At 38.0% G+C, this 72,089-nt stretch overlaps 1 pseudogene; it reads right to left on the reverse strand.

Moving 5' to 3' along the window:
* Positions 1 to 17,006: 17,006 nt before the first annotated feature.
* Positions 17,007 to 33,151, reverse strand: LOC117701289 (uncharacterized; annotated as a pseudogene).
* Between the last annotated feature and the right edge of the window lie 38,938 nt (positions 33,152 to 72,089).

Here is a 72,089-nt window from a genome sequence, read left to right on the forward strand (position 1 = left end):
GACATCATGGATGTGACATTATATGACACCATGAGTATGACATCACAGGTATGACATCATTAGTGTAACATCACTGGTGTAATATAACAGGTATGACATCATGGGTGTGAAAATATGGGTGTGAAATTACACGTGTGACATCACAGGTATGACATCATGGGTGTGACATCATGGTCATGATATCATGAGTGTGATATCAAGTGTATGAGATCATGGGTATGTCATAAGTAATGAATCATGTGTATGACACCACAGGTGTGATATCATGGGAGTGACATCATGGGTTTGACATCACTGGTGTGACATAACAGGTATGATTTAAGGAGAGTTATATCATAGATGTGACATCATGGGTGTGAAATCACATGTGTGACATCACGAGTGTGACATCATGGGTGTGACATTAATGGTGTGATATCATGTGTATGACATCATGGATGTGAAATCATGTGTGACATTACACAAATGACATCAATGTATGACACCACTGGTGTGAAATCTTTATAAATCATGGGTGTGACATTACAGTTGAGACATCACAGGTGTAACATTATGAGTGTGAAATCATGGGTGTGACATCGTGGGTGTGACATCACATGTGTGGCATCTGGAGTTTGACCTCAAGCGAATGACAATATGGGTATGACATATGTATGTGATGGGTATGAATCATCAATATGACATCATGTGTGTGACATTATAGGTGTGACATCACTGGTGTGACATACTAGGTGTGAAATAAAAACTGTGACATCACGAGTGTGATATCATGTATGTGACATCATATGTGTCACATTTTGTGTGTGACATCACAGGTATGACATCATGGTTATGATGTCAACAGTATGACATCATGGGTATGAAATTATGGGTGAGACATTACACATATGTCATCAAAAGTATGACATCACAGTTATGAAATGTGTATAAATCAAGGGTGTGATATCATAAGTGTGATAGTTGAGATATCACAGGGGTAACATTATGAGTGTGACATCACAGGTGTGACATCGTGGGTGTGACATCACTGTGTGGCATCATGGGTGTGACTTAATGAGTGTGACATAACAAGAGTGACATCATGGATGTGACATCATGAGTGAAACATCGTGTGTGTGTGACATCATATATATGACATCATGGGTGTAAAATTATGGGAGAGACATTACACATGTGACATCACAGGTATGCTTTCAAAGCAAGACATCATGGGAATGACATCAAAAGTGTGACATCACCGGTATGAAATGTGTATAAATCAATGCTGTGATATCATAGGTTTGACACCACAGATGAGACATCACAGGTGTAACATTTTGAATGTGACATCACAGATATCACATCCTGGGTGTGACATCACGGGTGTGTCATCCAGAGTTTGAAATTAACTGAAATATTGAAATATTATTATATTTCATAATATATATATTATAAATATATATATTATGAAATAATATATATAAAATATATAATAATAATATATATTATATATATAATATATTATATAATATAATATACCATAATATTGAAATATTATGGGTATGACATGTGTAGGAGATGGGTATTACTCATGGGAATGACAACAAGGGTGTGACATTATAGGTGTGACATCATGTATGAGACATTACAGTGTGACATCAAGGATGTGATATCACTGTTGTGACATTTTGGGTGTGACATCATGATTGTGACATCAAGTGTATGGCATCGTGATTATGAGATTAATTGTAGGACATCATACGTATGACATCATAAGTGTGACATCATGGGTATAACATCATACGTGTGAAATAACGGGTGTGCTATAACAGGTGTGACCTCATTGGTATGACATCATGATTGTGATACCAATTGTAAGGTCTGTGACATCACAGATAGGATAAAATGAGTGTGACATCACTAGAGAGACAAAAGAGGTATTTCATCACAAGTGTGACATCAAGTGTATAACTTCACAGGTGTGACTTCATGGGTGTGACATCAATCGTATTACATCATTTGTATGAAATTGTGGATGTGACATCATAGGTATGACATCAAGGGAGTGACATCACATGGAGTGACATCACAAGTATGACATCACTGGTATGAAATATGTATAAATCAATCCTGTGATATTATACGTTGGAGAACACAGTTGAGAAATCACAGGTGTAACATTATGAGTGTGACATCATGGGTGTGAAATCATAAAAAAGACAGCATGAGTTTGACATTATGTATGTGAGATCATAAGTATGACATCAGGATTGTGATATTATGGGTGTGACATGATAGGTGTGACACACATGTGTGGCATCACAAGTGTGACATCACAGGCATCAATTGCAGGTGTGACATCACATTAATGCCATCATAAATATGATATCACAGGGGTGACATCAAAGGTATGACATCATGGGTATGTAATGTATATTAATCATGGTTGTGATATGATAGATTTGACATCATGTTTATGAAATTATGGGTGTGACATTACAGCTGTGACATCATAGGTTTGACATCAAGGGAGTGACATCACAGGTATGACATCATAGATATGACATCATGGTTGTGACACCAAGGATGTGAAATCACAGGCATGACATCACAGGTGTTGCATCATAGGAGTGACATCATAGATATGACATCAAGGGAGTGACATACAGGTCTGAAATCACAGCAGTGACATCACAGGTATGAAATATGTATAAATCATGGATATGATATCATAGGTTTGCCATAACATTTGAGACATCACAGGTGTGACATGAATGGGACATCATGATAAAGACATCATGAGTATGACATCATGGGTGTGACATCACTGGTGTGACATAAGGGGTAAGAAATAAAGACTATGACATCACAAGTATGACATGGTAGGTGTGACATCACATGTATGATATCACTTGTATGAAATGTGTATAAATCATGGGTGTGATATCATAGGTTTGACATCACAGTTGAGAAATCACAGGTGTAACATTATGAGTATGACATCATGAGTGTGACATCATGGGTGTGACATCACAGGTGTGACATCCTGGGCATGCCATCAATACTATGACATCATGTGTGTAAAATTATGGGTGTTACATTACACCATTACATGTGTAACATCACAGGTATGACATCACAGGAGTGATATCACAAGCATGACATCACAGGTATGACATCAGAGGTATGACACCACAGGTATGACATCACAGGTATAACATCATGGGTATGAAATGTGTATAAATCATAGGTGTGATATCAAAGGTTTGAGATCACATTCGAGACATCACAGGTGTAACATTTTCAATGTGACATCACAGATATGACATCATGGGTGTGACATCATGTGTGTGTCATCCAGAGTTTGAAATCAAGTGAATGACATTATGGGTATGACATGTGTATGAGATGGATATGAATCATGGAAATGCCAACATGGGTGTGACATTATAGGTGTGACATCATGATTGTGACATCAAGTGTATGGCATTGTGATTATGAGATGAATTGTAGGACATTACAGATATGGCATCATGAATGGGACATAACTTGTGTCACATCAGTGGTGTGACATAATGGGTATGTGAAATCAAGACTGTGACATCATGTGCATGACATCACAGGTGTCACATTGTGTGACATCATAGGAGAGATATCACAAGTGTGACATCACAGGTATGAAATGGGTATAAATCAAGTGTGTGATATCATAGGTTTGACATCATAGTTGAGACATCACAGTTGTGATATTATGAATATGACACTATTGGTGTGTCATCATGGGTGTGACATGACATGTGTGGCATCATGGGTGTGACATTACAGGTAAGACATCATGAGTGTGACATCATGTGTGTAAAATCACAATTGAGACCTCAGGAGTGTGACATAATGGGTGTGACATCACAGGTATGACATCATGTGTGTGATGTCACAGGTATGATATCACAGGTTTGACATCATGGGTATGACATCATGCATGTGACATCATGAGTGTGGAATAAGATGTGCAACATCATTGATATGACTTCATGATATGACATCATGTGTGTAAAATCACAGAAGTGACTCAGGAGTGTGACATTACAGGTGTGACATCATGGGTGTGACATCAATGCTATGACATCATGTGTATGAAATTATGGGTGTTCCATTACATGTGTAACATCACAGGCATGACATCACAGGTATGACATCACAGGTATGACATCATGGGTATGAAATGTGTATAAATCATAGGTGTGATAGCAAAGTTTGACATCACATTTGAGACATCACAGGTGTAACATTTTGAATGTGACATCACAGATATGACATCATGGGTGTGATATCAAGTATGTAAAATCACAGGTGTGACATCAGGAGTGTGACATAATGGGTGTGACATCACAGGTATGACATCATGTATGAGACATCACAGGTATGATAACACAGGTTTGACATCATGGGTATGGAATCATACATGTGACATCATGGGTGTGGAATAAGACTTCACAGGTGTGATATAATGTGTCTGACATCACAGGTGTGACCTCACCGGTGTGACATCATGGGTACGATATCACACATGTGACATCTGTACTTTGACATCAGCAAATGACATTATGGGTAGGACATAACAAGGGAATGACATCACTGTGTGACATTATTAGTGAGACATCACAGGTATGACATCACACATGAAATATCACAGGTGTAATATGATGAGTGTAAAATCTAGAATGTGACATCACTGTCGTGACATATTGGGTGTGAAAACATGATTGTGAGATCAAGTATATGACATAGTGATTACAAGATCAATTATAGGACATCACAGGTATGACATCATGTGACATCACAGCTGTGGCATCATGTGTGTGACACCACATGTGTACATCACACTTGTGACATCATGAGAAAGTCATCATGAGTATGACATCATGTGTGTAAAATCACAGAAGTGACTCAGGAGTGTGACATCACAGGTGTGACATCATGGGTGTGACATCACAGGTGTGACATCCTGAGTGTGACATCACAGTTGTGACATCATGGGTGTGACATTAATGCTATGACATCATGTGTGTAAAATTATGGGTGTTACATTACACATATAACATCACAGGTATGACATCACAGGAGTGACATCACAGGCATGATATCACAGGTAGGACGTCACAGGTATGATGTCACAGGTGTGATGTCCTGGTTATGAAACGTGTATAAATCATAGGTGTGATATCACAGGTTTGACATCACATTTGAGACATCACAGGTGTAACATTTTCAATGTGACATCACAGATATGACATCATGGGTGTGACATCATGGGTGTGACATCCAGAGTTTGAAATCCAGTGAATGGCATGATGGGTATGGCATGTGTATGACATGTGTATGGCTGAGGTTGGCGTCTATACAGCTCCTTATTACCCATCCCTGAGGGAAACATACACAGCATTATTGATGGAGGCCTCTGTCTTAGGTCTATAGGAGCTCTTCCAGTCCAGTTCTAAGAAGGGCCCTTTGTGATTTTCTAACACAGCACCAGAGGGACACAATGTAAATAGGTTTAGCATCTACTGAGAAAATACAAGAAGGTAACCAGGAAGAATTTATTAAAGAAATACAATACAGTGATACACAGTATCTCTCCTTCACCTGCCCCCAGTCGTTTTTGATGACTTGGATTCTCTGCCTCCAGACTTTTGGGATTAAATGTGTGTATTGTTGCCTGGCTAGATGAAACATTCTAATCACTAAAAATATGAAAGATAAATATCCTCAGGAGTTCCAAAGTTTTACCAAATTTTAAAAGCCATTGGTTTAAGTGGGATCTAAGGCTTCAAACCAATTTTTCTTCTTTATTTGGATTCAGCTTAGTGTCTCTGACAGAGATGGCTGTGTTCACTTAGAAAATGAAATTACAGATCAGACCGTTACTGAGAGGAGACAGGAATAGAACTCGCGGAGTGAGATTAAATGTTCGTTGAGAGATATTTCTGTCAAATTTTGGTTTCCTGATGAAGTGTCATTCCATATTTTTGGTGCTTTTTTTTGGTCTTTGCTGCTTAGATTTGTTTTGAAAATGGTCATCTACAATTATAGAATACTTTCTCAAGTTCATGTCTGAGAATTACTTTGTACAGTATTTTACAGCATTTGACTCTAGAGCACGGGGTCCAGTAATAGGGCCTGTACTTAGCATGCACAAAGCCCTGGTTAAATTCTTACTAATGCAAAATCAAGAAGCATGCAAATATATACTGTGTAACAAGTAAACACAAACTTCCAGGAGCCTTTCGACTAAGTTAACTAGTTTGGATAGTGGTAAAACACTTGACTAGCATGTGTCCCTGTTTTAGGACTCTGTTATATACACACTAACACACACACACACAAATATAAACCTTCAAATTATGGGTAAGTTGGTCTGAGGTAATGTTTTTGAAGCATGTGGCATCATGTGCCTATAATCTCAGCATTTGGGGAGGCAGAAGGAGAAGGATCACTGTAAGTTAGAAGGCCAGCCAGACCTATGTGCGTGAGACCCTGTCTCAAACTCAAACCTCCAAACAAAAGTGCAGACATGACATAGTTTATATTTCAGTGCTTGATAGAAAATTAACTGATATGAGTTGCACTTAGTTCACAAGTCAAAAAAATTCCCAAAGTCTACTGCAACCCAAGAGGAATGCTATAGAGTTTATTAAGTGTAAAAAGTATCATATGAAAGCTATGTGAGGGAAAAAGTCGAAAGGTCATAAGTAGGGAAAAGGAGAAAACTTCTATTCTATTTGGGAAAAAGAAAAATCTCTATTCTATCTCTATTCTATCTTTTATTCTAACTCTTTATTTTAACTCTGTTCTATATCAAACTATTCTATCTCTTCTTACTATCTAATTCATTATTTTAACTAACTCTCATCTCTGTCCTCAGAACTTATACATCTTTCAGAGTACATGGTCACATGTTACAAGGTTCATCACAAGTTCACACCAAAATTCAAATCATAAAATGAAATAGAAGCTTACAAAACATACTGTTTACATGAATATCCATTAGGAGTAACTATCTAACTAGACATTCATCACCTGTCTAGCTCCACAGGTTTGCTGAAATTTTGAAACTATAACTTAAGAAATTAGTGAAGTTTTATATAGATAAACCAAGGCAATATTTTCTCTTCTGTCCTGGTACCTATAATAAATCATTAATTCCCTTTTTGACCTTTGGTTAATTGTTTTACAACTTTTTGGAATGTGCTCTGAGCAGGAGAACTATCTCTCTTGGGGCAATTAACTGATAACACTCAGGAGACTGGCAGAGTTATCATTACAGTTTTTACTATGGCTTTGGGATCTAATAGCAGTCCTGTTATAAAAGAGCTTAATGATCATTGATATAATTTTTGGAATTCTTATAGGATCATCATTAAAACTTAAGAAGTCATCTGTTTGTCTATATAGCACCAGTACAAGACAGTACATCTTCATGGATCTGCAGAGATCTGCTCCAAAGGGGTGTGCTATTGCTTAGCAATTTCACATATGTTTAATCATAGTCATAATCAAATTTGTAATAATAGAAGAAGCATACTAATAGTGAGAATCTTTCCTAAAATTATGTCCACCACAACCTTGCTAATGGGGCACACTGGTCCCAGATTATATAATAATCCAAGGCAAGCATTTCAGGATGATCACCTTCTAATTATTAACTTGTCCCATTATGGCTCCTGACATCTCTTCCCTTCGAATAATATAAATGAAGCATATACATCTCCCTTTTATGAGTCCTGATAGCAATTCCTAAGCATTTGAAGATGATTGGAAGAAGAACCAGAAGTAGAATAACTAATCCTATAGTAACTCCCAAATTTATAAGAAAATTCCATAAAGAATTATCTTTAATAAAATTTATGATTGAATTTGAGAAATAATCAGCCAGTACTACTGCTAAAAAACTCTTCAGACTGGAGTGACTGATGGCACTGATCTGGGAATGTAAAGTATTCGTATCAATAGCAAGTTGTGAATAGTTCCACACACCATGTAGATGTGCCTGTTCCCAGGACGTTTCTGACCCATTGTAGGGCAGAGAGGTGAAACAAGTCCATTTAAAATTGTCATGACACGAGGTAGTTAAACGTGTTTTAATATTCTGAACCTGAGTTCATATGAAAAGGATTGCTTCTTCTAAAGCATTGACTCTAATTGTTAAGCCTCTATCAATCCTATCCTGGGTAATCAGTACTAAAGAAATATATTTTTGTCAAGGAGATAACATGATTAACAGTGTGTACCTGTTGGACAAGGGAGAAAGCAGAAGCTGCAAGTAACCCTAAAATAGCAATTAGGGTGGTAATGCCTAAGATTGCTTCAGCTATAAATTTCTTAGGTCATGAAGGAAAATTAACAATCTATACCAAGGCTAACAAGGCAAATAAAGTATTACACCAAGGCTGTGAGAAAGTAATAGGTGGCAAAACATAAGATAGCTAGTATACAATGAGAAATGGCATTATGACACATGGTGAAGTTATACAGTTGGTCAACTAGCATTTTGGTAGGAAAATTATACATATAGATTTATATTTAAAAATTTATATCCCTTATATCCTCTGGGTATAGAATTAAATGTCCAATTAGATACAATCAGGAACCCTGTCTTCAGTATCTTCTTTGCTGAGGTCTCTGGCATGGGTGGAGAGTCTGCAGATGATGATGGCTGAAGCAGGCTTGAAGGAAGTGGCAGCTATGGAAGTCTGTCCATGGAAGTGTCCTGGCACAATCAGCTGCTCTGGCATCTATAGGGTCCTGTAAATATATAAACAGAGCTTCTCCAGGAAAAACATCCAGTCTCTTTTATTATCCAGTTAGTAGGTCTTTATTTTAGTAGAAGCTAGAAATGTTTAGAAAATGGAGGGTTTTTTTATATAAAACATGACAAGGAGATGAATAATTAAGATTTCATTTTGTAACTTAGATGTCTATATTTTATAAGGTGGGATGAGCTTACTCCACAATAGCATGTCCCAGTGAACTATAGAGAGTGTCAGTGGACTATGAGAAACTAAGAGTCAAAAACCAATTTTTAAATGCTTTTTAAGTTTAAGCAAGGGCATTGTCTGATTTTAATCCCTTGGTATTATAAACTAATGAAACAAATACGGTATCATATCCTTGAAAGTTTTGCCAAGTTAGAAAATGCATAAATAACCATGAGAATTAACTGTCCATACATACAGGAATCAAGGCTAACTTTCCAAAAACAGTACATGTGTAACATTTCTCTGTTTAAAATCACAAGGACCCCCAGGACCATTAGGGATTAATTCCCAAGCTGAGCTATCAGCTCTGCAGGAATGCAGGAATTTTTCAATGCTCTACAAACACTTCCAACTAAACTACATACTCAATAAGGTCTGTTTATGAGAGATAAACTCATAGAGGGAAATAGTGTTATCTTAATTAACTTTGAAATTTTACACATCAACTGATGAGTCTTGAAAGTATATACCTTTATATCTATATGCCTTTCATTTAAATCTATCAAGTCTATAGTTGCCTCTATTGCTAACCCAGGAGTACAGACATAAGTAAAGGTTCTAGATGCTGTGTGTGCCCTATATAGCTTGGTGAAAAAAATCTTAGAAAAAGGGTCTTATCTTGTAAGACTAACAATGACCATCAGGCATAAAATGTTCTCTCTCTCTCTCTCTCTCTTTCCTTTTTCCTTCCCCCTCTCTGTTTCCCTCTCTCCCTCCCCCTCCACTTTTCTTCTCCCCATCTCTCTTTCCCTCTCTCTCTAACCCTCCCTCCCTCTCTACCCCTCCCTCTTCCCCTCTTCTTCTCTTTTTCTCTGATGTGACTGTGTGTGTGTGTGTGTGTGTGTGTGTACATATTCCCATGGTTAGAACCAACTCAAAACAGCTCTCTTTCTCAAGATTTTACTTAGCATTATTTGAAAGAGGTCATTTTTAGTATAATCACGTAAGATAATATGATTAAAAAATGGATTTGATAACTAAAAGTTTTGGAGTTCAAAAAAATCAAAACAACCTGAATAGTCACAAGAGTCGGGCAAAGCAAGATCTTTATTTGGATTAGGTAGCAAAAATTGACCAGTCAGGGACAACAGCACAGAGTCAGGTGCTGGGCCTTTGACTATTCATCATAATAAGTATAAAGATGGCAAATTTTTATTGTACTCAGGACCCTACTGATCCATAAGTGTCACAGAACAGATTCAGGAGCTGACCTGTGACTCTGAAGGGAAATTGTACATTATTTTTAAATGATGAGATCACAAAGCCAGGGGGAGTTGGTGGGCTGTAGCATTGTCCAATCATATTTTGACACATGGAGTTGAACAAGGATGTAAGCATTGGTGACTGATCCTTATCTGCATCACATGCTTTTCAGATCCTTGATTAATAGTATTAGTGGTCCTTCTAGTGGACTTTTGGTCTTCTGGTGAACATTTGGTCCAGTAACAAGGGAACAGAACGACTACCTGTAGTCAATTAAGTCATAACAGGCAATATATTTACAACTTGGCTGTCTTAGTTTAGATAGCAGGCCACTTCACTCTTCACATTCTTTACTAGTTGACAGCCAAACATGAAACACCTAAAGAAGCAGGATCGAGTTGGTGCAAGAGCTTGGAAGCATGACCTCAGTTTTGATGCTGACAGCAAGATGGAGATTGTTCCTGAGATGACTTGACTCAGGCACTTTTTCAGGGACAACCAAAAACATAGAAAGTCTTTTGGGATTGGGCTTAGGATGTAGGTCAGTTGGCAGAATGATTACCTAGTATGCACAAAGACAGGGGTTCTATTTTTGGGACCACATAAACCAAAAGAGGCATACGTGCCTATAATAATCCAAATACCTGGGAGGTAGAGGCAACAGGAAAAAGCTCAAGATTATCCTAAGAGCTATGGAGACAAGAAGAAACCCTGTCTCAAAAATGTCCTAAAGTCAACACAATGACTCTGTGGGTAAAGGTACTTATAGTTAACACTAATCAGTTCAATCCCTGAAACCCACAGAGTGGATAAAGAGAATCAACTGTCAAATTATCCTGTGACCTCCCAAAGCACACCTTGATAAGCATGTATGTGTTCATGTGCACACACATAAATACACACACATTAATACATACAAATTTTAAATTTCTTATGGACTCTATAAAAGAATCTACTAAAAGTAAAAATGGAAGACAATCATAGAGTATATAACCAATGCCCAGAAACCTGCTGTAGGCCTTTCTGTGGGAAGATTGCATTTTGTATTTGACTGTGTGGATTGCAGCAGGAGATAATAGAGAAGAAGAAAAAATATTCTACATGCTTCTCCTTATCACCAGAAATGTTAAATTAAATCTCCCTTGAAGATGGGGAGATCCAAGGGTCTGGTTCATAATCCCTCCCCCCATTTGTGATTTTTAAGAGAGGAATCTATGGATTTTTCAAAGACCTTCAACTCTTCCATGCATCCTAAGGATTTCTGGGAACAACAGTACAGGCAGAGAAATTTCTTATCAACAAATCTCTCACCTTAAGTATAAAAATTCACTGAAAAGACATGAGACAGCTGCCCATCCTTTATAAGAGTTCCCTTTTCAGGTTTCTCTATTTGTGTTTTGTTCTTCTATGTCCAATAGTGGTGCATAATTTAGCTGCATGATTTAATTATTTGCCAAAGTTCAAAAGTGCAAAATTTTATGTATGAATAATTACTGACACAGGCAAGCAGTCGTTATTTCAGAATAAACAGACAGGAGCTAATTGTGCTTCCAATTACTTAATTGAAGGTGTAGCAAATTCTGAATTTGTTTTATATTCAAAACAGATTTCATCCTTTTAAATTAAAAAATGATTTGAAATTTAAAAAGTAAATATAAGATTTTATAAGTCATGGAGAATAATACCTAATTAGAATGTCAGTGAACCATTTGGAGCAGATGAGATGGAGCACTGGATTTTTGTTACAGCTGACAGATTGTATAAGATTGACAAAAACAGTGAAAGAAGACATGGGAAATTTTATTGTGTTTCCAGAAAACACTTTAAGGCCAAATTTGAGTTTCTCCTTTCTCGTATCAAATCTTCTATTACTTCCAAGTAAGAAGGCTGTATAAATACAGAAGCCTACTTCTGATATACTGGATCTGAGTACTTCACACAGAAATATTGTGAAGATACTATTAAACAATGACACCACATTTCTAGATAATGTCACCTGAAAGATTGCAGTTCTATTTGCAGGAAAATGGAGGGTTTTAAATTTTTCTTCAATGCAGGTTACAGCTAAAAGGCCAGTCAGGTATCTGTATTTTAGGGTAAAACTAAGTAGCCATAAGTCATAGAATTATATATTAGGTAAAGAGGAGAGGAGAAGAGAGAGAGAGAGAGAGAGAGAGAGAGAGAGAGAGAGAGAGAGAGAGAGAGAGAGAGAGAGAGAGAGAGAGAGAGACAGAGAGAGAGAGACAGAGAGACAGAGAGACAGAGAGACAGAGAGACAGAGATAGGGAAAGAAAGAGACAGAGAGATCACCTATGGTATAAAGAATTTAGATAAAACTAAGTTTCAAGAATTAATCCCTTTAATATAGAGAGGAATAGTCATCAAGCAAGAGTAACAAGGAGAAGGTTCTTAGCCAGAGGAGGCAAAAGGGAAATGGTTAGCAAATGAATCAACATTCGAAATAAATGGGGGATTTGACAACATGCTGATTTTTATTTTCTTTGGTACGACCTGGTTCCATAAAGTGGTAGGCACGGAGGCTGCACATGTGTGTGTTAAAGAGTATTATGAGCAGGGAGAAAGCGAGAGAGAAATGAATGAAGACAAGGGCTCATAAATTAAGTAGAGAACTGTCTTGCTAGAGGAGAGCACATGGATGTCAAAGAATGATGTATTCTAACTTAAGGGACATGAACACCATGCTTGCATGCTTATTGGAACTGGTAAAATAGAAAGGGGGATTATGGTGCTGCAGAGGGACTTACACAGAATGGAGTGAGAACCAGAATGTACATAAAGATATCACTCACTATTAGGAAGTAAACTTCTTTTAGCATGAGGAAGGATTGAGTACAGAAGGTGGCCAAAAAAAAAAGTTCAGCTGAAGAGATTCTGAAGCAACTCCTGCCACATACTTCTGACTTCTAAATTGAACATAAGGAATGGAAGGCACAGGGAGCTTGAGGAGAACTACCTGGAAGTCTGAGCATGAGACTGGAAAGACTCAACACATGAACATCCTGAACAAGGAAGAGTAAGTGAGACTACTGAAGCTTGTGAGCTTATAAGCTATGTGATTTGTTCATCAACATTTGTGCTTCTTTATCTTTGTATGGAGACTCTGAGAGTAGACAACTGGATTCATCCAATACTGGCTACTTGTTCCTCAACTGGAGCACAGACAAGGAGGGCAAAAGACTGACTGTGGTAAGAGAACATAATGTCTGAAAAGGCCAAGAACAGAATACATGGGAAATATTAACTTTAAAGGTCACAAGGGAGGCCACTGAAGAGCTGCAATTCCTATACTCTACACGCAGGGGCAAAAGATGACCAGAAATGAGTCTGATCACTTCCTATCTTGTTTGGGACTCTTGTGTCCAGAGTATCTTTGGCTCTACTGCCCCCTCTAAACACATCTTGAACTTCAAAGTGCCTGGAGATACTTACTAATCTGGAACCATTGCTGATACCCACCCAATGGCTGATATGTGATTTGGTGTGGTGTGGTGTGGTGTGGTGTGGTGTGGTGTGGTGTGGTGTGGTGTGGTGTGGTGTAGAATGGTGTTCTGTAGTGTGCTGTGCTATGATGTGCTGTGCAGTGGTATGCTGTGGTAGTCTGTGTTGGTGTGGTAGTATGTTGGTATGGTATGGTAGGCAAGAACAGAAGAATCTGTGAGCATCAAGAAAAATGGGAACCTTCTTTATCTGTGCTTGTCTTGAGTTCCTGGTCCATGTGTAGGGATTTGACAAGACTCCAACTTTAAAATAAGCACAGAAAGCACACACTGTGTGTTCTTGGACACCACAAGCTATGGGAAGTTGTTGTGAAGATGAAACTTAATTTATATTCTGGGCTTAAAAAGCCATTAGACCTTTGGCTTGAGCCTGAGACCATGCTATGTTGTATCACAGGCTGAACCTAACCCACAGCAATCCTGGAACCCAATGTGCAGAGCCTTTCCAATGTGTTCTTGCTGATGAAGGGAGCCACTAGCTAGTAAATCTTCCCTAATGTCTTGTTGTCATGCCTAAGATGAACATGGGCTGATGAGACAATATAAAATCTACTCATTTTTACCTTTATCTCTCATTCATTTACTCTTTACCTTTTCCTTCATTCATGACAGGAGAAGAGACAAACAGGCATGTCCTAGGTCAGTGATTCTCAACCTTCTTAATATCGTAGTGTCCCCCAACCATAAAATTATTTTTGTAATTTTGCTAATGTTGTGAGTGGTTATGTAAATATCTTACATGCACATGGTCTTAAATAGCCCCTGTGAAAGTGTTGTTCTACTCCCAAAGAAGTCAAACCCAGAGGGTTGAGAACCACTCTTCTAGGTGACAGATGGGAGAAAATGGCAGAGTCAGGCAGATATCTGAGAATTATCTTGGTGACTGAGAGTCTGGAAAGGACTGTTACTGAGAGAAGAAAGTACAATGATTAGATGAGGGAACCAAGAGAGAGAAGATTCAACTGGACCAAGAAAATGGAAGGTTCTGTGAGACCTATTAGGAGGGGCTTGTCTCACAGCAGCTCAGGAGGAAGCTTCAGCCTGAGTTTAAGATGACTAAGATTTCTTTGTTCATTAGTTCTGAGATCCTGGAGAGCTTTGGAGTACAGATAAAGATCCTGCTGTCAAGCAACTGTCTTTTATCCTTTTCCCTGTGATCCCATGAATCAATAAAGATTCACAGGTGGTCCAGATCAAAAGTCAAAGCATTGTCTTCGTTCTCCTAAATCCAGAAGAATGCACTTGTTGGACAACAACTCTCAGTAGATGAGTTATATGGAATAGAATAGCAGCACTAAGCCAGATAAACCACATCACCTGTCCTGTAAATTTCACTGTGCAAGAGGACTCCACAAAGTCTTGCCTAGCAGATCCAGAGGCTCAGGTTTAAACCACCCCATGATATCATCCCTCTCCTAAATCCTAGAGCCTATTTCCTTGCTGCAGTCATACTCCATGCCTAGTCAGATGAATTTCCTCTCTCACCTACTTGCTCTACAGGCTGCAATTTAGATTATACAAACACTTGAAGTCTCTATTCTAAATACTGAAGTTTGTCTGTTCTGTCTGCTGACCTTTGCCTGTCTGCATTTGCCATGTATTGATACTGTAGTTTTGTGGGTTTGTTTTATCAACAAGGTGACTATGTGGTTAAGCAAGCTAGGGCTTCCTCCCCAGTTTCTACAATCTAGAGGGTTTTGCAGCTTTCCTGTGGTGTGGAAAGGGAGGAACAGGTCTCCTGGATTAGCATGGCATGCCAGATCCAGCTGTTGACTCCAGTGCTCACAAGCTCTGGAGAACTCTTTGCTTCTACTTCCCCTTAGCTGTTATGGTCTAGGCAGATGTAGCAAAGGAAACAGCCAAACCAGTAAACTCAGTATGTCTCAGCATTTACCCAACAACCTAACAATGTGAGGGCAACTGTGCTCAGATGTCCCAGGGCTGCTTGAGGAGGTTATCACCAAGAACAGCCACAGTCTAAACAGTGAAGTAAACCAGTTGTGTCCACTGGTGGCCTCTAGTCTCCTGGGATTCCCATGCCTCTCCCTTAGACTTGCTCACTCTGATTGCTGCATTCTGCAGTCTTATATTTGGGAGTAAAGTGTTCTGTTCTCCCATGTCCTATTCTGCAGCAGAAGACCAAGGTACTAAAGTCCCTTTCAAAATGCAGAGCTTTACCTGTGATTGTAAGAACTATAAGTGATATGTGGAAAGACAAAGGGAACTCCAAAGTCACTCTGGTACCAGGATGGTTGAGGAGCTGTCAAAAGCCACTGCCATACTCCTATCCTCAGAACCATAATCACCTCTCCAATTCCTCATCTCCAAATCCATCACACTGGAGATTAAGGATCCCAGTGAATTTAGGGAGCACAGAAACTTTCCTTTTCTAACACTCAGGCATAAACCATGAGCCCCGAGGCATGCCAGACTATTCTTGGTTTTATTTCATTGGTTTGTTTACTTTAAAAGTAAGGCTGAGACAACACACAAATAAAGACAAACCAAAAAGAAAGGCTGCACTCAGGAGGACAGTGTCTATACTCATAGCCATATGCAAGAGTAGCAGCCAGTGATATTTGTAAGTGTGGCAAAAAAATGCTAATACACTAGGAAAAGGTATTGCATGAGATATTTAGCTGTAAAATATGGGCTCTTCATCAGGACATAAGCACAGTCTACCAAGTCAGTAATATTCCTAGGATATCAAAGTCAACAACACAGACATAATACTTGTAGTAGAGCATAGTGTTTATTAAGTAATATGTATACTATTCTGAACAGATATTAGTCGCTCACAATTGGATAACTATTTAACACAGGATATCAAATAGCACCGGGCTACAGAAAAGAGATAGAAATAAAAAATAAATAAACAGGGCATCAGAATTTGGGAAAACTGCATGATAGAACAGGTTTCCCCCCTGTGTTGCAATTCTATGGTAGTTTAAATTTCATCAAGAAAAATATTTAGGGCCCTGACATACTGCTCATGCCACAACAAAAGCACATCTGGATATACATATACACAAAGTGGTGTTGAAAAAGCAGGGGCCAGGGATCACCTGTTATCACACACCAAGTTGGATGTAACAGTAAACTTCTTCAGCAATATTTACAATAAACTGACTATGCTTAAGAGTAACTACAAACTTAATTTTCAAGCAAAGCAGTATAACCCACACACCCTCTCCCATCAAGGGACTCTCCCATTTTGTATGGCCCTTTCCCATGAAGACAGTGGAGGTCTGTCTTCAGCCTCATCTTCCCCTCATGGATGAGGATTAGTGTCCTCTTCAGCCCAAAAGGAACCAGAGTGATCTTGTCCAGGGGGCAGAAAGCATGGAATGTTCTCTCTTCGGTGGTCAAAAGAAGCATGCTGAGAAAATAAAGGGGGGTTGTGAGAGTGGTTAACTTAAATGCTTGGCTAGAATTCTTTCATTAGATAATCTATGCTGAGGAAGACAGAATGTCGATTGTACCTGAGAACCATCCATCTAGTTCAGTCATATACAGATCCTAGTAGACACTGGTTTTACAAAGCAATGAGTTCTACATGTGTAACTTCCTCAACTTGATAATACTTCATGTCTGCATTTCAAGTAGAGACTATATTTCTAGTCTGTTTCCCTTATGAAGAAGAGGCTCAGAATCCTTCTAAATGCAAAATAATAAAAGCTATAGAATATCTCAACTTTTAATACTGATTCTCTCTTTGCCTGTAAAGCCAAGAGTGGACCTTTACTAAATGATAATGTTCTGTAATGGGGCCCATGACATTATTCTATAGCTGCATAAAATTTTCTGAGGATTCCAGGGCAGGTATTTTTAAATCAAGGTTTCCAGATGATTGAGAAGCACCTACGGGTGTCATTGCTGATTGCTGATATGATGCTGCCAATACTTGTTGTGACACCACTGATGCTTGACGTGATGTTGCTGATGCTTGACATGGTGGTGCAGATGCTTGATGTGACACTGCCAATGATTGGCATCGAGGTGCAGATACTTGATGGGTCACTACAGATGCTTGACATAACAGTCCAGATGCCTGACGTGAAGCTGCCAATGCTTGGCATAACTGTGCAGATGGTTGACTTGTTGATGCATATGTTTGGCTTGGTGGTGCAAATGCTTCACTCATTGGTGCAGAAACTTGACATATTGGTACATATTCTTGATGTATCAGTACAGGTACTTGAGATGATGGTGCAGATGCTGAACATGATGGTAAAGATCCTGGACATGACACTAATGATGCTTGACATGACGGTAATGTTGCTTGACATGAGGCTGCCAATGTTTGATGTGATACAGTCATTTCCTGGCATGATCTTGATGAATGATGCTGAAGTGGAGGGGCACAATCTATAGGATCCTCCCAACATCTGTAAGAGAAGAAATTTGAAGCAGTGACATAAGTCAAAATATGATGGCTCATGTGAAATTCTCCATGCTACATATAACCTGACCCACATTTATATATTATTAGCTCTTCACAGCATGTAACAGAAATCTTACATCTATATCCCTGGTTTTCATAGCGAGTGCCTTCATTCCAAAATGTTAAAGAACAGACATGAAACTGGGGAATTACTCAGCTGTGGTCAATAAAGTCTCTCTACAAACACCCTGTGCAGAAACTCTGAACTTGAGCAATGTAGCCAACTAAGTTCAAGGCTTAGATTTGAAGTCTCTCCCTTTGAGGCTGTCTTATCTAGGCTTTCTGTGTGAAAGATCCTTCATTCTATTAATAGGTACTCAGATAGGCACTACTAGGCAGGAAAAAGGGAAAAGGTGATGGCCTCCACCCTTCTTCCCAATCTATCTCTCACCTATGTGTCTCATTTCATGAATGCTGAGAATTGTCATTTCCAAAAAATTCCATGGTGGGTGACCCCAAGTCATCAATAACAGTCACCACCTGTACAAAACAACAGGGTTATTGTAAAAAAGATACAGATATACCATACATACCCATCTTACATTTCATGCTCAGTCTATCCCAGTACCTGTTCTCGTGGACAATGCACACAAGATCCTTGTCCTTGCCTGGTTTGATGCTGCCCTGATCGTTCATATTTTAAGTTTTGAAGCATTTCAATACATTGGGCAAATTCATATTTACATTGTTCTTGTTCTCTATCCTACAGGTTTTGATGCATCAAAAAATAAACATAAAAGTAATTCAATGTCTGAAAAAAACCCACCCCCTCCCAAGAAACCAACTTAACATTCAAATGAATTCAAAAACAATAAAAGTCTGGTCTCTGTACATATGAGGCTATAGGAACTACTGACTGCTTTGCTAGCACCTTATTCACAGACATGCCCCTGGGTTACAGACTTTTAAAAATCTAAAACACCCACACAAACATGTGTATATCATCTAGCCTATATTCATGTCTACCTTGCACAGATAGTTTTCACTTTCTGGGATCACTGAATTGTAATGTATTGAGTAGGCTAAGCCAAGTAAAGGAAGCAACCCAACATTTTTTGAAAATGAAATGTCCTTTCAGTTATAAAAGTAAACTGAATTTCTGTACCTCCTCTTCAATATCTGGGTAAGAAAGTTGTTCATCATGGAAGGATCTACTTATATTCAAATCATAGACCTCTGTCATCATCACTCATGGGCCACAGAGTTGGGCAAACCTTTCCCCAATAAGTGGACACTAGTATTGATATGTTCTCCTTGGCTGCATTTGTAAGTAAGCAAAGTAACAAAGATTTGCTCTTAGTCTATGCTTTTCCTTAATGTATGAAACACAGTGAACATGGAGAGGGATTGCTTACCCAAGACCTGAAGAAACCCCAGACATATAGATGTTATACTGGGCCCTGCTAAGACCTGCCTGGGCCATCACCTCCTATACATAACCAGATTGCAGACCCATTACTCATTATTATAAGAAATAAAAATCATATTTACACTGAGAATTTAAATGTGTACTAATTCAAAAAGAAAAAAACCCAAAACATTTTAGTTTAAAAACTTTTTTAAAGAAGGATAAATGTATTCACGTAAATTTTCTTCTAAATTGTTCAATGAAATTTCATGATACTCCAAAAAAAAAAAATCACTGCAAGGCAAGAAGGCCTTTTCAAAATCAAACATGCCAAGACTCAAGAATTTGCCATTGTCACATTGCTGGGGCTAAAATGAAACAACCATCTTTTAGGTTTTATTCTATGAAGATTGCCTGGGGAATTGGGGGTGGAGTATCTGCGTTATGGATCTGTAAGAGATACAAACAATTCTGCATAACTGATAGAAACTCACTCCCTTGCTTGATCATCTTGTATATTTAAGAATCCGGCCTTTTAGAAAATCATTATCTAAATACATGGTTGTATCCACAATCACAGATAGAAGAAATGAAGGCCAGCAGAAGAAATGAAACTAGCTTATGCTGCTGTTTGCTGAGGAGAAGGTTGGGATAAGTCTTCAAAAAAGCTGCCCTCTCTTGAGATTTGCCCACACATGAGGAAAATCAGGACCAGTAGAAATTCAGTATTTTCGTAGCAGTTCAACTTACTTCAACTATTCTCTGAAGCACAAAACATTCTTGTATATTTGAAAAGCTAGTAGATTAGAAACTATAAAGTTAACCTGGGCAAACTGAATTTAAGCTCAACAATGTTAGAGGTGCAAAAAATGCATTTTGAAAAACTTTCAGATGTACCTCAGCATCCTTGACCTGCAAATATGTGCGTACTGTGGGTTCTACCACAGCTTCTGGGTGCACAGCCTGTAATGGTGTGGTTGGACAAGATGGGGCAGCCTCAGGTGCCTTCTGATGTCCTTGTTATTGACCCACAACGACTTCTTGGAACTTAGGGTCTTTCTTGTCTTCAGTATCTTCTGTTATTATAAAGAAATCATCATCTGAAGAAGCATCGTGACGTGCAGAATATTCATCAATTACATGTTCCTTAGGATTGGATAGCTTTGCCTCTACCAAGGGTTTCTTCACATCCTCTTCAGTGCATTCTCCTTGTTCTGGAGAGGCTTCTGTGTCTTGGCTGTCATTTAGGAGGAACTCTGAACCTACTTCAAATTCTCTGTCTTGGGGCTCTAGCATATATTTTGGATCTATCACATATCCCTGTCCAGATGTAGGGGCTAAGGAAGAAAGCACAGAGAAGATTGTGACAAAACAGTAAAATGTGCCAAAAAAGGAAAAAGCAAGTGAATAATAAGAATTTTATTGAATTCTTCCTATTGGAAGAGCGAGAAGTTGCACATATCTCATTGGGATTTCTAGAATGTACAAGACTGGGGATTGATTGAATCTGTGAAGAGATATTTACCTTTATTGCTCTGAAATCATCATATCCAAAAGTTTACAGAAAACAAGCAAAGTTAGACTTGACATCTGTGATTTCACACCATTATAAACTGAGCATGGTCTTTATTTTAAACCTTGCTATGACCTTGAAGGCCATCCTATTTCTTTAGACCACATCCAAATAGCTAATTGTACCTACATGATACTGGTGTTGTTGATGAAATATCTGTAGATGAAGAACTTGTGCTTGTCCTCATGCCAGCGCTTATGCTTGTGGCTGCATTTAAGTCTGGGTTTATGCTTGAGTGAGAGTGTGTCCAGGCCTGAACTAATTCAAATGGCATTCGCTGAGTGGCTGCTTGAACTTCTACAATCTCAACCTGAATTTCCAACATAAGATAACACATTTCACTTACAAGATAGAATAAGACAGGCATCCTAGGAAAAACAGGCAGACCTGTCCCAAACCTTAGACACACCTCACAATATACTTCAGTAATTGAAGAATGACACAAAATCTTCACACACACACACACACACACACACACACACACACACACCTATACATCCTTAAAAATATTGTTGGGGTACTAAGCCTCAAAGAGGAAGTGGCCACTGATGGGTTTTCTCCGAGTTCCTACACATGTAAGGTAGGCTTCAAACACAATAAATGCCAAGTATGAGATAATGTTTTAGGCAGATTAAATGGAAAATATCAGTAAGAGTATTTTGGCTGTAAGAAATAAATGAATTGTACACTAGAATTTCTAGGGTTAATGCTATAGAGCAAGTTAGGAGAATAAAAGAATAAAAGAATCAAACGATGTCAGTTATCCCTAAGCCTGCTTATGATTTAGTCAAATGTTATTTTAAAATATTTGTAGATGCTCAACTTAGGGTCAGGATAAGCACAAGGACTACTCTAAGCATGGCAGTTACTTACAGTAAGGAAAAAAAATAACAGAAACTGTCATGCTCATAAGACACTTATTGAAATGAACGACTTTCTATATTGATAACACACATTAACTAAACAATAACATAACAAGAATAAAGGCCCCAATGGTTCTCTGGGTGACTGCCAATGTACATACTTCTGTGCCTGCTTCAGGACACTCCTCCACATTCACAACTTCAGCCTGAGCATCTGTATGCATTTTGTTCCTACGGTGGCATTTTCGAAACCTTAATAAAGCCATAAAGAAATCATTATTAATATGTCTTTTGTGTATTGGTCAGGAAGCTTCCTCATTGCTGGATAACTTTCATAGTACTGAAAGGGGATTGAGGAAAGAAATTCATCAACAGGCTTACTAGCTGTGAACACTGTGATCAAGGATAATGCCTAGCATGGCAAGACATGCCCATGTTTACAATCATGGCATTACAATGTTATGGGTGCAACCAACCAATTTCTGACTGGGTTAATGGCCACACCATAGGAGAAAATACATAGCAACTGATCTGTGAAGCATTAAAAAGAGAAGGTGGAGATAATATAACCTAAATGCATTGTGTGAAATTGTTAAAGAATGAATAAAATCATATTAAAATTAACATTGTATAATGATATGTATGCATGGAAATACCATAAGTCAACCCACTACTTTGTTTGTCTAACTTTAAAATGTCCTGTGTCATAGGATTAGAGGTTTGATTCCGTGGAAAAACACTTAGCCAACATAGTTTATGTCATGGTTCTAAATCTTATTCTAGTCTCGCAAAGACAATAACACAAAAACAAGGTTTATATTTGGGAGGTCAAGCAACAAGAAACCCACCATCAGTACAAAATATGAGAGGTTGAGGTATAGTAATATGTCTGTCTTTAAAAAAATAAACAGCTGGGCAGTGGTGGTGTACGCCTTTAGTCCCAGCACTTGGGAGGCAGAGGCAGGTGGATTTCTGAGTTCGAGGCCAGAATGGTTTACAGAGTGAGTTCCAGGATAGCCAGAACTACACAGAGAAACCCTGTCTCGAAAAAAACAAAAAGAAAAAGAAAAACAAAGAAAGAAAGAAAGAAAGAAAGAAAGAAAGAAAGAAAGGAAGGAAGGAAGAAGCAAGATAACCTAACAGTAAATGTGCTAAGTGATATTTATGAGATTCTGATGGCATAAAGAAGAGTTAAAACAGGAAAAGCCAGTTAATGAGTTATCGCACCCATCTGCATATATTATTTGGGCATGAAATGTAAAATTTTTACTCTTACTGGATTAATTTTCAGTGTGATATTATTTAAACACAAGCATATTATTTACAATAGTTAACACTTAGAGAAAATTCTAACACAACACACACACATGTGTATGGGTGTACATATATACAAAACACATGTTGATTTCTTCTTGAAAGTAGGATCTCACATGACCCAGGCTAGACTTAAACTCAGTATGTTGTCAAGGAAGACATTAGAATTTTTATTTTGGGGCTGGAGGAATGACTCAGCAGTTAAGAATACTGACTCCTCTTTCAGAGGCCCTAGTTTCAATTCCCAGCTCCCTCAATGGAAGCCTACACCTCTCTGTAACTCCAGTTCCAGAGTATCTCACACCCCTTTCCAACTGCCATTTTTCACTGGAGATATGTGGTGCAAAGACATACATGTAGGCAAAATACACAGACAATGATTGTCTTTAAATTGATCTATGTGCCCCCACCTCTCAACTCAGATATCACAGGCATATGCTGCTAGGTTTATGCTAGGCAAGCACTCTGTCAACGGAGCTACATTCCCTGCCAGTGGAGAAACCCTTTTTTTAAAAAAAAAGTGACAAAACACACATTTCAAACACTTCAATTAAAGCTTTCAATTCAAGGATTTCTGGTCCATTCAGATCATAAGATGATTATAATGATTTCAGTTCCCTTTGCATTTTTAGCCCTTTCATATTTACATATTTCTTTATATGCTGGTGACTTACTCTGGGGAAGCACTAAGATAACTCTCCAACCCCAAGACAGTTTGAGAACATTTTCATAGCTCAGAAAAGGTATTCCACTGTTCTAGCTACCATTCCTCTCTGTCCCCATCCATTCTGCACATAATACCTGGCCAGAGGCAACCTTAAATCCACCTTCTGCCTCTGTTGAGTTCCCTGTTATGAATTTAAAAATGGGCAAAATTCAGTTTGTCTAGGCAGGCTTCACAGCAGGTAGGCTTGGTGGCCAGCAGGCTTTGAACAGAGCCTTCACAGGCTTCTGATTGTAAGCCCTGGGTCTTAACGGACAACCATACAATAGTCTGATTCCTCCTTGTTTTCAATTGAAACCAGTCACTGAAGTTTAAACACTTCACATCATCCTGGACTTTTTCTAAGCCCTGAGCCTTGGCTGCAAAATATTGTTCCTTTTTATCCATCTTTTCCCAATCGTGATTTTTTTAAGGTAGTAAGTAACCTGGGCCCCCTAGCTCTCCCATGTACTTCAGACATTAATCTATCTTTCACCTTAAATTTACTTGGCTTGGCAGAACTGTTTCAAAGCCAAGCTTGTGTTTTGTTTGAAACCATATGGCAAATTTTTGCCTTTGAATTTTCTTGCAGGCTGTGCATGGTGGCCCACTCATGTAACCCCGGAACATGGGAGGCAGAGGCAGGAGGATCTCTGTGAGTTGGAGGCCAGCCTGCTTTATATAGTGAGTTCCTGGAAAGCCTGAAAATCTCTCTCTCTCTCTCTCTCTCTCTCTCTCTCTCTCTCTCTCTCTCTCTCTCTCTCTCTCTCTCTCTCCTCTCTCTCTCTCTCTCTCTCTCTCTCCCTCTCTCTGTTTCTCTCTCTCTTGCTGTCTAGCTCTTTCTCACTTTCTCTTGCACTCAGGCTTTCTCTCTCCTGGAGCCTCTCTCCCCATTCTCCCTCTCCCTTTCCTTTTCACTTTCCTTCTTTCTCCCTCTTGCCCCTCCCCTTTCCCCTCCTCTCTCCCACACACAAACTGACAAATAATGTGACCTGCACTAGACATCTTTTCACCTGAGAGCAAGTGAATGTTTTGCTCCATTGTCCTGTGTGGATGGAGCAGGATATAAGCCACTGCTGCATCATTAGGGAATAACCTCAGATGTATATTATGTGCTCTTTTCTGTCACTTTTTTCTAGGACCATTATTGGATTAATCTAGGAAATGATACAACAGACAGTAGTTAAACGATTCCTTCCATACATTAAAGTGTACAGATCTGGAAACTGGAAGAGTTATTGGTGGTGGTGTACTCAAACACACATACAGATGTATGTACGTATGTATGTATGTATATATGTAGGTAGGTAGGTAGGTAGGTAGGTAGGTAGGTAGGTAGGTAGGTAAGCAGATAGGTGGGTGAGAGAAAAATAGACAGAAAGGCAAGGAAAATTCTGTAGTTTTAAACATAATTTGAGTATGTTAAAAATTAAAAACCATTTATCCGTGTTTATTCTGTTGGAAGACAATAAATTATATTAAATGATATGGTAGGTTCAGAAAAGCTAATTCGTCATTTTAAAATTCTTAATCTTTCTTATTTTGGCTTTATGTAGCAAAAAAACCACTTGTTTCAGCTCTGCATTATTTACAGCCATGATACCTCTTACCTAAGGTGTTGTATAGTACTGTCATCATCGGAATCATCATCTACAGCATTTGTTTGAATGTTAACTGGCTGTGCCTGCAAAAAATTAGCATCATCAGTTGTCACCATTTTAGCATCTCTGAGAATCAAATCTACAGCTTTGTACAGAGAAAAGTTACACCTTCTTCTAACCCCCTAATTGGCATTAAATGTACCTATGTACTAGAAAAATTTGACATTTCTAACATGCATTATATATTCAAGTTAATCCAAGTGTCACGTCAGTTTGAAAAAGATGCTAGGTTTACAGGTATAAAAACAACTTATGCACATACAGTGGTTTAGTCCAACACTAGTAGATCAAGGAATTTCACTTTGATTCAAGTTCACTGCTTGCTATTTTACACCCGTACACTATAAAGACTCCTCTGACTGCTATCTCTGTTCTCTTTAATATGTTTTCCAAAATATCAACTGGTATAGAAACAATATCCTATAGGCACAGAGAGAAAAACTGGAGGAAATCGCAAATAGACTTTCTGGTGCAATGATGGAGACTAGTGGAATATGGGTGGGACAAGCAAAATTTGTTTTCTCTTTCTCAGAATAGGAAACAGATCTTTTGGCTGAGTCATCCTGTATCTTAGACGTCTACATTCTTGTGGCAGAAGATAAAACACAGATCCCAGAGGATTAGTATGAAGAAAGAGTGAATGAGGCAATCAAATCAGACAACTTCCTTCAGTGTTCTCCTCTATACAACTTTCCTCACTTTCTTCAATATGGAAAAGTGGTTTGTTCTACAATTGAATCTAGGAGTGATCTACTATGGCATCACAATAGAAACATGGTCCACAGCCAAACAGAGCTCTTTATCTAGGCTGCTAACACTACCCAGTCTACAATGTTCTAGTTAGCCCTGTATCCATTCATTCCAAATCCTGGAGTTTCCATCCCCATGACTAAAATCAATCCAGATTCCTGCCATTCACATCTGGTTATCTCCATTCTTGTTTCTTTATACTTCATGTTCCACATTCAAAGCAGCCTAGAGATTTCAGTCCAGATCATACACTGCTTAGCATAAATTCTGTATGTATTTCTATAGTGAGCAAAGTACTGCACAATCTATCACTTTCCTGTCTCCACCATCCCCTTCACTCTTTCCCTTATTTGAGTCACATAAGCAATTTTATTCCTTCAAACTCTCCAAATTGAGGTCAGTGCACTCTCTGTATAAACTGCCCTTGTTAGCCTTGGGGGTACCCTATTCAAAACACAAATCACCAGCTCACTTTCTCGTGATGACACCTTTTATCAGTGCCTTGTCTTTCGGCTGCCTGTATGTGATTCCCTGGTACTTACCACAGTATCTAGGACATGAAAAGTATTTCATGTCATTGAAAATACAAACTAAACGATTTTCAATCTAACACATGCATTTTAATAACTAGCTTTTCCTTTGGCCTGTAAAAAGCCTTTACAATCAAGTACCTAAGGTTGTGAGGGAGGGAGGACATGAAAATTCACTTTATAAAACTAATATACAAGTTGTTCTTTCCTTGCTGAATACTAAATGTATGTACACTGATGTCCAGTAGCTGAAAGTGAAAATGATGTGCCCATCAATAAGAGAGAGATATAGAGCATACTCACTGACTCATCTGGCGTATGTAGAACATAAATGTTTCCCACAACATACTACTTTTCCTCCCATAACAGCCTTCGAGCAGAAGACAAAATCTTTCTGCTATTAGGACTGTAGTTTCTGAAAAATACAAATGACTCTAAGGGTGACAGACATAATGGCAATTAAATCAGAAGCTATCCTGGCTAAGAGAGCAGGCAGAAAACTTCCACATCACAATGCTGTTTGTCACCTCACTGGCAGTTTTCAAGATTCTGAGCCATGGGCTTCTCTTTATCTCCCTTCCTTTCCATCTAAGATCCCCAGATTCCCCACATGGTCACCACTAATGTATGAGGCATGCATACTGAAAAAACAAAGGTGTGATTTTTGTGCTGTTGTCAATCTTTTTCTTTTGACCTATGGATTCTTGAGTTAGTCTCTAAAAGAAATTGTGTGTGTGTGTGTGTGTGTGTGTGTGTGTGTGTGTGTGTGTGTGTTCATGCATCTGTCCAAGTGATTTTTAATGATATTTCACCTTTAACTTTCAAGAAAGAAATAGGAGAAATATTTTAACATGCGTTTGGGTACCTGAAGCAAAAAGTATTATACCTTACCTCTGATTAACTCAGATATTTTAATGGCCAACTTTAATTTTGTATCTTGATTTCTCAGCTTGTACTTCCTTGACCTTCAAAAACTAGGTCCCATACTACACCTGACATAAATGTTATCTATTGAAAAATTTAGGTGAAATGACTTCTTTTGCCAGGTCAGTGTATAGAGATTTAGAGTTTATATTCTATATATTGGCCCTTGATATAATGTTAGAATTCTAGACTCCAGTGAATCTAATTTGTGGTATGGTTTACAAACTACAAAATCCATCTGTAACTTATTCAAGTTATTCATGGAGCTCCCTTTAAGCTATTCAGTGCATTAAACATTTTTTGGATTAGGTTTTTAAAATTATTTTGTTTTGTCAGAAAAGACATCCACATCCTCAACCTTTATAATCATCCATGTTTCTATATGACCTCACCTTATAAATTTCAGTATTTTTAAATATCTAATGTAGTCAGAAATTGTGAGTGTAGGGGTATCAGGTATTTCACAAGTGACAGTAATACAAGAATTAGTATGCTAGCAATCAGGGAATACAGCACTCATGAACATCATGTAAGTATCATCATCTGGCTTGCTTACCATCATAAGAATCCTGTAGGTACAATATGAATTTCACGTACTCATATATCTCCCTTGGTACATGGCCCTGTAACAATATGTGTCCTGGCCACTCTGACCTACGTTTCCTTTTCTTATATAACAGCAAAATTCGATTAGGCTTCCTACTAAAGAGAGCAAGATACACGTAAAGTTACGTAGTCTGATGGATTATTTCAGACAATAGTCTTCCTTAGTCAAGACAATATTGTAAAGAACACAACTTTCTTTCCATAAATGCTGGTCCTCAGAAGAGATATCATTCTTATATCCATAAAATAGGCACTAGCTGGAACACAATACACTAGTATTTGTATAGCACTACTAAAATTCGAGAAAGGCTGCTGTAATTATGTTTTATTGTAAATACTAAGACAGGGTGGTATGATTTCTCAATTAAATAATTTTATTGACTCTTTTAGAATTTCATATATGCATGTGATAAATTTTGATCATGTTCCCATTCCCTCCAACTTAGCTCAGATTCAGTTCCACATCTCCACTCAGTCCTTCCTAACTTTGTGTCCCCCAAACTACACAATTCCACTGTGTACTACCCATATCCTTCCACTAGAGCAACATTTCTCAGCCCTTTGGGGGTAGAACAACTCTTTCATAGGAATCACCTAAGACCATGTACATATCAGATATTTGCATTACCATTCATAACAGTAGCCAAAGTACAGTTATGAGGTAGCAATGAAAATAAATTTATGGTGGGGGGTTACCACAGCATGAGAGACTGTATTAAAAGGTCTCAGAATTAGGAAGGTTGAGAACCACTGCTAGGGGCTACATCCTTAGAGGTAACCCACTCTTCCTCCCTCAGGATCCATCAGCTCTCTTGAGCTCTTCCACTGAGTGTGAGGGCTCGTCATCTGAGCGTAAGGGCCTATGGAGCTCCCCCATACTTCTCCAGAGGAAATAATTTTTAGTGTGAGAAATGTAGTATTTGAAATTATAGGCTATTAACTTAAATAGATATATTATGAGCAACTACTCTGATTTTTTTTCAAAAACTACTAAGGTGTAAGAGAGCAAGGAATTGTTCAGCTAAGTATTACTTTTCACACACAATTCAAAAATTAAATTAAAAATGAAAACAAAACCATGTATGCATACCTATATTTGCCAATGGAAGATTTAGAATGATCTTCTCAGATATGTCATCCTTCTGTTCATCATGAACAAGATTTAATAGGCTCGTCCCAATTATATCTTCCTAGGGAGCAGGAGAAAGAACAGATTTTGCTTTCAATACTAATACCATTAGTCTGCCCTGTATCCTTGCCATAGGTGTTTAGTGCTGCCCATGCCATTTATAGCTATAGGTGCAGTGCTTCAGGCAGGTTGCATTACCCTCTAGAAATTACTTCACATTACAATCCATTCTGTCCACAGTTTTCCTGTGCATTATCTCCCTCAAGCAGTTCAGTACAATTGAAATATTTTCAAATGACTAATAAAGACAGAATAATAACATAATTAAATAGTGGAACAATAATAAAATGATAGCTTTATTTCTGAGTGTATAAATTATTAGAATAGAACACAGAAAATGTATTGCATTTCTTACATATCTATAAAGTAGGCACATCCTTAATTAAAATTCTATTATTCTGCCTCCTACACAGAATCTACTTTACCTTAAGCATGAGATATTTATCAATGATGTGCCACTTGAACAAACATATTTCAGTGTACCCCAAATCAATAACTAAACTTTCCATCTCACACTAGAAATATTCATTTCTTAGTGGAGATGGTCACACTTTAAACATGTTTAGTATTTGAATGCTAAACATTTTTAAAGACACATTCATTTATACTTAGCCTAGTGTTCAACTTAAAAATATAGTTAGTGCTATCACATTTCTAATGTATAGTGGTGTGAAGTCAGGTTTCCCAGAAGGTGACATTTAGAGCATGTGAAATACCAAAATGTTGTCCAGAGAAAGGAGATGTGGATACCTGTGTGCCTGCCTCAGTATCACCTCTAAGAAGAGGACAAATCAAGCAGGGCTCTCCTAGGAATTACTGCTAATCCGATGTCCTCATTCATTTAAATTTAGAGGTGTGATCTAGACACTGCTTGTGTGATCCTCAACAACTCCAATATTTATTTTAAAGCAGTACTTCCTTAACCTATTCTGCAATAAAATGATTATTTTAAGAAACAAGCTCATAGAATTATTACAAGTAGATAGTTGCAAGTTACAGTACCTCATTGTAAACACAAAATGGCAATCAGTCCTTTGAAAGAAGCAATACTGGTGATAAATCTCTGATAAAGTGAATTGTACAATAAAAAAGCACAAGCATTTTAAAATATTTTTATTTTGTGTGTATGAGTGTTTTTCCTTGCATATGTGTCTGTGTACCATGTGTGTACCTGGTACCCATACAGGCCAGAAGAAGGCATCACATTCTCTGTAGCTGGAACTACAGACCATTGTGAGTGGCAGTGTGAGTGCAGAGAATTAAACCTACCTCCTCTGCAAGAGCAGCCAGTACTCCTAAGTGATCATGCATATCTTCATACCATAATCATTAGTGAAATGAAAAATTAGTTTCAAATATTGTCTTATTACCTCTTGTGGTTTGGAACTGGTTTGTGTTAATCCTCACCCAAAGGTTATGCAAGAGAAGATATTTGTAGCACATAAATAGCAACTGACCACCTCCTAGAATCATTGTGTTAATCAAAAATTGTATGCTACTTTTGCTAAGTATTGAATTAAGGATTACCCAATGCTAGACAAGTGCTGTTATTGAGCTAACAACCCCCAGCTCAATTGAAAAACAAAAACTTCAACTTTTTTTCATGAGTCAAAATATCAAATCAATGTGTCCCTGTTTCCACAGGCCCTAAAATTATTATTTTTCCCATTTTTGTGCTTAAAAACAGCTGTGATCATACTTACGACATATTTGTGCCATAAAAAAAAACTTCTCTAAGAAAAGGTTTTCCAGGGAAGTTACTAATACCAGACAGAAGCTAAAAGGTTGTAGAAGAGTGACTCTCACAGTTTCACAGCACACAGCCTGCACTTTTGCCTACAACCATCTCTGCAGTTTATAGTCAGCTTCTGGAATAGTTTAAATATGCATTTGGTTTCATAAAAGTATTGGCAGATTTCAAATGAGATATTCTGAAGCCTCTTCACAACACAAATTTCAATATATAATAACTACCTACCTTCTGTTTTTAAATAAAAGTGCTTAAAAGGATAAAAGATGCCTGCACGTGGCTTAGGTTTCCATCTAAGTGTGTGTATTGTTATAATATTTGTTTCATTATTGTTTGAAAACTTGTTCTTTTCCAGCTGTGCTTTGAAATGTGATGTAGTGCATCTTGCATTCTAGGTGATTGACATGTAAATGTAAACAACACATTAAAAGACCCTTACCTGAAGAACCGTCTTATGGTATTCTTCATAGGTATTAAAAACAGGAACAGTGTTTTGTTCATAACTTGTTTGTACATTGAACATTCCTTTGCATAAAAGAAATGACAGGTGTTAAACTAAGATAACTATTGATATTAGAATTCTCAGCTTATAATTTAGAGAAATACTTTGTTAGTTTGGTAGGGGGTGCTTATGTGTTCCATTACTCATGAGTAGAGATTCAAAGGCAACCTTGGGGGGTTGAATCTCTCCTTCCATCTTTATGTGAGCTCTGTGAAAGTGATGAGAACAGGGTGTGTGTAGAACTCGTGAAGTAGGGTGCTAGCAGCTATAGGCATTTTGAAGAGGGTTGAAGAAGAAATGCATTGTGAGGGAGTGGGCACGGCCTAGAAAATATTTTGAAAAGTGTAGCCACAAAGAGTGCATAGAATCAGGGAAATGGACCTAAGTCAAACCTCTTTGAGAAGACCGAGAGGCAATAGCAGGCTGTTCTCTGGGTCTCTTTCTAGATGATCCATATTCAAGTCTATTCATCAGTCTCTGAAGTCTATTCAACAGTTTCTGAATTCACTTCAACAAATTGCGTAGATCTTCATGGGTTATCCTCTGGCATGTATTAGAGGCACCACTAATTTACAGAGAAGTAAACATGGGCTTTATGTATGGTAAAGCTGAGGCTAATTACTGATATGGTGCCCTAAAAGAGGACTAAGATGACAGAAAGACAGATCTTTTTCATTCATATAACATCCAAGGTCTTCATTATACACAATAACTACTGTGGCAGGATATATCAGAAAATGGCCTTAATCCAGTACTCTGGTGAGATGGCAGAAGGATTGTGGATTTGATGCAAGTCTTGGGCTAAATATCATGAGCTAGTTTCCAAAATAAATGATAAATGAACAAGCAAACAAATAAGATCTATTTCTATTAAAACAATAACATGAAAGTCAATATTTCCACCCTTTGACTGTGAGGCTGTTAAAAGTAAAAACCAATCCATTTCCATGTCTTCCCAGTACAGCCTAATACAATGTCTGGCACTGTTGTTTAGCAATCACTTAAGTTAAACCTGAACTAGCTTGAGTGAAATAGGAAGACTTAGCTTCCCTTCTGTTCTCACCTGCTTTAACAGTAATTCTTACCAGGTCTTACAATGAAACTGGGGGAATAGAAAACCCACGGAAGAGACCAAAATACCCTCAACTTCCCTGACAAAGTTTGTCTACATTTGATATAACAACAGAGGTCAGAACACAAAGCTTTGCCAATTGTATTACAAATTCTTACCTCCTCATTTTTTGTGTATTCCTCTCCATTTTTTTTTTCAGTCGGGTAAAGGTGGATTCTAAAACCAAATAAGACCATTATTTTACTAAGTAAACATCTTTCTACAATCTATAGCATCTACTTGCTGTAGCCATCTTATGTCCATCTAGCTATATGCCTGATAATCATCTTATGTCTATGTTTGCATGTATCCTGTTGTTATCTTGAGTCTATCTCCCATCAAATTATCTCCTACTCTGCATCTATTCTGAGCCTATCTTACATTTATGGATCATCTATACCCTAGCTATCATGTGCCCTTGTTCCATCTATGAATCATCTATGTTCTAGATAGCCTGTGTCTCTCCCTATCATATTCCCTCTACCTATCATGTGTTTAACTTTCATCTGTCAATTATCTAATAGTTCTCCTGTGTCTACATTATCTCTATTATCTTCCACCTTGCATGACTTATCACCAATCAGTCATGTATCTTTCTACACACCTGTGTCTATCATCAATATATCTATGGCCTAACCTCTGAACAATCTTCTATATGCCTTTTACCCAACTATCATCTATTCCCTAGCAATCCTATCTATGCTTTGTATATCTTTCAAATTATCTACATTCCACCTATCCTGTGTCTATCCACATTGTTGATCTCCTGTCTGTCTACTATCTATTCTTTGTCTTCTCACTGTGCTGCATCTATCATCTATTCTATATCTATCTTGACTATATTAAACTACCTATCAGCTGTCCTCTAGCTATTCTGAGTCTCTAGGCTATACCTAGATACCTTTGACTAACAGAAATATCTGCTATCTATCTATCTATCTATCTATCTATCTATCTATCTATCTATCTATCTATCTATCTATCTATCTATCTGTCTGTCTATTGACCTATGTATCTATCTAACTATCTACCTCCTTATCTATCTATCTACCTCCCTATCTATCTATCTATCTATCTATCTATCTATCTATCTATCTATCTATCTATCTCCCTATCTATCTATCTATCTATCTATCTATCTATCTATCTATCTATCTATCTATCTACCTCCCTGTCTGTCTGTCTGTCTGTCTGTCTGTCTGTCTGTCTATCCATCTATCTATCCATCTATCTATCTATCTATCCAGCTATCTATCTATCTATCTATCTATCTATCTATCTATCTATCTATCTCTCTCTCATCAATCATCTAGCTTTCTTGTGATTGTCTTCTATCAACTACTCTCTGGATATATTTTGTCTATCTTCCATCTATCTATATTCTATCCTCTAGCTATCCTATATCTCTATTCCATCAATGCATCACTTATCATCTAGTTACCCTGAATCTCTGATCTCTCTATTTTTATCTTCTAGCTATCTTGTATCCATAGATCTACCGACTATCCTCTAGCAACCTTAGGTCTATATTTTACCCATGTGCCACCTATCTTCTAGCTGCCCTGCTTATCTCCTATCTATCATCAATCTTCCAAATTTTATGTGTGTATCTTTCAGCTATGTATCATCTATCATCTATCATCTATCTATCCTGTGCCTGTATTCCATCACCTATACATCATCTATCCTCTTCCTATCCTGTATGTCTATACCATTAATATATCACCTATTGTCTAGTTACCATGACTCTGTAAATCATCAACTATACTCTGGCTATTCTGTGCCTGGATTCCATCCTTATATCTAATATCTTTTTTCCAAATACAGTGTGACACTATGCCATCCATAGTTCATGTATCTGCTAGCTTGCCTGCATATCTATCTATCTATCTATCTATCTATCTATCTATCTATCCATCCATCATCTGTCTCTTAGGTATCCTGTGTAACTATGCCATCATGAATCATTTATCTTCTAGTTTTTGTGCATTCTACTTATCTATATTTATCTATTTTCTATCTTTCTGTCTACCTACCAACTTATTTACCTACCTATCATCAATCTTCTTTTAATCACCCTCTTGTGTCTGTCTTACATCTCTCTATCATCTATACGCTAGCTATCCTCTTTGTCTGTGATCTATTATCTATGCTCTAGCTAGTCTGCATCTTTTTACCATTGATGCATATGCATCTTTTATTGTCTAAGTGTCCTGAATCTCTGTAATATCTATCTATCTGTCTGTCTGTCTATCTATCTATCTATCTATCTATCTATCTATCTATCTACAATTCAATAGTCTCCTGTATATGACTTCCATCTATCATCAATCCTCTAGCTATCCCATGCCTTTCTTCCATCTATGGTTCATTTATCCTCTAGCTATCCTGTGTCTGTGTTCTATCTATCATCTATCCTCTAGCTATCCTGTGTCTGTCTTTCATGTATCATCTGTCTCCTAACTATCTTGTGTCTGTTTGCCATGTATCTAACATGTATCTTGTAGCTTCCCTGTGTATGTCTACAATCCATGAATCATTTATCCTCTGGCCACCTTTTTCACTCTTTCATCTATCCTTAACATCTAGTTCCCCTGTGTCTCTCTTTCATATAATTATCCTCTTTCCTTTACCTATTCTTTGTTTATCCCCTATTTATCTATCATGTAAACTCTAGAAGCTAGAGTGTAGCTATTTTGTCTGTCTTCTATCTATCTCTAGTTATCCTATGTCTATCTTCTGTCTATTCTCTATCTTTAACCTGTGTCTATATCCCATCTCTATGTTGCCTACAGTGTCTCTATCTCCATCTATTTAGCATCTATCCTCTAGACCTTCTACATACATCATCCTTTTCTCTCTCTTCTACACTTTACCCATTCTGTGTCTATCATCAGATCTCTTTTCCTTTATCCCATATCTCTCCTCTATCATATGTTAGTTAATGTTCATCTTTCTTCTTCTCAAATACTCTTCAATTCTTCAATTTATTATCTATTATCTAATCCTTTATATTTTATATTGTATAATTTATTATCTGCTTTTTATAATCTATCATCATTTTAAATTCATGACCTATAACTTATCACTTATTATTAACCATCTTTTATGTAGTTGTTGCACTGTATGACCCTCATGATAAAAGTGGTCAGTATTTAAAATACAGCCAGTCTTGTTTTTTTTTGTTTTTGTTTTTTGTTGTTGTTGTTGTTTTGTTTTTTTGTCAATTGAGGGTACCAGAAATTGTGAACTGTGCTATAAATAGTATTCCTCAAGAAAAAAAAGCTATTTCCTAAAGACCAAGATAGACAATTAAGCCTGAATAACTCAGTTAACTATACAGCTTTATATTAACTATTAACTGATACAACTGAAATATGAAATTATCACATTCACAGTTTACTGTTGGTGAGTTCACCATCCCTATTTCAATGATTGGGACAAGATTAAACAAGAAATAACTAAGGATTTTGCCCTTAAAACAGAGCTCCATCTTAGTCAACCTTACCTCTCCACTCAGTTGAAGTCAAGTAGTCTCATGTTTACTGTATCCTGGCAACTATAGAACATACACTGCTTATGAGATTGGTGAGAATATAAGACTCACTGACTATGATTGGTCCTAAAAGGCAAGGCTGTGATTGGTCAGAACAAAAATTTAAATGGCTGTAGTGGCTGTTAAGAGCCAGGCTGTGATTGGTCTAAAATACAAATTTAAATTGGATGTGATTGGTCTAAAATACCAAGTTAAAGTTACTATGATTGGTCTTAAGAGTCACCATTGTGATTTGTCTAAACATAATCCTTAGTGAATGTGATTGGTGGTTAGTGGCAAGGTTGTGATTGGCCTAAAATATAAGCCTCAATGACTGTGACTGGTTCTACAAGGCATAGCAGTTGGGCTCAAGGTGTCTGTCTGTAGGAAGACTTTCACCAGTTGCTGTTTTTTCTTTCCTGGTTTGTATCACCAGTCCCAATAAAAGATTTCTCTTAAGAATGCTTGTAAATATATCTATATCTGTATATATTTTTACTTCTATTTTATGTAAATGTTTGGCCCAAATGTGTGTGTGTGTGTGTGTGTGTGTGTGTGTGTGTGTGCGTGTGTATACCATGTGCATGTATGAAACTTACAGAGGTCAGAAAAATATGTTGGATCTTCTGCAATTTGAATTACAAATAGTTGTAAGCCATTAAATAAGTTCTGGGAACCAAACCTAGGTCATATACTGGAGCAACACATATTCCTAACAAGAGATCCATTTCTTCATCCCCCTCAAGGGAAATTTTCTTGCCTTCTATTCATAATCTAAGCTAAGATGGTAACTCAGGAATAAATAATCACATGAAGGAGAGATACAGAAGAGGCAGCAAAGCAGCAATGGCAGCTTAGGTGTCAGCAGACTGAACTATGAAAGCAGCAAGGTAGCTGTCCACACAGCTACAGCTACAGAAACTATAGCTGAACAGTTTAAGAATGAAACGGGAGAAAGAAAGGCAGAAGAACAACAACAAAAGCAGGAATAGTCCTGAGGAGGAAGAAGTGTTCCCAGTTGCCAGCTAAGAGCTCTAATGCTAGTTTGTGTTCATAGCTATGAAATCCCCTACCTTCTATGTATATACAAGACCTAGAAAATTGGCTGCTTCCAAAGGCTGAGATATTTTAATTTCCTAGCCATAGAGCTGCATGTTTAAGCACAGCAGAACACTGAAGATGCTCTGCTTTCTAGATTCACATAAGAAACTTTAGGGTAAGAGTCTCAATACCAGAGGCCTCCTTAAGAATTTCAATACTAGAGGGTTTCACATCTTGCCACTCAGATTGTCAGGGACTACTCTGCCATATGTTGTAACGCACACTGCCAAAAGCTTAGGGGCCAAAATTGTTAGAGCCCGCACTGCCCCAATCTTTGGGGGCTAAATTATCTGGGCTCATACTGGTGCTCCAGTCTGCAGGTCAGGGTTCAGAAAGAGAGAGTGAGGGCGGATGCTAAGAATGCAGACCAGACAGAGTATGATACACTCCAGTTTATTCTCAAGCCTCACTTCTTCTTTCTTTCCAAGTCTCTTGTTCCTAGTCCAGATCCCAAGTTTCCAGTTCCTAGTCTCTAGTGCCTCCAAGTTCTAGTCCCCTCTTCTGTCTGCCTCTCACCTTTCATAAATCTCACTTGTTAAGTCACACCATTAAGTCACACACACCCAAGGGAAATTCCTGGGTATATATAACAAGATGTTTTCAGAGTGTGCTCAGCTGTTGTAGGCTGTTGAAAACAAGTGTCTTGTCAGGGCATATGGCACAATATGGCTGCAAGAATGATAGCTGCCTTTCTGTCAGGTCCCCATAGGTCCTCATTTTTAAATTGTTTTTCTAATGGTAAGGCTAGGAAAAATTACGGAAACCGTGCCTACCTTAGGTCAGAACAAAGGACCCCAACCTCCCTTTCCCGTCTTTGGATATTCAACAGTCATTGATTGAGCTCCTGTCTTAGGATGGGGAGGCCTCTTGTTTTAGGGGTAAGGGTCTTAAAGTGTTGTCTTACCCGTCATTGACTATCTGGCTTAGAGCATAAGTTAGGGGTTAATCCTCATTAGTCTTGATGACAAAGGTTTTAGAAAATCCCCTACTTCCAGCCTGTAGTAATGGACCTGTATGGGTTTCAATTGACTAGTATCTATCTGTTGTCATACAAAAGCCATCAGTTTGTGGAACAGCCTGGACCCTAGAGACAAGAGTCTAAACAATGCCTGAATAGTCAGTACAACAGCAACACTTTTTTAAGAGCAACACATAACTCCCTATGTCTGAAGAGTAAAAGGTATAAGCCCTTCTATTCTGTTTACAAATGTGGTATAGCAGAGTCTAAATCTATAGAAATACAGAAGTGATCATAGCTTTGATCTTAACAAAAGAAGTAGGGAAATCCTTGTTACTGCTCCACTCAATCTCAAACCCAAAAAACAAGTATAGTAACTGTGGTAGTGGGTTTTTCCTGTGTCTAAACAATGTTCCCCACTAAATCATAAGTTGGGCAACCAAGAGTCCAATAGAGACACCCTGGAGGTATGGGTGGTGATGTCTCCTTCCACAGTGAGGACTTTCCAAGTCAGTATTGAAGGCAATTGAGAAGCATCTTCATGTTTCCTGCAAAGAACAATTATGCTTCTCAGGCAGTTTCTCCTCCCTGGGTTTGTGATTGTTGTCTATTCGTTTAATCAGTCTCTCTGGCAGCCAGCATGTGGCATCTACAGTTTGGGAATATATGCAGACAGAACCTCTTCCCCAGATAAGCACTGGATCTGGCCCATAAATTCTTCGTGGTATCAGGATGCCAGAATCTATCTACAGCAGATTTTCCTTCAGAATCCAAAGTTTAAAAATTTAAAATAAAGAGCATATGATAAAGTGTTGGGAGCCAACTTCCCCGTATGAGGAACTTCAGAACCCAACAGAGCCAGGGCAGCTAGCTGGTAAAGTTCCCAGGAAAATGAGACTAGGATAAGTTCTCGGTTCAGAGAATATAAAGTTCCCAGGTAAATGGGACAAGGACATGTTCTCGGTTCAGAGACTATAAAGTTCCTGGTTTTGGGACAAGTTACTATAAAGCTACAGGTTTTGGGATAAGTTCTATAAAGTTCCCAATTTTGGGACAAGTTTAGTAGAAAAAGAGAAAGGAGTAGAGCTTAAGAAGGCTACTTTGGAAAAGTTCTTACAGGCCGTGGATGAGGTTTCAGTTTCAGGGAAGGATCTTAAGATGGCCAAGGAAAGAAAGGTCCAAGAATCATAATGTTAATTGATTTAACTTTCAAAATGGGTTTGATTCTCAGTTGTATAGTTATATTTTTCTGGATAAAAACTCAATGTAAAGGCTTTCCTGGTTACTGGCTAAAGGAAAGACTAATTTTGAAAGAAAAAGGTTTTTCTATGAGTTTTCTGAAGAGGTCATTGAAGTAGTAGTCATGTCTTCCAGAATTATATGGTTCAGACATGACAGAGGTAGGCCTCCAGAACACTAGATTCCAGACAGTCAAAACAATTATCTTGATACTAAAATTTGTTTTGAGGCTTATATATTACAGAATACAAAGCTTTGGTGAATGAATCTTCTTATTACCTGCATGTTCACTGATGACCTGGACTTCCAGCTGGATGCAGTTAAGACAGATTTCAGAGGCTTATCAATTTACACTTCCCCTCATCCCTCTTCTAATATCTCAATGCCCATGTTCAGCTTGAAGAAGTTAATGAAGGATCGGCGCCCCAATTCCCTGGACTCGGGGACTGAGGTGGTTAATATTAGGTTGTCTTTATCTGTATAATTGTTAGTAAGCTGGTGCAAAATTCAAGACTTTCATTGGTATAAATTTGTGGGTACAAGGCTTAGATCTTTCACTTCCCCAACAGCGGAAGTTGTGTGTGCCTTAAAGAGTGTTGCTTTTATATCAACAGTTTAGATATTAAGTCTCTTGTCTCTCAGATTCATGCTGTTCAACAAACTGATTTCTTTGGTAAGGCAACAGATAATAAATGAAACTCATACAGGTTCGCTATTACAGGCTGGAAGTAGTGGACTCTAAAACCTCTGTCATCAAGACTGATGAGGATTAACCCCTAACTTACATATTAAGCCGGATAGCCAATGACAGGTAAGAGAGCATATCGAGACCCTTGTTCCTAAAATAAGGGAGGCCTCGCCATCTTAAGTCAGGCTGGGGTCTTTTGTTCCAACCTAGCACAGGCACGGTTTCTGTAAGTTTTCCCATCCTAACCCTTTTGAAAAAATTTAAAAAGGGGGACCAGTTGGGAGCCGACTTTAGTAGAAAGCAGCTAGATCAACTTTGAAGCCATCTGGAACGATATACCCTGATGAAAGACTTGGTTTTCAACAGCCTATAACAGCTGAAGCACACTCTGATAAATATATTATTTATTTTTTTCTAAATCTGTGTTACTTCACCTAACATAACAATCTCTCCTTCCATCCATTTGTATCCAAATGCCATGATTTCAGCTACCTTGTTTGACTAAAATACCATCATATATATGTATATATGCATATATGTATATATATATATATATATATATATATATATATATATATATATATATTTCTCTTAAGCTCATAAGGGAAAAAACCATTCCATTACTTAGCTAATATGAATATCATAGTAATAAACATAGATTCCATATATGTGATTGTAGGACTTTGTGTTTTTTAAGTATTTGTTCATTAGTGTCACAGCTAGTCCATATAATATGTCTATGTTTGAAAAGTTTTGTAGTGATTTACAAAGTACAATACTAGTGTACATGTCACCAGGGATACAAACAAGATAGGAAGAATTCAAATAATCTCCATTTGCAGAACGTAATACTGTGCTTAAAATTCTTCAGCAGAAAACTGATGTATAAACATTTTCAGCAATGTGGAATGATGCAAAATCTACATTTAAAAGTCAAAAGCTTTTTGTATGCCACCAATAAACTTTCTAAAAAAGAAATGTAGGACATAAAAGCCAATTTTAATGATATTTTTTTAAATAATAGAGGCTAGTGATTTGTTGAGCATTTGCAACACAAATATAAGAACCAATCTTTAGAACTTTAGTAGTCAGTGGTGAGTGAGTGTGTCTGCTCATCTCTACTCTGGACAGTTAGAGACTGGGAATCCCAGGGACAAGCTGACTAGCAACACAAGCCAAACTCTGTTTTAGTAAATAAAGTACAGACTCACCAAAGACACTCAACATTAACATGTGGTCTTGATAGTCACATTCATAAACATATAACCACACATATGTGCACCTACATTAATGCAAACACATTACACATGCATGCCATTAACATCCACCTTCACTCACACTCACCTAGCCAGCCATACATGCACACACACAGACACACACAAAAAGAGGAAGAGAGAGAGAGAGAGAGAGAGAGAGAGAGAGAGAGAGAGAGAATTCTCATCAGGAGGAGTTACAAGACGATAAACAGAAAGAAAAAAGTAAGACATGCTCCCTGAAATGGTGTCTTCTTGCTCCTGAAATGGTGTCTTCTTGCTTCCAGAAGGCTGTGCCAGGAAAAATAGCAGGAAAGCACCTGGGTGATCATCTAGACAGATCAAGTACTAGAAAGGAAAGAACACCAGGGACCTATTAAATATTCAAACCAGCATTTGTTTAACTGACTTCCAGTCTCAAGCTTCACCCATCCCGAATATATAAAGTTACTAATATGTTTTTTGACAAGGGTTGGTCTTTGAGCTTTCCAGTGCATCCAATTGTTTGTTCATGCAAGGTAATAAACCTGGTAATCATCTAGACAACAAAGGATAATTCCATTACACACATGCAATAAAAAAAATGTACACACACACACACATATATATGTGTGTGTGTATATGTATGAATAAAAGCATAATAATGAAAATGCTGTAATGTAACTTATTTCTTTGTATTCAGATGAAAAAAAAGGAATAACATTTAAAAGCTTGAAAAAGGAATATTAATTACTGAGTTAAATATTACAAAATATATTAGTCAGTTATTTTCATTTATAATTATACTATGTAAAAACTTATTTTATTTGAACAAATTAATAATGTTATTATTAATAATAATATTATTTAAGAAACATTCACAAGTATGTAAAGTAAATCACAGAAACTTTAGCCAATCATGAATCAAAATTTTGAGATATTTAATTTCAAAGAGAAAAATTGAAATTACTTTTAAATGTTACCATGTTTAAAGCAGTCATTCACGTACATATAAAACATTACTCACTTTACCTTGATAACATATGTGAAAAACAACATATTTACTTTAAGTTAAATTTGGTAACTGACTTTGTTCTGACATGAAAATTGACAAATTAATTCTCCAAAGGTGTATATTATCTGAATTGATGCCTATAATCACGTGTTTATTTTACCCTGCAATTATTCACACTTAGCAGGATTATTCTTGTACATAAAATCAGTCTCTTTAAAGACTGTAAATGACCAACCAGAAATTTAATTAAGTGAGATCGAAGTTATGACTTGTACTAGTATGGGGATAACGACTGTGAATACAGAATTAGTCAAGAACAGAATTTACCCCACATTGTAGGAAAAGAAAGGATTTCCTGGGAGCAGATGCCTTTAAAATTAGAATTATTGGGATATATTTGGGTCAAAAAAAGAAAGTGAGTAATGAAGAATGTAGAAATTCCAAAAAGAAAGAATGCAGCAAAGCACTAAGGTAATGGCACAGGGAAATAATTAGATGATAGTAAAGTGCCCCTATGCTTCTGAATGATGCCAGCCTTATTGGTTTGTAGCCAAATGGAAACAGAAATCATTCCCAAAATAAAATAAAGTACACAAACAAAGAAACAAACAAACAAACCAATGCCTTTCACCCAGCAAGATCAAAAAACTGCACAAAACACTGACAAGATGTGTAACAACCAAATCAAGTTTCTTTTAGTAAAATTGTATCTTCATATATATCCTCAATTTTACAGTTTCTCAGTGTATCAACAACTATACAGCCTGATATTTGAAAGAATCAGCTTGACTAACGGTTTCAAAAAATCATTCTGTGCAACTATGTTTCAGCTGTGTCATTGGAATGAAAGTGAATGGCCCATGCAGAACCACTTATATGAGCCATTAGCCTATTGTGACTTCAGGAGAATTATATTTTTCAAAAGCAACCCAAATATATAAATGTTATAGAGACTCAACATGTAAATTGTGAGAGGCAAAAAATTGTTTAAGCCATATGTGCTATATTCCCAAGTCCAACTGCATCTGAGTTCTCAATCTATGCACTTAATCACACACAGATGAAAGTATTTGAAATGCAACTGGTGTCTGTACCATATGGAGACTATTGTTTTGTCCTTATTCTCCAAACAATACTTAAAATATTTATTGTACAATAATTATATTGTAATGGGTATTTTTAGTCATTTAAAGATGCCTTTCAGCATCCAGGATGACTCACAGTTGTCATAAATTTATCTAGGATAAGTCATGTTTAAAATACAGAATAATATCTGTAACATCATTCCATGTACTCCATACACTGTATTCAAATTTTATCACTTGTTCTTCGATAGCACAATGCCCAAGAGATTGTTCAGCCCCCAAAGTTTCTGAGGTGCAAGGTTCTAAATCAGCCTTTCTCATTCAGTTAACAAGGCTCCAACAGACATTCCCACAACAGAGATGGCCTCCCATTAGAGGGTGCTATCCTGGTGCAAGCAGGATGTGAGAGCACAGTCTTCTCAGCACACCTTTCACAAGTGGACCCAAGATGACAGGCACCTAGACACAATTCACAATGATCATTTATCTCATGTCCCACCAGGATTCCTGAACCATATCCCCTCCCTTCACCAATTCCTCCTAGACCAATTCAAAACAAGTCACTTAGGGTGCCTGAAAAAATTCTAAAGGTGCCATCAGACTTTCTCTTCAAGTTTCTCACTACCACAGCATGATAACAACAAACTAGCTATATATGTAACTGTCTGTCTAAATGTCTGACTGTCTGTCTGACTGTCTGTTGGTCTGTCTGTCTATTTATCTATATATCTGTCACTTACCTATCTATTTATCTATCTCATTATTTATTTTTATACCTACTTATCTATATATCTACCTACCTTCCTACCTACCTATATACTTACCTACCTACCTAAGTACTTACACACCTCCTAATATCTCCTTTTGTGTCACCAATACATACACTTCCAGTTCCATCTTCAAGGGCAGAATCACCTTTCTGTTTACCAGATGATAAGTTCCATTGTCATTTGTGAAATGATTTTCAGTTTCAACCAGCAAGTGTTCTTTTTTGAGCACTGAGAGTCTCCAGAGGGCCATTGCACTGTAGAGAGCTTAAGTCACAGCTGCATGGTGCTCAGGCCTGGGAGGCTGTGCTTCCCTAATCAAGATACCCCAACATGATGTTGCATGGCCTCCTCTCTAATCAGCTTGATCTTGCTCATCCACAGGTCTCCTCTGGACCTAGAAGTCAACAGGAGGCCCTAGTCCAGCATGTACAGCCAGAATAGACTGGCTACAAGCACATCTGCTACTATGTTGATGGGCACATATATGTGATCTTGCAAGAGAGAATGCTCTTGCACTTTTATGTGTGCACACTTTCTCCTGCCTATAAGGTTTGGAAATATGGATTTTGTTCCATAAGTGTCAGGGGAAGAGGAGGTTGTGCATGGTGGAGATGGAAGAGTCACCCATCACAGGCACTTCTCAACTGCAGGACATCTGCCACCCACTCTAGGGTGCAGCAGGAAAGAGTCAATCAATAAGAGGTGTCAGCTTGTACTTGCAAAGAATCCTGTGAGAGCCCTACCTAAACCTCATTCTAATCTGGACCCTAGGGGCAGAGCATCAGAATCAAAGGCCTTGACTTGAGGACCAGGAGGTTGGCCCACCCACTCAGTGCCCAGCCAGAACACTGGGACTGGGCCAGGCCCAGATATTGATCCAGCCTGAGGCTGCCTCACTTTTCCCACACAAACATTCCCTAAGCTCAAGCCAGTTCTATTTTTTGAACAGGCAGACTCCTCTGTCCATATTTACACTCTCACTAGATGCCAGGTAAAGGCACCCAGATGGAAAGCTCTTCCAGGATGATAGCAAGCTCATAGAGCATCCAGGTGATAGAATCAGGGCTCAAAGAACAGGGTAATTTAAACAGAGGCCACAGGGGGTTTGGGTGGGAAACTACACATCTCAATTGGCATTAGACCCAACATTGGCTATCTACTTAGCTACAAGAGGCACTGCACTGGAGCCAGAGAAATGGGATAACTGCTCTATGTGTTTCTGAGGCCTTCAGTTCCCAATCAAAAAGAACCCCCCCCCAACCCCTGAAAAATTTTGTCTACACACCTGGGCACAGTGGTTGGTATCTCAAATACCCTCAATTTGAGTTCTGGTAGATGCTGCTCCACAAGGTCATCCAGTCATCTGTCCACCTCAGAGCCCCATAGTGGCTGGCCGCCCACATTCACAATCTGACCTGCAGGCTATCTAAAATGATGAGCTGAGGACAAGGACATATCAAAATAAGAAATGAATATTAGATTCCAACCTGCCCACTTGGAAACCAAGCTCTTGCCTCAGGCTCCCAGTTCTAAGGTCCTACTAAGTAAGCATCTCCAGGCAACTGACCAGGAAACCAGGAAACCATTATGAGCTAATTCAAGCTCCCTCAGAATCTCTCTCCTCTCTGAAAACCTCTACCACACCTCCATCACACCCCAGCCATTCACCAACTCCCATTGAGCACTCTGATCTTCTTCATGCCTCTAAAGTCCCCAAGTCACTCTCACCATGGATCCTTCTTTCTATATCCAAGCACACAACTACGTACATACCTGTGCAGAGACCATCTATCAACCTACCTAACTACATGTATACCTACTTTCCTACCTACCTAACTATTTAAATACCTACTATCTTTTTATCTATCTATCTGTCTGTCTGTCTGTCTGTCTGTCTGTCTATCTATCTACCTTTTTCCTACCTACCTACCTAACTACTTACACACCTCCTGTATTTCTATCTATGTATCTATGTATCAATGTATCTATCTATCTATCTATCTATCTATCTATCTATCTATCTATCTATCTATCTTTTTCTACCTACCTAACTACCTACCTACCTACCTCCTTCTATCTCTTTTTGGTTTGACAATATATACACATCCAGGTACATTTTCTAGGACAGAAGCACCTCTTTGTTTACCAGATAATGAATACCATGGTCATTTATGAAATGCTTTTCACTATCCACTGGTAAGCCTTCCGTTCCTGAGCACTGAGAGTTTCCAGAGGTCCTCTCCTGCACTGTTGAGAGCTTAAGTCACAGCTGGTGTAAGTAGACCCATCTAACAACCACCAGAAAAGAAGTCTGACGTTGCTTTCCACTTCTGCCTCTCTACCAAGCTTAGTCGAGGCATCTGCTCTGATGCAAGCAAGACAGCTCTTTGTTTCCAGGCAGGCCTTCTCTGAGTTCTCAGGGGTGCAAGGCCCACCATCCCAAACAAGGAAGAATCCTGTCAACCCTCTATATTATTTATTGCTAAACAATTGTCTCATCCTTTTACCAAGACAGAGAGGTACCATCAGGAGCAATTTCCCTGTTGTCCACATTAAGTTTTTCTACATGTTGTGCCAAGCTATGGCTTGGTCACACATACCACCTTGAGGATTTCCACTACATTGAACCTAACCTTCACAGACCAAGCTGTGCTCAACACCATAACAAATGTTAAATAGTTTGAAGAGAATTGTTATTAGGTCTTCCTTGAAGGTGTGTTAGAATTTTAAACTAAAACCATCTGGTCCTGGGCTTTTTTGGCAGGGAGACTTTTAATGACTGCTGCTATTACTTTAGGGATTATAAGACTGTTTAGATGGTTTATCTGCTCTTGATTAACTTTGTACCTGGTATCTGTCTAGAAAATTTTCCTTTTCATCTAGACGTTCCAATTTTGTTGCTTAGAAGCTTTTTTAGCAGGACCTGATAATTTTTTGAATTTCCTCAGATTCTGATGTTATCTCTCCCTTTTCAGTTCTAATTTTATAAATTTGGATAATGTCTTTGTGCCCTTTGCTTAGTCCAACAACGGGTTTATCTATCTTATTTATTTTCTCAGAAAAACAGCTCTTGGTTTTCTTGATATTTTGTATAATTCTGTTTGTTTCTACTTGGTTGATTCAGCCCTGAATTTGATTATTTCCTGCCATCTACTTCTCTTGGATGTATTTGCTTCTTTTTGTTCTAGAGCTTTCAGGTGTGGTGTCATGTTACTAGTGTATGCTCTCTCCAGTTTCTTTTTGTAGACAATTAGAGCTATGAGTTTTCCCCTTAGAACTGCTTTCATTGTGTCCCATTACTTATTTTTAACCTGACAATTAAAAGAGCTGTAACACAAGTGCTAACACCTGTTTGAAACCCAGATCCTGCCTCAACATTATCTCTTGCTAACATAACATCATAAAGAACTGTAGCTAACTTCCAAATATGTCTCTGAAAATGTCCAGAAACAGACTTCCAAATAAAGGCTGCTGTTTCCAATATTGGATTGATTTCTAGACCAGTCCATGATTGACTCTGAATAACTGGTCACATTTAATAAAAATATAAGAGGCATTATAACTTCTCATTTTGATTTTCTGTTTCACTAGGTCTAAGAACTTGAGGCAAGGCATCTTGTCCCATCAGGGGTATAGGTAAGCACTGGTGGGTCGGGAACATATGTCCAATACAGCTTCCCAGTCACCATTGTCAGGGCACTCAGCAAGCTCTCAGGTCAGCTCATTTTTTGTCCTGGCTGTCTATGGTCAGCATGTCCCACTCATCTCTCTGGTGGCCACCATACTCTTTCAGTCTTTCTGACTGCAGAAAAATACAAACATGCCCTCTTTCCATATTTACTACCCAATGAAGGTCATACCTTATGCCAGTAAGTGGATCCTTCCCTTTCACCTATGCATAACTATGTCTAGTTGTACAGTGCCATAGACACTCAGCAAAATGTTCCTTGGCATTCAAATGAGAAAAATACAACTTAAAATAAAAAACAAAAAGAACATGATTTAAACAAATTTGTGCTGTACAGGGATAAATATCTTCCTTTTTTATTTTATGAAGTTATTGTTTTAAAGTTTCATAGGCCTGTTCCACAGTCTATTGTCCTTGACAATTATAAGAAATCCTTGTAATATATCTAATGGTAAATTGGTGCTAAAAAGTCTCATTTGTTTGACTGCCATAGCCAGTTCCATTATCTGTTTTTTTGTATGTTTATTGGTTTTTCTTTTTGATTATTGGGCACTTTATTAATCTACATTTCAGATGTTATAATCTATCCCCATTCCCCACCCCCAGAAACCCCTTAACCCATCCTTCTCCTATTGCTATGAGGGTGTGGCCCCACCCATCCATGCACTCCCACGTCTACTCCCTCAAATTCCCCCTCACTGAGGCATCCAGTCTTCAAGGGACCAAAGGTGCTCTTCTCTCACAGATGCCCAACATGTCCTTCCTCCTCTACAAATACACCTAGAGACATGGGTCCCTACATGTGTGTTCCCAGGCTAGCTGTTTAGACCCAGGGAGCTCTGGTTGGTTGGTATTGTAGCTCTCACCATGGGCCACAAGCCCCTTCAACTCTTTCAGTCTTTTCTCTAACTCTTCCACTGGGGACACTGTGGTCAGATTCATGGTTAGCTGTGAGCATCTGCCTTTGTGTATGTCATGCCTGGCAGTGCCTCTCAGGAAACAGCTATATCAGGCTCCAGTCAGCATGCACTTCTGGACATCCACATCAGTGTTTGCATACGGTAATTGCATCTGTGAGGGAATCTCCAGGTGGGGCTGTCTCTAGATGGTCTCTCCTCCAGTTTCTGCCCCACACATTATCTCATATTTGCTCCTTTGGGTTGGTCCTTTGGGTTGCTCCTGGGGATTCTAGGGAGGGGAAATGAAGAAAGGGGATAGCATATGTATTGTAAATAAATAAAACATCCAATAGAAACTAAAATAAAAAATATATTAAATGAGCCCATGAAAATTAGCAACCATTTTTGTTTTAGGATTTCATTGTAGTCAATTAAATATTAAAATAATTTTGTCAATGAAAAAAATGCTGATAATGAATTTATAGAATTTCGAATTGATACAAGTAATCTCAAGTCCCCTATAAAATAAAAGCTGCAAATGGAGCTTTGTAAACCTTCATTTTTCATGGGCTAATTACACTAAGAAAAGAGAAAAAAAGCCTTGCAAGAAATTTACATACTAAAAAACATTATTTCTAGGTTAGGAATGAGAGCACTATCTGGTACCTAAAGGTCATAAACTGGGAATGAACAATTTATTGTAGGTGCACAGATAAAAAATAAATAATAGACTAGTGTATCACTACAAGATTTCAAAATAATTAAACATAAGGCACATGATTTGTCTCTTGATAAAACCATGCTAACTTATGACATAAAGAAACCATTGTTTCAAAAGACACTGCAGTAGCCACGGTCATTTCTGTCCCCAGGTTTGTGGTGTGACAATAAAACCACTTCATTTAAGGTACTTACTGCTGAAAGATTCCTAGGCTAGTTCTCTCATAACTCAGTATTGGTACCTTATGTCCCAATCCTCTGATCTGTCTCATGAAAACTTTGAGTCAGTGCTGGCATAGGGGAAGTTTATGTAACTCCCTAAGTCTTATCGATCTGTGACATGAACTATGGCCTTAAACATACTATGAACTTGTAGAATGTAAATAAGCTTAGAAAACCTTGTGTTCAGGCTTAGACCCAGTCCTTCTTTAATGTTCTTAACTAATTTGAGATGGGTAGCTTTTTAAGTTAAGGGCTTATAACAAATTCATGGCTTGGAGTTTATTGTTACAGTGTTTTCTGTATCTTCTTTAGAAATAGCTGAGAGGAGTGAGTAGACAACAGTCCAGATAACCTTACATGGATAGTTGGTTTTCAAAATGTCAGAAGTCCATAGAATTGACATTACAAACATTTCTCTATTAATAATGTTCATCTCAATTAGAGACCTGTGTTCTCCTGACAGCTTCCTGTCTTGGATTCTAAGAAGAAATTGAGCATCTTTGGATTTACTCCAGTTGTGGTGAGACAGCCACGAGGCAAGAATTGCCTCTTTTCATCTACAGACAAATTACTGTCCAGAAAAGGAAGCACTTGCAGAATAGTCAACTGATTATTATATTTGCCTAGACAGAGTAATCAGCCCTCAATAATTCTGCACCACTAAGGTCTGTCAGATGATCCTGGGCCAGAAGGCTGAAGATCAGATTCTCCAACGTTTTGCAGTATAGGGACTGTCCAGGTGTTCAGCGGTATTTATAAATTGGCAAAGTCTTAGAAGCTATGCTTTGTGCTTCCCACAATTTCAGTTAACTCATTCATTCTGGATTTCTGGAGGGGTTGAAAACATATAGTCTCATAGCCAAACCTGGATATTTACTTTGAGAGAAAAGATTTGAGTAGATGGTTTTCAGCTGATATTCATTCTAAAGCCAAGAAAATAGCCAGGTTCAGAACTAAGTGTTTTAGCTGGAGAGATGATAGAGGTTCTGGTTAATCAACAAAATGATGGACTGGATATTAGGATTATCTTGTACCTCACTGGTACAAATTGGTATAATTATGTTCTAATTGTATTTTTGAGACAAAAGTTTTATTTTACCAGGAAAGGTGATATGTAGAAACAGCAAAGGTGAGAGGAAGAGAAGGAGTAAGGAGAGGAGGAGGAGAAGGAGAGAAGAAGCTAGGTGATGAGGAAGAGAAAAAGAGAGGATGGGACATGGAGGCAGATGTTCACATGTCTCCACCAGTAAAAGATAGTGGATATATGTAGGTTGGGTATTGGGTTACACTTCTTTAGATCATTACCAAACTTATAAATCTTTTGATTAACATTCTTAAAAATTGTATAAAAGCAAAAAGGTATAGGACGCATGGTATAGGAGTTTTCTTGGGAGAGGAATTGGGGAAAGGGAATGGCATCTGAAATGTAAATAAAATATCTAATAAAAAAATAAAAAGAAAATAAACAAACAAAGAAAGAAAACCATGTGTTCAATTATCCCGAGAAAGTATAAAATGTAAAAACACTTAAGTGGTAATGCAGCCTTCTTCAGGTTCATCCAGTGTATATGTTGTCTGTTTGGCTGAATTCTTTCTCTATTTTATTGGCTTTCTTTTTTGAAAATTATTTATTTAGTTATTTGTTTCCCTTCTTCAATTAGCATCCTACTCACTCCTGCCTACCCGGTAATCCCCTCCCACAATCCTTCCCCCATGACACCTCTCCTTCTCCACTGAAAGGGTTGAGGGCCCCCTTGGTGTCCCCCTAACATTGCACATTAAGTCTCTATGAGGCTTGCTGCATACTATCTTACTGAGGACAGACAAGGCCGCCCAGCTAGAAAAATATAACCCACATAGAGGGAAGAGCTTTTGGGATACCTCCTCCGCCCAACCCTTTTCCAGTTGTTTGGGACCCACATAAAGAACAAGCTGCACATTTTCTACATATATGTGGGGAGGCATAGATCCATCTCATATGTGTTCTTTGGTTGGTGGTTCAGTCTCTGAGAGCCCCATGGGTCCAGGTTAGTTGACCTGTTGGTCTTCTTGTAAAGTTCTGTCTCCCTAGGGGCCACAATTCTTTCTTCTATTCTTCCATAAGAGTCCCTAAGCTGCATCCACTGGCTGTGGGTGTCCATCTGTTTGAGGCAGCTATAACTGGGTGGAGCCTCTCAGAGGACAGCTCTGTTAGACTCCTATATGCAAGCATAAAGAGTACCATTAATCATGTCAGGGATTGGTATTTGTCCAAGCCTTATTCAGAGGTTTGTATCTTCATAGACTGTTCATTCTGGGAGAGACATGGCAACATCTTCTGTCATGCAAATGCCTGGATGACTGTTGCTGGCTAGGGTACATTCTCTAGTTTGTTCAGCTGTCCAGATCTAGGCAGAAAAGTTGTGGTCATCCCATTTCTATTGGCTTGCCTGAAGGCAGATGGCACAGGGTCAAACTCTGATTCTAAATATGGACTGTGGGACCTTAAACCAGAAGTTTTCTTTCAATTAACATTTTTTAACATTTAACATTTCTCCATTTCTATTAAATTACATCAAATGACCCTTTAATACAGGATGTCATGTCCTGGTAACTTCCAGCCATAAAATTACCTCATTGCAACTTCCTATAAATAATTTTGCTACTCTTTTGAATCATAATGTATATATCACATATATTTATGATATATAATTTATCATCTATTTATCATACATATATACATATGATGTATACATATATATTTTAATATATATCATATATAATTTAACTACTATTTTGAATCATATGGTATACAGGATGTCTCATCTGCAACTCCTGAGAAAGCGTCCTTGGACACTCCCCTAAGGGTCATGACCCACAGGTTGAGTATCATTCGTTTAGAGTTTTGACTGCAAAAAATCTAGAACTGTGGCAATTTTGCCCTGGACAAATGCGACAGTCATGCAGTTCTCCCCCAGCCTGTCTCCCAAGAGGTCTCTCATAACTAGGGCCACAGGTAAGACCCCTGCCTTAGTACCTGATCCAGGTGAGAACCCCATGGAGCACAACTCTCACAGGATCTGTCCACCCTGCTGCAGATACATCTTCTAATCAGTCTTCAACTCCCCTCTGAAGAGATGGGAACCTCTCACGTACACCACAGCCTGACCACTTTTTAGGAGCTCTGCTGTAACCAGGGACAAAGGACTCATCCCCACCAAAGACAGCACTCTCTGCCTCATGAGAGGCCTGCTCCAACCCATGTCACAGAGCTCTTCCTGGCTACCAAGAGGGTCAGACTCCCATCAGAGACACCCATGCTCATTGACACCAGAGATAACCAGATGGTGAGAGGGAAGCACAAGAACACAAGCAACAGAAGCCAATGTAACTTGATATCATCAGAACCCAGATCTTCCAACACAGCAAGCCTTGGAGACCCTAATACACCTTAAAAGCAAGATTCTGATCTACCATATCATTTCATGAAGATTTTAGAGGCCTTTAAGAAGGATGTAAACAACTCACTGAGAGAAATACAGGAAAGGGTCTTTTATTTATTAAACAAAGCTCAGGTTCTTATATTCCTGGCAATGATGGTGTTTCCTACTCTTTGTGATAAGAGAGAGCAGAGATGACTACTTTGTCTCACTTCATATGTGACAAAATATGGAAATAGATTTTCTCATCTATTAACAATAATAACCTACATTGCCTGCTTAGAAATATAGCAAAATCACAGTGGGAAGAGAAAATCTCTGTTATCACAACCAATTCCAGTTTTTTTTCTTTTTATTTATTTATTTTTATATTTTATTTACATTTCACATTCACTTTCCCCGTTTCCCCTCCCTAGAAAACCCCTATCCCATGCCGCCTTTTCTTTTTGTTTTTATACACTTTTAAAATGTTAATCAATAGCTTTAAAAGTTTGTTAATGCTCAATCAGAAGTGTAACCCAATACCCAACCCAGATGTATCAACTCTCTGACTGGTGGAGACACGTGAACATCTGCCTCCATGTCCCCACTCTCTTTCTCTCCCCACTCTCTTTCTCTCTCTTTCACTCTCTCATCACCTAGCTTCACCCTTCCTGTTAAAATAAAACTTTTCTTTCAAATGCAATTAGAGCATATTTATTCCTAATTGTACCAGTGAGGTACAAAATAATTCTAATTCCCAGTCCATCATTTTGACTAACCAGAACCTCTGTCATCTCTCCTAACTAAAGCACTTAGTTCTGAACCTGGCATTTTTTCCCTTGGCTTTAGAATGAATATCAGCTAAAAACCATCCACTCATACCTTTTCTCTCAAAGTAAATATCCAGGATTGGCTATGAGACTATAGGTCCTCAACTCCATCAGAAATCCAGAATGACTGAGTTAACTGAAATTATAGAAAGCACAAAGTATATCTTCTAAGATTTTGCCAATTTATAGATACCACTGAACACCTGGACAGTCCCTGTAATACAAAACATTGGAGCATCTGATCTTCAGCCTTCTGGCATAGGATCATCTGACAGACCTTAGTGGTGCAGAATTATTAAGGGCTGATTACTCTGTCTAGGCAGATATAATCAGTTGACTATTCTGCAAGTGTGTCCTTTTCTGGACAGTAATTTGTCTGTAGATGAAAAGAGGCAATTCTTGGCTAGTGGCTCACACTGCACAACTGGAGTAATTTCAAGGATGCTCAATTTTTTCTAAGAATCCACAACAGGAAGCTTTCAGGAGCAGATGGATCTTTACTCAAAATGAACATTAATATAGAAATATTTGTAACATCAATTCTATGGACTTCTGATGTTTTGAAAACCAACTATAAATGTAAGGTAACCTGGACTGTTGACTGTTAACTCAGCTCTTTCTAAGTAAAATATTTAAACGCTGTAACAATAAACTCAAATCCATGAATTTGCTATAGTCCCTTAACTCATAGGCTAACCGTCCCAAATCAGTTAAAAAAGTTAAAGAAGACCTGGGCCTAAGCCTTGTATTCCTAAGTGTGTTATACAGGCACAATGCGCATGAGAGTATCAATATTCATCTCACATTTATATCAATAAGAAGCTCATATCAATAAAAACCTTAAATTTTAAATCAAAGTAAATTTTGTACCATTTAAGAAATTATAACTTCATCTTGATATTAATTATACACATTTCTACCAATAGGTTATGGCCATGCAATAAGTCCTAGCTAATCCTCCCTGTTCCAACAAAACTACTACTTTTCCCTAGAAAGATATACCAATATTAACCACCTTAGTCCCCATGCCCAGGGAATAGGGGCACTGACTCTTCTTTAACTTCTTCCAGCTGATTATAAGCATTGAGATATTAGAAGATGGGTGGTGGGAAGAGTAAATTGAGAAGCCTCTGATGCTGTGTTTTCACTGCATCCAGATGGAATTCCAGGACATCAGAGGTTTGGGCAGGTCTATTCAGTATGCTTGATGAGTAGATACACCAAGGTTGTGTATTCTGCAGTATACAATTCTCAGAAGTTTTAGTATCAAGAAAAATTTTTTTCTAGAGGTTTGACATTTTTAAAGATGTTGGTTTTAGCAACTTTCTTTATTTTTTCCTTATTAAAAATGGTTGTAATATTTTCAGTTCAAATTTTATCCCTTTATCCCATTTCCATCACCACCCAAGAACCCCTTATCCCATCCTTCCATCCCTTGTGCTTCTATGAGGGTATGATTTTTCAGTTTCTATGATGCTGTTTCCAGTAACATAAATTGCCTCTTAAATTTCTAAGTCCTTCCCTTTATGTTATTAAATCTCTTATTTTTTCTTTCCTTTTTTTCTCATTTTTCCCTTTTTAGTCTCTTTTTTTTTAAATTGGGTATTATATTTACATTTCAGATTTTATCCCCTTACCCTACTTCCTCCCACCACCCAGAAACCTCCTATTCTATCCCCCTTTTCCATGCTTCTATGAGGCAGTGCCCACACTTACCCCCCCACTACAGCCTCTCCACCCTCAGGCCCCCCCAGTCTGTGTTTGTTTTTTATGGGAGAAAGAATCTCCTCTCCCACTTATGCCCGACAAGGCCATCCTCCCCTACATATACTGCTGGAGTCATGATTCATTCCCTATGTTCTCCCAGGCTTCTGGTTTAGATCCTGGGGGGGTTGTGGTTGTTTGCTATTGTTGCTTTCCTCCTGCTCCTGGGGTCACAAACCCTTTCTGCTCTTTCAGTCTTCTCTCAAAGTTCTCCACTGGGAGACCCTTGATCATATCAGTGGTTAGCTGTGAGCATTGTCCTCTGAATGCGTTAGTCTTTGGCAGACCTCTAACTAGACAGCTATATCATATTCTTGACAGCATGCACCTCCAGTCATCCACATAAGTGTCTAGCTAAGGTGACAGTACATAGGATAAATACCCAGGTGGAATGGTCTCCTGATAGCCCCTCCTTCAGTTTCTGTCCTGTGTTTTGTTTCTATATTTGCTCCCTTGATTATTTTTGTAACTTTTTCTAGGTAGAACTGAGGCATCCCCTCTTGGTCTTACTTCTTCATGAGCTTCATGTGGTCTGTGGGTTGAGTCTTTGCTATTCCAAGCTTTGGGGTGAACATCCACTTAACAGTGAATAAATACCAAGTGTGTTCTCTTGTGATTTGGTTAACTTGCTCAGGATGATAATTTCTAGATACATCCATTTACCTAAAAATTTCTCAAATTCATTATTTTTAATAGCTGAGTATTACTCCATTGTGTTGATGTACGGCATTTTTTGGATCCATTCTTCTGTTGAGGGACATTTTGGTTATTTCCAGCTTCTGGCTATTATAAATATGGCTGCTATGAACCTAGTGGAGGATATGTCCTTATTATATGTTGGAGCATATTCTGGGTATATTCCCTTGGATTGGTATAGCTGGATCCTCAGGTCCAGTTTTCTGAAAAAATACCAAACTTTTTTCCAGAGTGTTTGTGACAGCTTGAAATCCCACCAACAATGGTGGAGTGTTCCTCTTTCTCTGCATCCTTGCCAGCATCTATGTGAGTTTTTGATCTTTGCCATTCTTACTGGTGTGAGGTGGTAACTCAGGGTTGTTTTGATTTGCATTTCCCTGATGACTAAGGATGTTGAGCATTTCAAAGGTGATTCTCAGACATTCGAGTTTCCTGTTGAGAATTCTTTGTTTAGCTCTGTATCCCATTTTTCAATAGGGTTATATGGTTGTCTGGAGTCTAATTTCTTGAGTTCTTTGTATATCTTGAATATTATCCCTCTATCAAATGTAGGATTGGTTAAGATCTTTTCCCAATCTTTTGGTTGCCGTTCCTTCCTATTGAAAATATCCTTTGCCTTACAGAAGCTTTGCAATTTTATGATGTCCCGTTTATCAATTCTAGATCCTCAAGCATAAGCCATTGGTGTTCTTTTGTGCTTAGGTATTTGAGGGTCTTTCCTACCTTCTCTTATATTACTTTCAGTGTGTCTTCTTTTAAGTGAAGATCATTTATCCACTTAGATTTGAGCTTTGTACAAGGAAATATGAATGAATTGACTTGCATCCTTCTACATGTTGACCTCCACTTGCACCAGCACCATTTGCTGAAGATGCTGTCCTTTTTCCACTGGATGATTTTAGCTCCTTCGTCAAAGATCAAGTGACCATAGGTATGTGGACTCATTTCTGGATCTTCAATTCTATTCCATTGATCTTCTTGCCTGTTTCTGCACCAATACCGTTCATATTTTATTACTATTGCCCTGTAGAATACTTTAAGGTCAGGGATGGTGATTCCTCCAGAATTTCTTTTGTTGTTGAGAATAGTTCTCGCTATCCTGGGTTTTTTGTTGTTCCAAATAAATTTGTGAATTGCTCTTTCTACCTCTATGAAGAATTGATTTGAAATTTTGATGGGGATTGCATTGTATCTATAGATGTTTTCTGGCAAGATGGCCATTTTTACTAAATTAATCCTGCCAATCCAGGACTATGGGAGATCTTTCCATCTTCTGAGATCTTCTTCTATTTCTTTTTCCAGAGACTTGAAGTTCTTGTCATACAGATCTTTCACTTGCTTGGTTATATTCACTCCAAGATATTTTATATCATTTGTAACTATTGTAAAGGATGTCATTTCCCTAATTTAATTATCAGCCTGTTTACCTTTTGAGTATAGGAAGGCTACTGATTTATTTGAGTTGATTTTATATCCAGCCACTGTGCTGAAGTTGTTTATCAGATTTAGGAGTTCTCTGGTGGAAGTTTTAGGGTCACTTAATTATACTATCATATCTTCTGCAAATAGTGAAATTTTACTATTTGTCAAAATGTCTTTCTTTGCTATTTGTATCCCTTTGACTTCCTTTTGTTGTCTACTCACTCTAGCTATGAATTCCTGTACTATATTGAATAAATAGGGTGAGAGTGAGCAGTTTTGTCTAGTCACTGATCTTAGTGGGATTGCTTCAAGTTTCTCTCCATTTAGTTTGATGTTGGGTGCTGGCTTACTGTGTATTGCTTTTACTATATTTACATATGGACCTTGAATTCCTAATCTTTCCAAGACTTTTAACATGAAGTGTTGATGAATTTTGTCAAATGCTTTCTCAGCATCTAGTGAGATGATCATGTGTTTTTTTCTTTGAGATTATTTATGTAGTGGATTACATTGATGGATTTCTGAATATTGAATCTTTCCTGCATTCCTGGGATAAAGCCTACTTGATCATGATGGATGATTGCTTTGATGTGTTGTTGGATTCAGTTTGTGAGAATTTTATTCAGTATATTTGCATCAATATTCTTAAGAGAGTTTGGTGTATAGTTCTCTTTCTTTGCTGGGTCTTTGAGAGGCTTAGGTAAGAACATAACTGTAGCTTCACAGAATGAATTTGGTATTGTTCCTTCTATTTCTAGTCTGTGGAATAGTTTGAAGAGAATTGGTATTAGGTCTTCCTGGAAGGTCTGATAGAATTCTGTGCTAAAACCACCTGGCCCCGGACTTTTTTTTTTTTCTGGGAAGATATTAAATGACTTCTTCTATTTCTTTAGATGTTATATGACTGATTAGATGGTTTATCTGCTTCTCATTTAACATTGGTACCTGGTATCTATCTAGAAAATTGTCCATTTTATCCAGATTTTCCAATTTTGTTGAGTATAGTAGGATCTTTGTAGTAGGATCTGATGATTTTTCTTTTAATTTTCTCTGTTTATGTTGATATGTCTCCCTTTTCAGTTCGGATTTTATTAATTTGAGTACTGTTTTTGCACCCTTTGGTTAGTCTGGGTAAGGGTATGTCTATCTTGTTGGTTTTCTCAAAGAACCATCTCCTGGTTCTGTTGATATTTTGTATAGTTCTTTATGTTTCAACTTGGTTGATTTCAGCCCTGAGTTTGATTATTTCCTGCCATCGACTTCTCTTGGGTATATTACCATCTTTTTGTTCTAATGCTTTCAGATGTGCTGTCAAGTTATTAAATGTGTGCTGTTTCCATTTTCTTTTTGTGGGCACTTAGAGCTATGGTTTTTCTATTAGTACTGCTTTATGGAGTCCCACAACTTTTCATATGATGCGTCCTCATTTTCAGTTAAATCTAAAAAGTCTTTGATTTCTTGCTTTATTTCTTCCTTTACGAAGTTATCACTGAAAAGAGCATTGTTCAGTTTCTAAGTGTATGTGGGTTTTCCATTATTTTTGTCCATATCAAAGACGAGTTTTAATCCATGGTGGTCTGATAGGGTACAATGGATTATTTCAATCTTTTTGTATCTGTTGAGGCCTATTTTGTGACCAATTACATGGTCTATTTTGGAAAAGGTACTATAAGGTGTGGAGAAAAGGGTATAATCTTTTGTTTTAGGATGAAATGTTCTGTAACTGTAAATTAAGTCCAATTGGTTCATAACTTCTGTTAGTTTCATTGTGTCCTACTTTAGATTTTGTTTCCAAGATCTGTCCATAGCTGAGAGTAGAGTGTTGAAATCTCCCATTATTATTGTGTGAGGTGCAATGCATGCTTCAACGTTTAGTAAAGTTTCTTTTATGTATATGGGTGCCCTTCTATTTGGAGCAAAGGTGTTCCAAATAACAAGTTCCTTTTGGTACCTTTTTCCTTTGATGAATATAAAGTGTCCCTCTTTATCTTTTTTTTATTACTTTTGGTTAAGAAACAATTTTATTTTATATTAGAATTGCTACTCCAGCTTGTTTCTTGGGGCCATTTGTTTGGAAGATTGTTTTCCAACCTTTTACTCTGAGATAGTGTCTGTCTTTTATACAAAGGTGCATTTCCTGTATGCAGCAAAATGTTTGGTCCTGATTACGTATCCAGTCTGATAGTCTATGTCTTTTAATTGGAGAATTGAGTCCATTCATATTAAGAGATATTAAGAAAAAAATGAATGTTGTTTCCTGTTATTTTTGTTATTGGCAGTATATAGCTACCTTCTTTTAAGGTTGTTGGAAAATTTCTTTCTTGCTTATTCTACATTATAGTTTCCCTTCTTGTGTTGGAGTTTTCCACCAATTATCCTTTGAAGTGCTGGAGTTGTGGTGAGATATTGTGTAATTTTGGATTTGTCATGGAATATGTAGGTTTCTCCATCAATATCGATTGAGAGTTTTGCTGGGTCTAGTAAGTCTGGGCTGGCATTTGTGTTCTCTTAGGGCCTGTATGATATCAGTCCAGGATCTTCTGGCTTTTATAGTCTCTGGTGAGATTTCTGGTATAATTCTTATAGGTCTTCCTTTATATGTTACTTTGCCTTTTTCCCTTACTGCTTTTAGTATCTTCTCTTTGTTTTGTATATTTGATGTTTTGATTATTATGTGACGGGAGGTGTTTCTTTTTCTGTCTAGTCTATTTGGGGTTCTGTAGGCTTCTTGTATATTTCAGGACATCTCTTTCTTTAGGGTAGGGAAGTTTTCCTCTATAATTTTGTTGATGATATTTACTGGACCTTTAAGTTGGGAGTCTTCACCTTCATCTATACCTATTATCCTTAGGTTTGGTCTTCACATTGTGTCCTGGATTTCCTGGATGTTTTGTGTTAGGAGCTTTGTACATTTCACATTTACTTTGACCCTTGTTTCTATGTTTTCCATGGTATCTTCTGCACATGAAATTCTCTCTTCTATCTCTTGTATTCTGTTGGTAATGATAGCGTCTATGACTCCTGATCTTTTTCCTAGGTTTTCTATCTCCAGTGTCATCTCCCTTTGAGATTTCTTTATTGTTTCTATTTCAATTTTTAGGTCTTGGACAGTTTTGTGCAATTCCTTCATTTGTTTGGTTGTGTTTTCTCGAATTTCTTTAAGAGCTTCTACCTGTTTACCTGCATTCTCAAATTGTTTGAGAGTGTTGTTTATATCCCTTTTAAAGTCCTCTATCATCATCATGAGAAGTGATTTTTAATTCTGAGTCCTTCTTTTCTGGTATGAAGTGGTGTTCAGGACTTGCTAGGGTGGGCAAACTGGGTTCTGGTGATGCCAAGTAACTTTGGTTTTTGTTGTTTACATTCCTGCGCCTGCCTTTCCCCTTTTGGATAGCTGTAGTGCTACTCACACTCATTGGTTCTGACTGGAGTCTGCCTTTCCATTTATCTTGGTTGTGTCAGAACTCCTTGGGGTCCGGATGGCTCTGTGATCATGAGCTCCAGCTGCTCTGGGTACAGTGGCTCCTCTAGGAAAGTTCAGGATATGTTGTCTCCAGAGTAGTAGACCTGCTAGGTATTTGCTGCTCTGAATGTGGTTGCTCCTATAGGATGCTTTAGGATATGGTTTTCCCTGCTCTGCAGCTCTGTGGGCCTTGTCCTCTGTATAATGCCTGTAGCTCTGTGGTTTTTGGCCTCTCTTGGGTACCTCTGCATCTCTGGGGTCTGTGACCTGTTACCTCACTAGGGTGCCTCCAGACTCAGTTTGTAGAGGGGAGCAGATGTGCTGGAAGACTGCTCCAGCCACCTGTATCCAGGCCAGGTGCAGAAAGTGAGTGTCTCTCTGCAGGGGCAGGGTCTGGATGCCAAGTGTGCTCTTGGGTCTCCCTACTGCCAGTTGTGCTTCTAAGGCGTAGGTCGGTGTATGGGTTCTCCTACATGCAGCTCTGCTGTCCATGAGCTCCCGAGGGTACCTCCAGACCAAGTTTCTACAGGGGAGGAGATCGGCTGTGAGACTGCTCTAGCCACCAGTATCTGGGCCAGGGGCAGAAACTAATTGGAGGTTTTGTTCATCCAATTAATTGTGCTTTGAAACTCTCTTTACCAGCAATATATTGACTATTAGGATTTAAATTTCTTTCACTAGCTTCTTGCTCCTGCTTGCTGTTCAGCTGTAATTATATGCCATTATTTTAATTATACAAACAACTGGCTCAGAATTTTCTTCTGGGTTAGTGGAATGTATAGTGCTATCTTTCAGCCAACACAAAACATTTTTGTATCAAATTAAATGCTGATGCCTTGCATGATTGCTTTCTAAAGAGAATAGAGCTTAGAGTGTTGGGGCCTGCCAGGAATTACTGCAGTCTGTAATCTTTGCACTAAGGTGGCTAAAGGAAGGTCACAATAGTACAGGGCTAGCCAAGTCTAGATAGGGAAACCTTAACCTTATGTTTTTCAAGCCAGAAGTGGTGGCATACATCTCTGACTCCACTACTTGGGCACATTTTTTACCATTCAAGTCCAGCATGGTTTATAAACTGTTTCAAAATACATAACCTATACTGATAGATGATAGATGATAGATGATAGATGATAGATGATAGATGATAGATAGATAGATAGATAGATAGATAGATAGATAGATAGATAGATGGATCGATAGATAGACAGATAGATAGATTCAACAGAATGATATAAATTGACAGGGGGCATGCTAAAAGCAAATCTCTGTGTGTCTTCTGGTTGTAATTTTATAGAAAAGAAACAATATTTTAAATCTATAACATAATAATACTCTGGGACAGCCACTGGGAATGGAAGTCCTGGCTGTAAGGCTCACATATCATACATTGTCTTATTAATAACCCAGAGATCTTGTAAGAGTCTCCTTTGCCTGATGATTTCTTAATGACAAACACAAGAGTATTCCATGGACTCTTAAATTATTCAATATATCCTAATTGCAGCTGTTGTTCTACTAGTCGTTCTATAGCCTGTACTTCTTCCTTAGTTAGAAGCCACTGATTCTTACAAACAGGCTTATCATTGATCCATAAAATTTTATCTGCATATAATTCTTCAGCAGACCCTATAAAAATGCTGATCATTCTAATTTTCATCTGTGATTAATTTTACTTTCATTTCCCCTAAGAGATCTCTTTCCTATTGGGAGAATGGCAAAGAGGAAATAATGTAGAGTTGAAAAGTACCCATTGTGCCTTCACATTCCCATGTCAGGACTTTTGAACTTTGAACTAGGTTGGAAGCTAGCCCCAGTCTCACCAGAGTAGAGGTGGTATGAACTGTTGGTCATGTCCCAGGCCAGTCCTTTCCTGCCATGCAAGACTTATCTGCTCCTGTGTCCAATATTCCTTGGATAATTTTTCTTCTACTTGTATAATATTTAAGGGTCTTTGTCTAGTAATTTCCAGAGTCCAAGCAACCACTACTGTGGAGTCAAAATCTTTATTCTCTCTAATGTGTTTTTGGATTGGATTCAAAAGTTCTATATAAGAGAATAGTATTATCTGAGCTACCAATTGGTTCTTATGTAGTTGTATTGTTTCTTTTCATGGCCTAATCATAAATTTTACCTCTTCTTGGAAGTCTAAACCAATTATTCCAGTAAGTGCTTCAACATTGTTCTTGTAATTTGAACTTTTACCTAATACAAAACCGAAGGTGCCCACTGATAGTGGTCCTTCAAATCCTGTGTGTACTACTTGTACTCCATCATAAAGAGAGAGTATATGATGTTTGCCTATTCCAAGGTCTAATCCTTCACTTCCTGGTATTGCCCTGGGTGAGATTGTGATATTAAACTCAGGAGTCAGAGGATTCAGTTTACTTTTGCCTTCCTCTGTCTCTGTTTTTTGCCTTTTTAGGTGCTGATGACATGCCCATCACCCCTATTTTCATCTCATCATTCAGAGTAGTTTCATTCTTATTATTCCACTAATGCCTTCCCTTTCTACACCGAGGACATAACCCCTGATGTTGGTTTTTATTTGTTATTCTGGGAGACAGGGTTTCTCTGTATAGCCCTGGCTGTCCTGGAACTCACTCTGTAGACCAGGCTGGTCTCAAACTAAACTGCCTCCCAAGTGCTGGAATTAAAGGCATGTGCCAGCACTTCATGGCTGTTTTTCTTATTTTTATTCTTTGATGTCTGCTCTTCTTTTTTACAGTCACAGCTCATATGTCCTTGTTGTTGGCAAGAAAAGCACAAAGCCTTTTGGTTTCTTCTTCATTTAAGTTCTGAACATAGGCTTGAAAATGTTGCCCCTGCTTTGCTGTGGCATAGGCCATATTGTGGACAACTGCTGGTGAGGCATTTATACATGCATTAATGTAATCTTTTACAGTCCCTGTTTTTCTGATTGGTCTAATTAGTTCATGGCAGAGAGTATTGGCATTTTCCCATGCAATTTGTTTTAATAATGTTTCAGAGCCCTTAGAGGGAGGAAGCATACTGTCTAATGTTTCTTCCAATCTAGCAATAAAGTTCTTATAAGACTCATCTTGTTTTTGATTGATTCCTGCTAATAGAGTTGTCTTTCCATCAACACAAGGGAGCCTTCTCCAAGCAGCTACTGCTATCTAGGAAACTTCCTCTAGTACTTCCCATTTTAAACCAACTTGTTCTCTACCCAAGAGCATTGACATCATAGGTTATCTGCCTTCTTCTTGAAGGCTAAATTCTGAGCCACTTTCCTTGGTCTATCCTCATATTCAGTCCTCCACACTATAAATTGTCCAGGGCTAAAAGTGGACTTTGCAGTCTGATGCAAATCATCAGAGAAGTTGGCCCATGCTGTGCAACACTTGCACAATCTATAGTGTATGGAGCACTTGGCCCAATGTTCTTAACACAACACTATAGTTCTTTAAGAGTTTTTAAAGGAAGAGGTTCCCAATAGGGTGTATCCCCTTCAAAAATAGTTACTGGGAAGCAAAAGTTCAAGTCTCCTTTTGGCCTGGCTTCTTTTATGGCCCTTTTTCCAATTTTCTAAAGACAGGCTTTCTTCCTCTGGGAACCATGGGCTGACACACAGTACAAAATTATAAAATGCTACCAAACTCTTCTTTGAGGGTTTAGTACTTCTACTTTCTAGCATATGATTTAATACTGCCAAGAACAAGCCTCTGTTCTTAGACTGTGACTGCCCCATGATCTTTACCTTCCCATTGTCTTAACTCAATATTTCTCTATTGAGTAGACTGCAGGACTCTTGAAGAAGTCTTATCCATACTTGAAAAGGTGTCTTTTAGAAAAGGAGAGAGAATGCTTACCTGCTTTGAGCTCCACATTTGGGAACCTCATAATAATCATATTTTCAGAACTACAATGCTTGTAGAAGCATCCTGAATGTTTTGGATAACATAAGCTTTCTGTAAGTCATTGATTATTTTAATCTGTCATTACATAATATGATGGCATTACTAGTGAGTCTTCCAAACAAAAAGCTTCTTCCATGTCATGGCAGTGTATAGTTAGAATCAGTGAATAAACAAGAAAAGGGTGCCAGAATGTGTGCAAATATAATGAGAAAATAAAGAGATATCATCATGAATGCTGATTGCAATTTTACTTTTCACTGAAAACTGGTTTTTATCTGGGTCTATTTCTCAGATGTTCATATTATTAAAATGTTATGTTCATCTCAAATTCAGAAAGGGAAAAGTTCACCATCAAACATGGTCTTAGCTTTCATTGGATAACTTTACTGGTAGGATCAATTCTGCTGAAACCAGCATGTACTCCCTCATTTGATTCCTGCATGTTAGGACCTATGTAATGGCTTCAGAGATCTACTGGTATGTTTTATTTCTCCTTCTGAAACTGGAGTTTGTAAATAAAATCAGCATGAAATGCTTTAAAAATAATTGCAACCTGTTTTGTGCCTTGTAAGGACTTTATTATCTGGGAGGTTTTGTAAAATTGATTGTTAGCTGCTGCCATTTTCTGGCTCTCTCTGCCTTCTTAGTAGCATTGAAACTGTTCTCTTCCAGTCCAGTCCTAAGAAAGGGCCTTTGTGATTTGCTAATACTAGAACCTAAATGACACAATGTCAATAGATTTAGCATTGATTGCAAAAATACAGGAAGGTAGCCAAGTAGAAGTTATGAAAGAAAGATGGTACAGTGATACATAATTTCTCTCCCTCCTTGCCTTTCTTTTTTTATGACTTGATTACTCTGTGTAAAACCTGGCCGGCTGGAGTCTCTCTCTCTCTCTCTCTCTCTCTCTCTCTCTCTCTCTCTCTCTCTCTCTCTTTCTCTCTCTCTTTCTCTCTCCCTCTGTTAAAATCTCAAACTTTCTATATACAAGGCTAGCCTTAAACACAGGGTTCCAGCTGCCTATGCTTCCAGAATTTGGGGATTAAGTCTGTGTATTATTGCCTAGCAAGATGATACACATTCTACTCACTAAATATGTGAAGGATAAATATCCTCAGAAGTTCCAAAGTTTTAAAAATATTTGAAAGCCATTGGTTCAAGTGAGAGTGTAGGGTTTGAACTGATTTTTCTTCTTTTACTTAGGTCCAGCTTAGTGTCTCTGAAACATGGGGTTGTAGACAGTATAAGTAGGACTTAAAGGTCTGGGAAAGGGCCTTGGCTTGATTACATAGCTTAATACTACTAGGTTTCCAGTGTTCACTGACCTTCACTACCTTAAGAGAAGCAGAGCCAAGAATGTCTCCTGATATACATGCTAGTCTAATGCCTCCTGCTGACTAGTGCCTTCAGCTGAGTCCTGCTTGTTCTAGCTACTTTGTGCCACTGCTGTTATCTTGACATTACTGAACTGGACTGCTGTTTTAGCCATGAAGAGTTTCATAGTGAATCAAGCTACTGCTGCCAACCAGTGAATAAAGCTGCTCATTAGTGACAAAATCAGATGGGAATTGCTCCAAAGAACTTTTTTGAACCAGGTCTACTTCCTCCATATCCTTTCTTTTCCAATACATCTGGTGGGTGGTGGCCTACAAGGCAAGTTATGAAAAGTAGGCTTTTAAAAATTAAAGTTACACACTGTCTAATGGGAATAATATTGTATTGAAAGATTAAGACTATCATGGCAGTACTCCAGAAACTAGTAAAATTTTTATCACAGGGAACACAAAATTTAATTTTTTCAGGCATCAGAATTTTAAAAACATCAAAAGAAAAACAAGGACATTAACACAAGCAACACTATAGCACGATGTTCAGAGTAAACAAAAACAATCTCCCTTGGGGCATCATTAGAGGACATCTGTCAAGGTGCTATAAAACAGTTTGAAGCATTCTTCTCATCCACATATAAAAAAAAAAACATGCTGCACAAGGTTACTGATGTCATGTGACACAGCCTTAGATGATTTTTGAGCTGAAGTTTCTGATGAAAACATGGTTTCTAAGCCCTGTACTGTAGTGAGCCGCTGTTTCAGTGGCTACACATTTGCATTTCCAAGATGGCGCTGGCCGCATGTTTCCCCAGCAGTAAACATTCATTCTGCGCAGCTGCCAGGCAGAAAGAGCGCAAGGTCACTGGCCTATCCCGAGGCGTAATATTGGGTGGTGAGCGAGCAGCCATTCAGAAGTGAATATGTCACTCTAGGGTGTATTTAAGGGAGCCTCTTCCGGTTTCTTCCGTCTTTTCTGCTTTTGCTGTTACCAGTAAAGCCTCGTCTGTAGTGATACCCGATTACTGCCTCCGTGTCCTTATTCACGGGCGAAGGGGACTAGTGATCTTTACATGCCCTGTTTTCCCCAGGGCTATCATTTCTATAACTAAGAGGTAGAAGGCCTTTTTTGAGTCTTTTGGAGGAGGCATTTACACTTATGGCTTCTTCTTAAGTGTCATAAACTATTCCACAAGGTTCATGGCTAATTTCGCAGTGCTTCTTCACTGTAAGCACTTAGCTTAGTTCCTGTAACATGTGTGACAGATGTGTGATTTTCAATGAAGATATAACTACTTTGGGTGCCAGAATTATAGTCAACAGTTTAGTGAATTATAGATTTTTGAGTCTAGACTTGTTAACACCTTATTGCAAACTATCTTTTTAAAGTAGCTGATACTTCTTATCCCAAAAAGAACACCCCAAGAAGCTGTACACATAGGTAACCATGAAAGAGTACTGGCTGCTCTTCCTGATGAACTATCATCAATTCACTGGACCCGAACAGTGGTTTACAGCTCTTTGTGGCTCAGTAGAACAGGAACTGACACCTTCTAAGGATGAGTGCACATGAGTGGAGCAAATGACATTAACCAGGCAAGTGATAGCAAGGAACATAAAAAACAACACATACAGGTCAAAGGCAGAAATATATCTGTGATTTAAATGACAAATGAATCTACAGAATTACATCTAAAGGCCCCAAACAGGCTTCCCACCTAGCAGCCAAAGGCACTGCAATAAACCCAGGGCAATGTGTGGGCTGCTCTGTGTGGCCCTGAGGCCTTCAGTTTCCCTGGCCCAAAGTGAAGTTGGAGATGAAAACGAAGCCCCTGATACCTCCCTAAGAAACCTTAGTCAATTCATCTGGGCACAATGGTTGGTATCTCCGGTACCCCACAATCTGTGTTCTGCTATATGCTGCTCTACAAAGTCATCTATTCGTCTGTCCACCTAGAGGCCCAGAGGAGCTGGCCATCTATTTTCACAATCTCGCCTGCAGGACACTTACACCCTGAGCTGAGGACAAGGACATATAAAAAGAAGGAATGAATATGCAATCCCAACCTTGCCCCTTGACAAACAGGCCCTGGCCTCAGGCCCCTGATTTTAAACTTCTACTAAGAAAGAATCTCCATGCTACCAAGAAACCAGGCAACCATTATGAGCTAATTAGAAAAGCCAAACTCTATTTCAGTAAACAAAGTGTAGATTCATCAGAGACACATAACATTAATATGTAGAAACTTCAGGCACATGCACACACATGCAGATACAGCCATACATATGTGCAACTATCTCCATGAAAACACCTTACACATACATGGCATTAACATCCACCTCCAGTCACACACACACACACATACACACACAATCATAAATTAAGAAATATATATATATATATGTATACATGTATATATACATGTATATATATTATATATTTTAATATATATAATATATATTAATATACATGTACATGTATATATATACACACATATGTATATATACATATATATTTCTTAATGATTGTATGTGTATGTGTGTGACTGCAGGTGGATGTTAATGCCATGTATGTGTAAGGTGTTTTCATGTAGGTACTTGCACATATATATATGGAGAGAGAGAGAGAGAGAGAGAGAGAGAGAGAGAGAGAGAGAGAGAGAGAGAGATACACATGAGTAGGAGTTACAAAAAGATAACCAGAAAGGAAAACCTAAGGCAAGCTCCCTGAGATGGAGTATTCTTGTTTTCAGAACTCTCTGATAAAAAAATACCAGGAAAGCACCTGGGTGATCATCTAAACAGATCCTGTACTGGAAAGAAAAGAAATCCAGAGGCTTACTGAATATATCTGAACCGGACTTTGTTTAACTGACTTCCAGTCTCAGGCTTCTCCCATCCCAAATTAATAAAGTTACTAATGTGGTTGTTGACAAGGCATCGTCTTCTCTGTCTTTCCAGTGCATCCAGTTGTTTATTCATGCAAAGGAATGAACTTGGTAATCATCAAGACAACAGTGAACAATTCTTTTAAACACATGCAATAAAATCAAAAAAGCATATGTATGTGAATATGTATGTGAATAAAAGCATATGCATGAATGTGCTGTAATGAATCTGATTTCTTTGTAGTCTGACAAAGAAAATGAATAACTTTGAAAAGGTTGAGAAAAGAATATTAATCACTGAAGTAAATGCTAAAATATATACCATTTTGTTATTTTAATTTTTATATTTACTATGCAAAAAAGTTATTTAATCTGAACAACTTTATAATGTTAGTATTAAAGATATTATTTAGGAAACATTCACATGTGTGTAAAATAATTCACAGAAATCTTAGTCAATCATAAATCAAGTAATGTCATACATGTACATATAACCCCTACTCAGTTTACCTTGATAGATTATGTGAGGTAAACATAGTCACTATAACTGAAATTGATAAACCCATTTAGTGTTGACATTAGAATTGCCAAGTTAATCCTCAAAAGGTATATATTATCTGAATTGATACTAATAATTTTCTGTCCATTAACCCTGCAGCAAGTTCTTCATGCCTAGCAGGATTATTCTGGTATGTAAAATCAGTCTCTTCAAAGACTGTAAAAAACCAACTGGAAATTCAGATAAGCGAACCAAAATTATGATACTTACTAGCATGGGGATAAGGACTGTGAATACATGAATAGTCAAGAACAGAATTTACCACAGATGGAAGAAAAATAATGGATTTCCTGGAAGCAGATAGATGCCTTTAAATAAAAATTATTTGGATATATTGGCATTAAAAAAAAGAAAGTGAATGATTAACACTTGGAAAATACAAGGAGGAAGAATGTTGCACAGCACTAAAGGAATTTCACAGTATTATGATTAGATAATAGAAAAGTGCTTATGTGCTTCTAAACTACACAAGGCTTATTGGCTGTGTAGCCAGAGGGAAACAGAAATTATTCACAAAATAATCAAATAAAGCAGAGAAACAAACAAAGCCCTTTCAACCAACAAGATCAAAATCCTGCTCAAATATACTGGCAAGGTGTGTGAATACCAAATCAAGTTTCTCTGTCAGTAAAATGGTATCTTCATACATATCTTCAATTTTACACATGCTTACTGTACCAACTGCTGTACAAACATGACGTTTCAAAGAATCACCTTGACTAAGGGTTTCAAAAATTATTCTGTGCAACTATGCTTCAGCTGTGTCATTGGAATGAAAGCAAATGGCCCAAGTAGAGCCACCAAGATGAGCCAGTAGCCTATTGTGCCTTTAGGAGAATTATGTGCCCTTCCAAACACAATCCAAATACGTAAAAGTTATAAGAACTCACTGTACATTGTGAAAGGCAAAACAACTACTTAAGAACATAGGAGCTACATTCAAGAGTCTGACTGCATCTGTGTTCTCAATCTATACACTTAGTCAAACACAGATGAAAGTATCAACTTGCATCTGTACTATAAGTAAATTAATATTTTTCTTTATTTTCCAATAATACTTATAATAGTATATATTTTGCACAATAATATTGCAATATATATTATTTAGTCATTTAGAAATCTCTTTCAGCATCCAGAAAGACTAAGAGTTGTCATAAATTTTCTAGGATATGTCATCTTTACAATACAGAATAATATCTGTAATATCATTCCATAGATTTTAGGTTCTATTCAAATTCTATCACTTCTTCTTTCCATAGTAAAATAACAAAGTGATTGTCTACTCCACACAGTCTCTGAAGAGCAGGGTTCTGGATCAGCATTTTCCATTCAGTTACAAGGCCCCAATAGACATCACTGCAACACTGATGGCCTCCAGTTAGAGGGTAATATACTGGAGCAAGAAGGACTTGAGAGCACAGTATTCTCAGCATTCCTTGCACTTCCCAATCATGATGCTTCTTTAACAATTCTTTGTCATGGCCACTGACAGTGGCACCAGACCAGGTAGCACTCTGGATTCTAAGGAAGAGGGTGCTCGGTGTGCCTCCACATTCAGAATGCTTGGATGATTGCCCTGCTACTGCAAACACAGCTGCCAGGTGAGACACCTCGAGACAGGCCCATGCAGGTCCAAGGCAGACACTCTGGACCTTTACTTGATTCTATAGAACAATGGTCATTCTAGTTCTCTGCCCTTTGCCTC

The sequence above is a fragment of the Arvicanthis niloticus genome, assembly GCF_011762505.2.
Source record: "Arvicanthis niloticus isolate mArvNil1 chromosome Y unlocalized genomic scaffold, mArvNil1.pat.X SUPER_Y_unloc_4, whole genome shotgun sequence".
NCBI lineage: Eukaryota > Metazoa > Chordata > Mammalia > Rodentia > Muridae > Arvicanthis > Arvicanthis niloticus.